General features: G+C 37.6%; 2 protein-coding genes and 1 pseudogene across 2 annotated transcripts; all 3 read right to left on the bottom strand.

Annotated features, from left to right (window-relative positions):
* Positions 1–28692: 28692 nt before the first annotated feature.
* On the bottom strand, positions 28693–35552 carry LOC131151556 (flavonol 7-O-rhamnosyltransferase-like; annotated as a pseudogene).
* Positions 35553–37896: 2344 nt separating this feature from the next.
* On the bottom strand, positions 37897–52710 carry LOC131150979 (uncharacterized). The gene is made up of 4 exons (XM_058102108.1): positions 52415–52710; positions 41718–42299; positions 38505–38660; positions 37897–38401 (listed from the first exon to the last, which is right to left on the bottom strand). The coding sequence occupies exons 2-4, from the start codon at positions 42270–42272 to the stop codon at positions 38087–38089; spliced, it is 1026 nt and encodes a 341-aa protein (XP_057958091.1). The 5' UTR covers positions 42273–42299; positions 52415–52710; the 3' UTR covers positions 37897–38086.
* A 1418-nt stretch (positions 52711–54128) lies between these two features.
* Positions 54129–60187, bottom strand: LOC131150980 (protein FAR1-RELATED SEQUENCE 5-like). Its single transcript, XM_058102109.1, has 3 exons — positions 59929–60187; positions 58051–58595; positions 54129–54917 (listed from the first exon to the last, which is right to left on the bottom strand). Coding segments are annotated over exons 1-3 (741 nt in total). The 5' UTR covers positions 59930–60187; the 3' UTR covers positions 54129–54722.
* Between the last annotated feature and the right edge of the window lie 11902 nt (positions 60188–72089).

Raw genomic sequence — 72089 nt, 5'->3', positions numbered from 1 at the left:
GAGACTTGACAATGGTTGTTGCCAAGTAGTCTGTAGGTTCGATGGGTTTACCCAGACTGGTCCGTACACCAGGGGCGATAACAACACATTTCTTGAAAATAACCACATCGACCATCCAATCTCACACCACTCTGTACAACGGCGTTAACACAGATATCATGATCACGAGGACCATGGACACATAGCAACGGTACTGTGCAAGTGCTAGCCTAGACCAAGCCAACCAGGTTCTGACATCAAATACATGTACTAAAAATCGTGATACATGAATATCTCATATAAATAATTATCAAATCAATCATATCATTTTTCACATTTACATATTTCATGAAAATCATCGGCCCGTACGCCGGAATTACATATTTTATCATAGCTCAGCCCGTACGTCGGCAAATCACATAGCACAGCCCGTACGCTGGCAAATCACATAGCTCGGCCCGTACGCCGGCAAATCACATCACACAGCCCGTACGTTGGCAAATCTCATCTACATAGCACGGCCCGTATGCCGGAAAATCACACACACACACACACACACACACACACACACACATATATATATATATCTCGGCCCGTACGTCGGTTTTCCATCATAGAAATCCATATCATCCCCATTCTCAGAAAACAGTATTTCACAACATTTTTATACTCATGCCACACTGAACAAATTTTCCACGTATTCAACATATCATCATTTAAACAATATTTTCCAAATATAAATCATATATATAAATATATTTATTTTTCCTGAAACCAGATGCTACATATATATATATATATATATATATATATATACACACACATGCATTTTCTCAAAACAAAACTAGTTTAGTTTATTTTCTTACCTGATTTCTGAAAAGCCCCTAAAAAAATCTTTCCCGTACCCACAGGGTTCTCAACTCAACACCCTAAAAATGAAAACTCGCAGAATTAAAGTTCAGTATTTTTGTACATACAACATTTCTATAACTACCACTAAGTCAAATTCAGCTTAAAAAGTCTTACCTCAACTTAGGGATGATTCCCAACATTCCCAATCAACACCCCTGGAAACGAAAACTCTCAGTATTAAATTTTAATATTTCAACACGTATAATACTTTTCTCAACTGACACAACTTCAAATTTGACTTAAAAAGTCTTACCTCAACTTAGGGATGATTTCCAAATTGTTTTCTCCAACGATCCGCTCCGGCAAATTTGTAAAGAACTTCGCCAGGAGCGTGGTGGTGGCTTTGGTTTGTCGATCCGACATAAAACTGGTCCAGAATTGAAGAGAGAGAGAGAGAGAGAGAGAGAGAGAGAGAGAGAGAGTTGTAGGAGAGAGAGAGAGAGAGCAGTTTCAAAATTAAAGCAAGCTTCTTGGAGAAGCTTGCACTATTATGTATTTATATATATATATATATATATATATATATATTAATATCATACTAACTATTAATTAAAGTAAAGCTTCTTGGAGAAGCTTTTACACTTTATATATATATATATACCCTTAACTTATATATTAAATGTATATCATAATAACTTACTTATACATATATACACACACACACACACACATATATATATATATATATATAAATATATATGTTTCAATATTTATATATATATATATATTTTCCCTATCATACTATTCATTTTAGTTGTTAATTTAATTAATTTATTTTATTTTATTATTATTATTATTATTATTATTCTATTTAAAAGAAAAAAAATTTTCCCGGTTACTACAACATATATATATAGAATGACCTTTTTTTGCTGTGTGTATGGTTGTGTTTGGATGTGTACAGGGTGTCTGGGAATCCCACGGGGTCGGACCCTCATCTTTTGTACTGTATCTGTGGATGATTTGTATGATAGAGGGACAGGTTAGATTATATTTTCACCCTTGAGTCCCATTTTTGAGTTCGGGGCGTGACACCCTATCCTTTGCTAATTGTGTGTGTGAGTGTAAATTAAGAATGTTTTCATAAATGTGTTTATCTGTTTAGTGAAATTGTTATTTTCTATACACTAAATGTATGTTGGCCACACACTGACATTAATTTAGTCTTTCCCTTACTGAGCTGTGTCTCACCCCTATTTTACAAATTGTCTTTTTAGGGAATCCTAAAGATCGGGTCTAATAGGCTAGAGAAGTCGGGCTAGTGGTGTAAATTTTAGGTAGGTAGTGTGTAGATAGAAATTTTATTTTTGTTTAGTTTTATGGGATGTAATTATGTGAAAATTGATATATTTGTGTATAGAGATAGTTAGAACTTTGGTAATGTAATTTCAAGATTTTATATTTTATTTTCGTTGCGTATGTGTATTTTATATTTGATGAATAAGGTATCAGATACACTGACGTCACTAAAGTAGCACACTGGGCTCTTGTTGCGGGTCAGGGTCATTACAGGTGGTATCAAAGCCAAGTTTTGCTAGGTTCTGCAGACTTTGAGGATTGATAATTACCAGAGTATAGGTTAAGATAAGATAGGGATAGGGGTTGGTAGGTTAAGATGGGTTTTAGTTTGGAAGCTTAGAGGCGGAAATCTATTAACGGACTTCTGTGATTTTCTAAATTAATTGTGAGTTTCAGAAAACCATGGTAAATTCATCGATGGTTTTGTTTCTGGGTTGAGGGATTGGAACTCAAAAAATTTAGGTTGGAATGATAGGATGAGTGGGTATGTGTGTGAAGTTAATGTTAGGATAGAGATTTTGACCTCAATGGTTTTATAATAGAATTGGAATATGAATTATTAAATTAGAATCCGTATATTATATAAATTCCATTATTCCATATGTGCAATAATTATATTGAAGGTGAAATGTCTAAGTCGGGTTATATCCTATTTACATACTTTCAGATAGTGTCATTGTGTTATTTGATTCAGGTGCAACCCACTCGTTTGTGTCTCGGAGATTTGTTAAACTATGTGGGTTAGAAGCTCAACTGTTAGATACTGAGTTAGTAGTGGGCACACCGACAGGGTCAGTGTTAATATGTAGTAAGGTGATCAGGGATTATCCGGTAGAGATTCAGAGGAGGGTGTTGTTTGCTAGTTTGATAGTCCTTGATATGCATTGTTTTGACATTATTTTTGGCATGAACTAGCTAGCATCCAGTTACGTGAGCATTGATTGTCGCATGAAGGAGGTGGTATTCAGACCTCCTGAGGAGCTGGAGTTTGTATTTGTTGGGTCATGTGTGCGTTTGGCACCATAGATCTTTTCTGCTATTTAGGCGAAGAGGTTACTTTTGGGAAGATGCCAAGGTTACCTTGTAATGGTGAAGGAAGCTCCGAAGGAGGAGCTCAATTTGGAAGATATCCCAATGATAAAGGAGTTCTCTGATGTCTTTCCAGAGGATTTACCGAGTTTGCCTCCTGACCGTGAGGTGGAGTTTTGCAATTGATCTGATCCTAGGGATAGTGTCTCCAAAGCCCCATACAAAATGGCTCCATCTAAATTAATGAAGTTAAGAACAACTACAAGAGCTTCTAGATAGGGGGTTTATTAGACCAAGTGTCTCGCCCTGGGGTGCACCGATTTTGTTTGTGAAGAAGAAGGACGGGTCAATGAGGATGTGCATCGACTACTTGGAGATTAATAAAGTAACGGTGAAGAACAAGTATCCATTACCCCAAATTGACGACTTGTTTGATCAGCTTCAAGGTACGCAAATTTTCTCTAAAATCTATCTGCGATCTAGATATCATCAGGTGAAGGTTAGATAAGATGATGTATCGAAAACTGCTTTTCGGACTCAGTACGACCATTACGAGTTCTTGGTTATGCCGTACGAGTTGACGAATACTCCAACTGTATTTATGGATTTGATGAACAGGGTATTCTACGAGTACTTAAACCAATTTGTTATTGTGTTCATAAATGATATTTTGGTCTATTCGAGGAGCCCTGAGGAGTATGAAGCTCATTTAAGACTAGTACTTTAGGTGCTTAAGGAAAAGAAGTTATTTGCTAAACTTAAGAAATGCAAACTTTAGCTATAGTAGGTTGCATTTCTGGGTCATGTGGTATCCAAATAGGGGATTTCAGTGGATCTGAGCAAAGTAGAGGCTGTAGTTGATTAGGCAAGGCCGAAGAACGTGCAGGAAGTCAGAAGTTTTCTAGGTCTTTTCAAATACTACCACCAATTTGTCGAGGGGTTCTCCAGATTATCAAGGTCTCTGACATGACTCACGAGGAAGAATGTAACGACTTGCTATTTATAATTTTTTTTTCTTCCTTTCTATTTGAATATAATAAATGTCATCTGTCCAAAGTACTATAGGTAAACTCAGGCTCCAAGGAGTGCTGAGAATAATTCTGTATATCATATGCATCTAAGCAACGGTAACTGAAAAACTGTACACTGTCTTATACACAATACCAGAAAATTATAATAATCTGAAATATATTTTTACAATTCTAAATACCCAGTAACAACATCAAAATCTAGAAACTATCCCCAAATCACTAATACCAAAACACACCTACCCTTCTAGTAAGGGCAGCTCTAATCAACCTCCATCCGTGAGCGTGATCTGCTCGCCTAGCCGGATTTCCTAAAAAACAGTAAGTCACTGCGATGAGACAACGCTCAGTAAGTAGAAATATGCTATTACTAATGTGTGGAGCTGAGTTAAACATTTAAAATACTAAAATAATACTGATAAATTGTACATAATATATATTATGTAATTTTAAGGTACAATTGTGTATCTGAGTTTGCTATCTGTACATACTGCTAATATAATAATATAAACTACTGTTGTATGATATATCTGTACATAGGAACTTCTGCTATACCCTGGTATCTGTGTATCATGATATAACCCCTCATCATAGGCTTGTGTGGCCCGTAGGCTGGACTTACTCTAATTGGCCTACCAGGTAAGTCAATCTAAATTTGTACATCCGCCAATCTGGCCCACTGCAATCTCTCCAGGCAATCTCCAAACTCTAAGATCGTCTAACCGGACACCTCAACTTAGCTCACTGAGGAGACTGCAATCTCTCCTGGCGAGGCTAGACGGAATCCACATACTATTTGAGTTATATGGTTGCACTCTATTCTGTTCTAACAACAGTACCATGCTCTGCTGTAAATTTATCTGTCTGAAATTTCCACAGGGTTATGATATCGTGTAATACTGTATGCATAGGTAAGTATATATATATATCTTGCTGCTTTTAACATGATTTCAAAAACAATCATAACACAATCATTCTGAGCTATAATATCTGAGATATCTGACTGTATCATCTGTAATTTCCGTCTATATTATCTATAATATTTGTATATAATATATGTATACGTTGTATATAATATCTGTAATCTCTGAATAATCTATCTGAGTGTTATGGTTTAGAAATAATGTTTTTCTGAGAAATATTATTAGTCTCATTTCTACTATTCATCTGTATAACTAAATATCTGTAATGTTACATGATCAACATACCATATTGTAATAAACTCATGCCACACATTTAAATACTAAAAATTTCATGCTCAATTTCTATAATTTCTGCTATAAAATAATATTCATAATATTCTGGAAAAATAACCTGATTTGCATGCTTGTAAATATACATTCATAATCTTCTAAAATATATAACAAAATCTCTAGTATAGCATATTTCCATTACCTAGATTCTGGAAAAACCCCTACTGAATTCTGGCCCTATACTTGCAGGGTTCCCAGCTCAACATCCTGAAAATAGCATCCCTTAAAACAAAATATTAGTATTTTTTTGCATACAACATTTCTTATAACTATAAGGAAAGCAAATCCTGAATAAATTGTCTAACTATGAAATTTGGATGAATTCCAAACCAACTTCTCTAATGATTAGCTTCGGCAAACTTGCAGAGAACTTCACCAAGAGCGTCGTGGTGGCCTCAAATCTTCGATCCGGTGAGAAACGGAGCTGGGATCAAAGAGAGAAGGGGAGGGAACCATTTAGAGAAAGAAAGGAGGTTTCTTGCGTTGAATTTTCGTCAAAAATTCGGGTTTTAGCTATTAATAGAGCTGGATTCGTCGACAAGACACGTCACCTCGTCGACGAGGCTTGGATGAATTTCTTGGGTTATTACAAAGAATGTGAAGTTTGACTGGACCGACGAATGTGAACAGAGCTTCCAGGGGTTGAAACAATGTCTAGTCATTCCTCCAGTGTTGGCCCTTCCATCAGGTGAGGGTGGATTTGTAATCTACAGCGATGCATCGCAGAAGGGACTCGGTTGTATTTTAATGCAGCAGGGGAAAGTCATTGCATGTGCGTCTCACCAGTTGAAAGAGTACGAAAAGAACTATCCTACGCACGACTTGGAGCTGGCAGCAATTGTGTTTGCATTAAAGATCTGGAGACCCTACCTTTATGGTGTAAGGTGCGAGATCTATACTAACCTTAAGAGTCTCAAGTACTTCTTCACCCAAAAAGAATTGAATATGAAGCAGCGTAGATGACTCAAGTTAGCTATCACCCCGGAAAGGCGAACGTGGTAGCCGATGCATTGAGCCGGAAATCTAGGGGTATGTCAGCCTCAGCAGTTATGACTTCACACCAGATCATGATAGACCTGGAGAGGTTGGGTGTAGAATTGGTAGAAGGGAATCATCAGGCGTTCATTTCTAGTCTGGTGGTTCAACTGACTTTGTAGGAGAGAATCAGAACAGCTCGGTTGAAAGATGCAGAGTTAATGAAGATTGTAGAGAAGATACAGGATGAGCAACACACAAAATTTAATGTTACTAAGGATAGAGTTCTCAAATTTCACACTCGATTGAGTGTGCCAGATGACGCAGAGATAAAGAGGACAATTCTGGGGGAAGCTCATCATTCTCTCTATACTGTTCATCCGGGTAGCATGAAGATGTACAGAGACTTGCGTGAAACATTCTGGTGGAGTAACATGAAGAGGGAAATTGCTAAATTTGTGGGTCAGTGCTTGACATGTCAGCAGGTGAAGACATAATATCAGAGGCCAGCGGGACCACTACAACCATTGGACATCCCTACGTGGAAGTAAGAGCATATCTCAATGGACATTGTATCGGGATTGCCTTCAACGTTGCATGGGCAGAATGTTAATAGGTAGTGGTTGACAGATTGACGAAGACTGCCCATTCATTCCGGTCAGAACCAGTTATTCCATGGATAAGCTGGTAGAACTTTATGTTCAAGAGATAGTTAGAATATATGGCGTGCCTATGTCCATTGTTTCAAATCAGGATCCGTAGTTCACTTCCCGTTTTTGGAAGAGTTTGTAGGGAGCGTTGTGTAACGCCCCAGAAAATGATATGTTTGCAGGTATATAAAAAAAAAAAAAACATAATAAAATAATAATAAAATAAATAAATAAATAATTATTATTAAACTGAATTAATCAAATGAATAATCTAATAAGATATATGTATATATATACATAGATATATATAAGATTAAAAGTATATGTATATGTATGTATATATATATAATAATAATAATAATAATAATAATAATAATAATAATAATAATAATAATAATATAACAAAGTAAGTTATAAAACATATATATAAAAGTTGTGAGGAATCTTCCTGAAGAAGATTGGATATCTCCTGCATGTTCTCTACGCTCACTTTCAGTGTTTGTCACGTCTCTATCTCTGCTCGTCTCCTCTCTCCCACTCTCTTTAATTCCTTCTCCGATATTCGGCCGATCGAAAATCCAAAAATACCGTTGGACCCTGCTCGCCGCCACCGACACTTCTATTGGAGCGGATCTGTCATGGAAATAGCGTAAGCATATCTTTTGGGGTAAGGCCAATTTTCAAACTTACCTCAATTTCTCTTAAACCATAAGCTCAATTAATAAATAGAAATTATTAGAAAACTCGTGAGGAGTTTCTCTACAATCTAGCTGGAGCAGGTTTTCGAATTGGAGCTCCGGGGCACCAATCTTAAATCAGGGGTATGTTTAATAATTTAGGCTTTTATTAGGCTATTTAGGGTATTTATAACTTAGGAGAATTTCAGGAAAAGTTACTCTAGGGATTGTGATGAATAATATGGTAAAATTTGAATTTCAAAGTTTCAAGAGTTTTTGAACGTCGTGGGGCGTAGATCGGGATTTTATCGGGCTTTTCAGGAATTAAGTACGGGGATTAACTTAAGTTAGTAATTTTATGAAAATTGAATCAATTTATTTGTTTTGTTTATATAAATATATTTATTTATTTGTTTATTTATTCATTTGGGAATTTAAAGGCTATTTTGAAAACCAACCGTTCAAAATGGATTTTACAAACCTATGATATATGATATGATATTTTTGAATAAAATAAACGATGGAAAGTTTGTTTGTTTATATGTATATGTTAAAATGTGAAAAATCAGGTGGCGAATGATTTAATTTGTATGGATTATTGTATACTTGAATTTGAGATTTTGAAATACTGAATTGTCTATGAAATACTGAATTGTTTGAGAAATAATGAAAATGCTTGTGAAAATACTGAAACTGTTTATGAGGTGTAGGAGTTTTTGAACTAACGGCCAATGGTCGGGTGTTATTTGATTGGCCAAGGGTCAGGATTATAATTTGACGGTCGAGAACCGAGTTTTAATTGATGGTTATATGCCGAATTGTATTTTATGGTCGGGGACCAGGTTTTTTGAAATAACAGGAAATATATGTGAATCGATATTTTAAATGGTGATTTTTATTATCTATGTCACGACCTACTCATTTTTTTCACATATTTTTTTTTATATAATATCAATATCATATATCCCATATTCCAGTTCAGCAGGTCACAATCCACCTGGGCCCGTGGGCACCAGGAATATATTAGAACATAAAGCAGAAGCCCTAGCAGCAGAAAATATACAAACATGTACATCTCAATACCATATACCACAATATACCAGAGTTACTACAATCACTGTATTTTCATATATACATCCCAAAAATAAAACCTAGGGACATTTCCCACAAAATCTAACTGTCCCTACAAAACTTACCCTTCAAAAAAGGCAGATAGACCGATATCAGCGGGGCTTTTCTCGCTTTCCTATCCGGGGCTCCTGAAAAGTTAATAAGATTTGGGGATGAGACACCTCTCAGTAAGGGAAATAAACTAATACCAGTGTGTGGCAACATGAGTATTATGTGTTCTACATATACCATACATAACATATTCAATACTGTTTATCAAATCTGGGAAAACATACATATATATCAACACATAGCAGAATATACTGCATTTTCATAAACATATCTCATCTCATACAATAATAATAACATAAAACAATCCTGGTAGGTTAGCTGGCTGTTGTTATGTATTATCTCCACATGACTGGGTTGTGTGGCCCGAAAGCGGGACCTGACAATGGTTGGCCGACCACTGCCAAGTCAAACAGTAGTCTGTAGGTCTGATGGGTCTACCTAGACTGGTCCGAACACCAAGGGCAATAACAACACACTTCTTGAAAATAACCACATCGACCATCCAATCTCACACCACTCCGTACAGTGGCGTTAACACAGATATCATGATTATAAGGACCATGGACACATAGCAACGGTACCGTGCAAGTGCTTGCCTAGATCAAGCCAACCAGATTCTGATATCATATACATATACTAAAATCGTGATACATGGATATCTCATATCAATAATTATCAAATCAATCATATCATTTTTCACATGTACATATTTCATGAAAATCATCGGCCCGTACGCCGAAATTACACATTTTATCATAGCTCGGCCCGTACGCCGGCAAATCACATAGCACAGCCCATACGCTGGCAAACCACATAGTTCGGCCCCTACGCCGAAAAATCACATAGCACAGCCGGTACGCTAGCAAGTTTCATCCACATAGCACACCCCGTACGCCGGCAAATCATATATATATATACATATAAATATCTCGGTCCGTACGCCGGTTTTCCATCATAGAAATCCATATCGTCCCCATTCCCAAAAAACAGTATTTCACAACATTTTTATACTCATGCCACACTAAACAAATTTTCCACGTATTCAACATATCATCATTTAAACAGTATTTTCCAAATATAAATCATATATATAAATATATTTATTTTTCTTAAAACCAGATGCTACATATATATATATACATGCATTTTCTCAAAACAAAACTAGCTTAGTTTATCTCCTTACCTGATTCCTGAAAAGCCCCTAAGAAAATCTTCCCCGTACCCACAAGGTTCTCAACTCAACACTCTAAAAATGAAAACTCACAGAATTAAAGTTTAGTATTTTCGTACATACAACATTTTCTATAACTACTACTAAGTCAAATTCAGCTTAAAAAGCCTTACCTCAACTTAGGGATGATTCCTAACGATCCCAATCAACATCCTTGGAAATGAAAATTTCCAGTATTAAAGTTTAGTATTTTTACGCGTATATCACTTTCTTCAACTATTAAAAATCCAAATATTGAGTATAAAGCCTTACCTTGGATTTGGGATGAAATCCAACTTCGTTTCCCTAATGATCCGCTCCGGTAGACTTGTAGAGAACTTCGTCAGGAGCGTCGTGGTGGCTTTAGTTTGTCGATCCGGCATAAAACTGGCTCAAAATCAGAGAGAGAGAGAGAGAGAGAGAGAGAGAGAGTCGTAGGAGAGAGAGAGCACTTCAAAAAAAAATTTAAGCAAGCTACCATTATGTATGTATATATATATATATATATATATATATATATATTAATATCATACTAATCATTAATTAAAGTAAAGCTTCTTGACGGAACTTTCACACTTTATATATATATATATATACTTTTAACACCTATATATTAAATGTATATCATAATAACTTACTTATATACACACACACACACACACACACACACACACACACATATATATATATACATGTTTCAATATTTATATATATATATTTTCCTTATCATACTATTCATTTTACTTGTTAATTTAATTAATTTATTTTATTTTATTATAATTATTATTATTTTTAAATTTTATTTTTCCCGGTTACTACAATCTAAATTGCATGATATGCTTTAGGAACCCTGGAGACCAGTGTTTTGTGAGCACGGTACCGTTGCTAGTTAGACCATGTGCACCCACACTGTTTTGGATAGAAGTGTAGGGGGTCCAGCCGACTGCCTGTGTGAGGTAGAAGTAAGGGCGTCGGATTTGTAGTTTTGCTGTGGATGCCTACAGATGTGTTTGCAAAGGATGTTGTTTTTGACTTTGTTAGGGCTGATCACTCAAGCTTAATCCAGGCTTAGGGCCGCACAACCTATGCCATAAGTGTAAATGGCGTGTTTGTCGCAGGGAATGTCTTATATGCATATCTGTTAATTTATGTGAATACGGTATGTTAACCTTATTGGTCATATCCCGTTTTGATTATGACAAATACTCTGATATTTAATGGTTAATGAGTTTGTGTCTAGGACCAATCGAAAGTATCATATGGTGCACACACACAACACATGAAGTAAAGACCTGAAGACCTTGTTTATGTTGTATTGTAATTTAATCATTTATTTGGGTCTGTAATAGTAATTAGGAGAACATGGTCTATAATAATTAATGTCTTACCTGCATGATAGGATGGATAAACTCAAGACCATAAATGGACTTTAGGGAACACTGATCGACCGACACCGAATTTTTTTGATATCTTCAAAAAGACTTAAAAACGACCCTAGGACACTCACACATGCATATGTATGAATGGTTATTTCAATAGGGTGTTTGCATGCTTAAAAAGAATCAAAATGCACTTAAGTTGCATGTTTAGTCAACCGTACTACTCAAGTAGAAACTCCATCGGTTGATCGAACCGGTGTCGGATCAACAATTTGTGTAATAACCCGGGGAAAAAATTATTTAATTAATTAAAAAAATTAAAGTAAGAGTAATTATTGATTACTTAATTAATTGAACATTATTTATTTAATTCATTAAATAAACAAATAAAAAGAAATAGTATGAAAAAAAATAAAACAAAATAAAATAAAATAAAATAAAATAAATGAGCGCCGATTAAAGAGCATCGATCGAAAACGAAAGGTGTTGTTGGATTCCTAGTTTCGCCACCGACATTTCTACTGGAGCGAATTTGTCGTGAGAGCGGCGTAAGCACCACTCCTAGGAAAAGGTATATTTCTCCTAATTTCTCAATTTCTTGTTAGATCTTCAGTTAAATAGACGATCAGGTACCACCACGTGGTCCTAGTTGAGATCGTCGTCATTTTTGCGTAGGTAATTTTTCAATTGAGGTTTTTTAGGCCCCACTCCAAAGCGAGAGTAAGATTTAAAAATTTTGGTAATTTGACTATATTTAAGGGTATATTTATTTATTTAGAATTTACGGATTTAGGAAATATTAAAATAATATTTTATTCAGGATTAATTACATGGAACTAGAATTTTTAATTTCAAGATTCGGGTGAGTGCTGTAAGAATTTTTCGGAATCCCTGTTGGCGTAGTTCTAGAAACCAAGTAAGGGAAAAAATATATATTAAATCAGATTTTTTATGAATTTAATAAAAAATAAATTGTATTATATGTACGTGTATATGTTTCGGTATGAGTTTAAAATACCAACTGTTTAAATTATGTTTTTTTTGAATTTAGGGCTGTTTATTAGATACGTATATGCGAAAATGAACTGATGAAAGTGGAAAAATATTTTCAGGATAAATATGTAAGAAATGAAAAGTATTTTCAGTATATAAACATTAAATGTTGGTTAGCTTATTTTTAGTGTAGCTTATTTTATTGTTAAATTGTGTGACATGAGTAAATAGGAATGTTGTGTGCAAATATATGTTAAATGTATGAGATGCAGGTTAAGTAATGCATTGTGAATAAAACATGATATGGACTACACTGCTTATGTGTGTTAGTGCAACCATGTAAACAACTGAAAAATGTTGGGCAAACAGCTGAAAAATGTTGGGTAAAACAGATGAAAGATGCTGGATAAACAGCTAAAAGATGTTGGGTAAATGTGTAACAGCTGAAAAATATTGGGTAAAACAGCTAAAAGATACTGGGTAAATGTATGACAGTTGAAAAATATTGGGTAAACAGCTGAAAGATGTTGGCTAAAACAACTGAAAGATACTGGATATGAAATGAAAAGGGAAATGAATGAAATGGAAATGAAATGTGAAATGTGAACAATGTAAAATGGGAAAGAGTCACTTAAAGTGAAATGAAGTGAAATGTTAAAGTTATGAACATGAACATAGGAGAATGGTTGAATAATGACAGAAAGAATAATGTATTATGGTATTAGCAGTATTTATACTAGTAGAACATGTTACGTTTGGGCGAAGCAAACTCTTCGCCCGAGGGCTTGCTGAGAAAGGCGAGTGCCCTGGTTGTATCAAGTGTTGCAGTAGATTGCATAACGTGTTAGGACAGAGGGAAACTACTTGTATGGGCGGGTAGATTTTCCTATTCTTGGGAACCTTCGCCGGTAAACTTTTATATGAACTGTGTGAGTACGAGATCAATTTATCACTTGAGGGCTTACTGAGTAAGGTGAGTGCCCTGGTATGCTTTAACTGTGACCTTTGGGTTACCTAGGTATCAGAGCAGAAGGGTGCTACTTGTATGGCCGGGTAATCACCCCTATCCTTGGGTTATCTCGTGGGTTAAATCTTTTGAACGTGATTGATTAGGTCCAGAAAATGATTTCAAAAATTATGTTAACGATTTTCAAATGTTAAATTTTATGTTGTTATATAAACTCATGTTAGCCACACACTGTTTTAATATATTATTTCTTCCCTTACTGAGATGTGTCTCACCCGAATATAAATGTATTTTTTTCAGGACCTCCTTGAGATCGAACTTAGAGAGTTCGAGGTTTTATAGTATTTTTGGGAGATCTAAGAAAAAAAATGATATAAACATTTTAATGATGTTTTTGGGAATGTTAATATTCTATATTTTATGTCTTATATTTTAAGGATGATAAGAAAGGAATGATTATGAATACTGAATTTTTTTTTTGGGATATGTATATATGTTGAATATAGGTGGAAGCATGGTTTATTACAGTGTGTAAATAGATTTTAGAAAACTCTGGTATTATATTTGTGGAGATTATATTTATGTTTTCTGCTGCATATATGTTGATTATGAATTATCAGGAATTTTATCAGGTATAACGTGTCAGACTCGAGTTTAAAGGTTTGAGGCGTTACAGTTTAACCATGGCCTGATCGACCAAACTTCACAATTCATTACCTGCTGGTCGACTAAACCGGTCACAGGGTCAACATTTGAACACCACACGGTCGACCAAACTTAGTTAGTTCAAATGATCTTGGTCGACCGAACTCCTTTGGAGTCAACTTTTTGACTACCTAGTCAACCAAGCCCAAAATGTACTTCAACGTTGTGGCCGACCGAGGGTCATCGAAAGATGTCCCAACGGTTTGGTTGACCGACTAGTTAATTCATTTTCACCCTAGTCGACCGAACCTCAGACTTTAGAAAAAATTGCCTCAGACATACTTATCCGATCGACCGACCCGACAGTTCATTTTTGGCTCAGTCGACCAAACCTCAAGAACTTCGGTTGACCGAACTTGTCTTAGTCGACTGGTGCTCTCAGGTTGCCCCATATTTTTTACCGCAGTTAACTTTTTAAACAAGGTTAATTAGGGTTAAATTGGTTTAAAATAATATTACTAATACCATACATGTCCTAACGGCTATAATTTTTCCTATCTCTATATATAGGCCTTCATTTGCAAAAATTAGTATGAGATTAAGAAAATAATTAACAAATATCCTCTAAATCTCAAAAAGCCTATTTTTCATATCCAAGTCTTATACTCTCATTCTTACTCGTCCATATTGCAAATACCACTTAATAAGAGTGCTCTTGTGTTTATCCAACCAAGCTTAAACTCTCTTTTGCTTGTATTGATTGAAATTTATTTTTCTAAGAGAGTAAACTTCTAGTTTTTCTAGGGGAATTCATAAATAAGCCTTTCGTAGAAAAACTTCTTAGAGCTTCTGAGTTTTGCATTTTCTTTGCAATACTTAAGAGTTCATATTATGTTTTGGTTGCAAAACTATGTTTCAAATCGTTTTTCAAATATCTCTTGTGTTTATCCTTGAGAAATATTTTGAGATATTTGCTTGCGTGCTGAAGATTTTTGTTGCTATACTTTTTTATTGAGATTATTATTTTATTATAAAGATCAAATAAATATTTTTACAAACCATTATTTGAATATCTCTTGTGGTTTATATTGACAAGAATATTGGTTGAGATATTTGAAGTGTCCTTGTGATCTTTGCATGTGCATTGTGATTGAATATATTGTGTGATACAAAGATCATATCATTTGCACTCTCACGCACTAATTACATCGGTCATATAATTATTTGAGAGTAGACACTTAAACTACACTGATCTTATCAAATCCTATCTCTTGGCAGTGTATTGATTATACTGTGCGTATTGGGGTACATATCTGTTTTACATGAAAGTATAATCACTGTACCATTTAATTTTATTGAAAAATTTGTTGTATTCTAGGTATGGCCTGAGGGAGTGGTAATCCAGCCCAGAAGGATTGTGTAGGTTATGTTAATTGACCTGGTTGTAAAGGTTGAGGTCAGCCCTGTGCTAATTGACCTGATTGTTTAGGTGCCGCTCCACCCGTTAAGTGAGCCTATAGTGGTAATCCTTATGCTTGTTAGCCAAGTCGGGGACATAGACAATTTGGCCAAACCTCGATAACATTTTTGAGTGTTGTCTCCTTTACTTATTTATTGTGCATGCTTGATTAAATTTCCATTGCAGTTTAAATTCTATTCTATATTTGCATTGATTTATTTTACATGCACTAGTTTTACCTTAGGGTTGCGTAATATTATTGATTAGTGATTGACCTAGGGGATAAAATTGTTAAATACCCAATTCACCCCCCTCTTGGGATTGCACCAAAGCTAATACGGTTAATTAATAAGATAAATTCAAGGGCTTACTGAGAAAGGTGAGTGCCCTAGTAGCAGTAATGGTACTAGAGCAGAGGGAAACTACTTGTATGGGTGGGTAATCTTCCCTATCATCGACTAATTGTGTGTGTGAGTGTAAAATGAATGTTTTCATAAATGTGTTTTCCTACTTAGTGAATTTGTTATTTTCTGTACACTAAATGCATGCTCGCCACACACTAACATTAACTTAATATTTCCCTTACTGAGATGTGCCTCACCCCTACTTTACAAACTATCTTTTCAAGAAATTTCGGGAAACGTTCTTAGCAGGCTAGAGGGGCTGAGACGGTAGTATAGTTCTTTGTATGTGGTGAGTGTAGTTTGAATTGGTTTTTGTATAAGTATAGTACGTTGGTTTGTATTAAGGATTGTGAAACCTTTTGTATATAAAGGTAGTATAGAACTCTGGTAATGGATTTTTTTTGGAGATTGCATTTTTTTTATTTCCTTTGCATTTTATATGATGAGTTTGGTATCAAGTACACAAATGTCACTAAAGTAGCACCTCGAGCCCACGTGGCGGGTCGGGGTGTTACACGTTGGGTTCTCAACTCACTTTTAGTACTGCATTTCACCCTTAGACGGATGGACAGTCCGAACGAACCATTTAGATTCTTGAGGATATGTTACGAGCATGTATGTTAGATTTTGAGGGTAGTTGGATCTGATATCTACCATTGGTTGAGTTTGCATATAATAACAGTCACCAGGCCAGCATTGGAATGACAACATATAAGGCTTTGTATGGTCGCTGGTGCGGATCTTCGTTGTACGGGGATGAAATAGGTGAGCGACAGGTTTTGGGACTAGAACTTGTTCAGCGGGCCTTTGCAAAAGTCGAGCTTATTAGGGAAAGGATTAAAGCAGCCCAGAGTCGGCAGAAGAGTTATGCGGATACTCGCTGACGGGAGCTAAAATTTCGAGATAGGTGATATGATATTCTTGAGAATTGCTCTGATAAAGGGGGTGATGAGGTGTGGAAAGAAGGGCAAGTTAAGCCTTAGATACATTGGGCCGTTCGAGATTCTGGAGAGGATTGGTTCGATGGCGTACAAAACAGCACTACCCCCAGCACTATTCAGGATACACAACGTCTTCCACGTGTCCATGTTGAGAAGGTACGTTTCAGACCCCTCACGTGTGATTAATTATGAATCGTTGGAGATCGGGGATACTCTGGCATACGAGGAGGCACCGGTTTAGATTCTGGATCAGAAAATACAGGAACTGTGTACCAAGGATATACCATTAGTAAAGGTTCTGTGGTGAAATCATGCAGTTGAGGAAGCTTCTTGAGAATTAGAAACGAAAATACGCTAAAAGTATCCAAAGCTATTCAGCGAGGGCTAGTGTCAGACGAGTAAGGGTATGGTTGTATATGGAGGGATTGGAGTAGGTTGTATGGTTAGTTGTGTATAGTTTTAATTATGGATAATCTTTGGAAAAATTTGTTATGGATATTGTAATTTCCTAAAGACAATATTATAACCATGGTATTCCTCCGCCATAAGTAAGGGTAATTAATAAACTTGGGACGGGACTGCTATGTGTTGTGGTTACCCACTCTTCTGTAGACAGGGATAGTGAGTTAACAATGTGATTTGTCACGCCCCAAACTCGAAAATGGGACCTGGGGGTGAATTTAGGAACCTAACCTGTCTCTGTATCAAATAAAACATACATGATAAAACATACATAATACAACATACAATGAGGGTCTGACCCCGTGGGGTACACAGTTGCCCTATATACATACACATACCAATCCATACTCATCAGATACGCAGTGGAATATAGTCTTTTATGCATAAATAAGAACATACCAGAGTCTACACAAACTAGGACATACATTCCCATAATTACAACACATTCCCTAAGTGTTTACAAAAAAAACCATCCTGACAACTTGGATATCGGAACTCGTATCTAAAAAGGTACTAATAGTACCTACGACACCCTTGCTTCCAAACGCTAGGATGCTACTTACCGCTACCTAAATGATGGGGATCAACATTCCCCAAACATAACATTTGCTAAGATGGTGTCACGTGGATGCATTCGCTGGGATGAAGGCAACTGCGCATCTGTACAAAAAAATGCATAACTTCATCTACAAAGGCCCAAATAACCCGATTCCAATTGGGCTGGAAAGAAGACTCCCATAGATTTCTTTGGGTATAGGGAAAACCATGAAATTCAAATTGTGCACGTCTTGGCAGCCCAATAACAGTAGGTATTCATCCAAAAATTCTGCATCACATGGACAGCTGCACACCTCTCACCAAATATGCCATAACTTTCCCAAGAAAAGTCCAAATGGAGTGGTTCAAAGTGTGTTGCAAAGAAGACTTCCATATCTTTAATTTGGTGTATGGTAGGTAAACTAATTCAAAGTATGGAACGTCTAGAAGGCCGAAGAATTAGACTATTTGTTTTGAAAATTTTACATTTTTGACTTTTTGGTTTCATTTTATCATTTTCCATTCAAAGCTTGTTATATTTTATTTACTTATGGTTGGAGGGTTGTTCCAACATCTCTATATATAGCTGGGCATGTAAGTTATTAGGGACATCAAGTATTTTAAATTGAATCAAGATTTATTGCCTTGTGCTTAAGCTTTAAGCTTGTTCCCTCTTTGTGAGTGAGTGGTGAGAGACCACATCCCTTCTCCTTTGGAGATTGAGTGGTGAGAGGCCACGAGATTATCATTATCCATTTTCCATATTACCATTCCAGTAGCTATTTTGTGAGATTAGTACTTCAACAGTCAAGCAGATCAATCACAACCCCAAGAAAAGCCGAGAATCACCACTCGAGATATCAAGCAAGGTTCGAGTGTGTTGTGTTCATCATTCCGAATAATTTCAGTAAGCTCATTTCAATTACTTCCAAAATAACTCCTAGATAGCCAATATGATATTTACCTTCCATTAGCATTTTCAAAATATCTATTGCATGTCTTTGAATAATATCTGCAGACAAACTCTTCAAAGTCCAAAAGATTTTCATACTTGAATGCTTGATTGTGTCTTATTCTAAAGATATATAATTTGCATGTTTAGGCTTAATTCTAAGGCTTGAATTTACCATCTTTCAAGTAATTATCTTATCCTACTTGATTAGGTCCTTAAGGACTAGTCTACATGAATCCTATAACTTTTTGAATTTTCCACAACCTGTAGTTCTCGCATATAATTTATATTGGTCATTGCGGTTAAATAAATTCCCATCTTAAAGTGTATCTGGTGTGTGCATTTGTGAGAGGGTCTTTGGTAGGACTAGGGTTCCTAGGATTATCCTACATCACTAAAGGCCCTGAAAAATATTGTACGTACATTCGGGGTGAGACACCTCTCAGTAAGGAAGAAAGCAGTTTATATCAGTGTGTGGCATACCAGTGTTATTTTACATACTTCATAACACTATACATATGATACAGTTTGAAACAATTCGTACAGTTTCATACAAATACATACAGTTCCAGTATTTTTAGAAAACCATTCCAGTTCATATGATACCCAACATACATACATACATACATACATACGGTCAGTGTCGTCACACTAGTTCGCAACTACACCAGGTCACCCCGTCTCACAGCGATTACATTGCTACATGTGCAACTACGCTGCAACGATCAAGGCCCAATGGTGAATCCATTGCATCATACGCAACTACACAAGGTCACCTAGTCTCACAGCAATTACATTACCATATGCAACTACGAAAATCTACAACTCAGGTCCAATAGTGAATCCATTGCTACATATGCAACTACACAAGGTCACCTAGTCTCACCCCGATTACATTGCTATATACAACTATGCTGCGACGACCTAGGCCCACAGTGAATCTATTGCAACATACGATGTAGCATATAGCTTACACCACTTCGGTGACCAACCGAAATTAGACTGGTGATATTTCACACCCTCGGATATAGAGTCGGTCACTCTCAACGTACGGTAATTAGCTGCCCCTAGCCGATTTCACAAAACCTGGAATCATTTTAGAACTCACGTCCCTATACATTTCAGCGTACGGTAATTAGCTGCCACATAGCTGTTTTACAAATACCTGGAACAAATACATACATCCATACATACCACACTTATTTAGTTTACGACAAATCATATCATTTACAATTTCAAGTATACAGTTTATGCAAATATGGATTACGGTCACCTCAATAACACAGTTTTAACACATCCAACAGTTTTCCAAACAAAATAGAGATGATACCCGAAATCCCCAATTTTTTGGAAAACTGTAACCCGAAAATCTCGTATTTTTACCCAATAGATTTCCCCAAATAAGTAGTCAAAACATACATATGATCGTAGCCTACAAGCTTACCGATCCTGATTTCGAAAATGGACTGATATAAACAGAATCCCCTTACTTTAACCCGAAATCCAACTACGAACCGAGACTCTGAAATCTACAAACCACAGTACAAAACATACTTACAATCCATACTACTATACATATACTGAATCAGAAATGAAAACCAAACCTTACCTCAATTTTGGCCCGAAACCCAAAAATCTATTAAACGAGATTCTGATCCACTAGAAACGTAGAGAATCCTTCACTGATCCTCGCAGTAACTTTGGATTTGCGATTCAGGCGACAAACGATGAAGAAATCGAGGAGAGAGAGAGAGAGAGCTTCAATCCTAGAGAGAGAGAGAGAGAAACAGAGAGAGAGAGAGAGAGAGAGAGAGAGAGAGAGAGAGAGAGAGAGAGAAACCAAACTTAGGAGCTAAGCAACCCCCAAAATATCCTTTTATAGACCTTTGACATGAGGGATTTTGTCGACGAATTGGTCTCCTCGTCGACGAAGTCTTCAGAGATTTCATTGACGAGGCAACGATTTCGTCGACGAACCCTGATATTTAAATTTTCCTGAATCCCCTCGGCTTTTTCTCGTCAACGAGGCTTTGAATTTCGTTGACGAGAAGTCCACTACCTTCGTCAACGAATTATGGCCTCGTCGACAAAGTCTGCAGAATTCCATTATTTTCTCTCTTTTACGTAATTAACTCGTGCAACACAATTCGGGTTCTTACAATCTCCCCTTCTTAAAAAAATTTCGTCCCCAAAATTTGCAATCTCTCATTACGAATACATTCATACTACTACATACATACTTACTCTGAGATGAAAGGGTGACTATTTATATGCAGTCCCTCTACGATACATACATACACACTCTATAGAATACGGCGGCCATTTATACACCGCCCCGTCACAATACATACATACACTCTCTAGAGAATACGGCGGCCATTTATACGCAGCCCCGTTACAATACATACATACACTCTCTAGAGAATACGGGGGCCATTTATATGTAGCCCCGTTACAATACACACATACATGCCCTCACTTATGGCGGAGGAATACCATGGTCACATACATACACGGTCTCAAGAGCTCACAATTCTACAGGACTCTCCCTAAGACTAACCACTAAATACAATACGATAACAGAGAATTACATACATACATACATACATACTTATATCACCTTGCTATCCAAATACTACTCAAACAACTGTGGATACTTTCGGCGTATTTCTGTCTCTAGTTCCCAAGAAGCTTCCTCAATCTCATGGTTCCGCTACAATACCTTCACTAACGGTATCTCTTTGGTACGAATCTTCTGAACTTTATGGTCCAGAAGCTGAACAGGTATCTCCTCATATGCTAAAGTATCCACAAGTCCCAAAGACTTGTAACTGATAACATGCGACGGATCCAACACGTACCTTCTCAACATGGATACGTGAAATATATCATGGACCCTCGAGAGTGCTGGGAGTAGTGCAACTCTGTAGGCTACCGAACCCACTCGCTCAAGTACCTCAAATGGTCCGATATACCTCGGGCTCAGCTTGCCCTTCCTTCCGAATCTCATCACTCCCTTCATCAAAGCGATTCTAAGGAATACCTTACCCCCCACCTCAAACTCCAACTCACGGCGGCGAACATTCGCATAACTCTTTTTCCGAATCTGAGCCGATCTAATCCTCTCCCGGATCAAACCTACCTTCTCAGATGCCTGCTGCACGAGTTCAGGTCCTAAAACCTAATGTTCACCAACCTCATCCCAATACAAAGGAGATTGACACCTTTGACCATACAAAGCCTCAAATGGGGTCATCCTTATACTAGCCTGGAAGTTATTGTTGTAGGGAAACTCCACTAGTGGCAGAAACTGAATCCAACTACCACTAAAGTCCAATACGCATGCCCGTAACATATCTTCCAATATCTGTATCGTCCTTTCCGACTGTCCATCAACTTGGGGGTGGAACGCTGTATTAAAAGTAAGCTTTGTCCCCAATGCTTCTTGCAAACTCTTCTAAAATCGAGAAGTAAACCTCAGATCTCGATCTGAAATAATGGACACCGGTACTCCGTGCATTCTCACAATCTCATGTACATACAGGTCAGCTAACCTACTCAAAGGGTAGCTAACTTTCATTGGTACAAAGTGAGCAGATTTCGTCAACCTGTCTACGATTACCCAAATAGCATTCTGCCCGTGAAGCGCTGGCGGCAATCCGGTAACAAAGTCCATGAAAATATGCTCCCATTTCCATACCGGAATAGGCAAAGGCTGCAACAGCCATGCCAACCTCTGATGTTCATCTTTCACCTGTTGACACGTCAGACACTGCTCCACAAATCGGGTAATATCCTTCTTCATACCACTCCATTAGAAGGATTCGCACAAATCCCGATACATCTTCATACTACCCGGATGTACCGTATATAAAGAACGATGCGCTTCCTCAAGAATCGTATTTTTGATCTCCTCATCATTTGGAACACATAGCCTGATCCCAAACCTCAACACACCTCTGTCAGAGATGTTAAAATCCGCAGCCAAACCCTTCTACACTTTTCCCACAATCTCCGCTAATTCCGAATCATTAGCCTGCGTAGCTTTTATACGATTAAACAAAGTCGGCTGGATCACTAAGCTAGCAACAAAAGCCTGATGTTCTCCAGACACCAACTCTATGCCAAGGCTTTCCAGATCTTATTTGACATGATGCTGAGCTACAACTGCAGATACTGCTGCATGTTCTGACTTCCAACTCAACGCATCTGCTACCACATTGGCTTTTCCTGAGTGATAACTGATCGTGCAATCGTAGTCCTTAATCAACTCTAGCCACCACCTCTGCCTCATATTCAGCTCCTTCTGCATGAAAAAGTATCTGAGGCTTTTGTGGTTAGTGAAAATCTCACACTAAACACCGTACAGATAATGTCTCTAGATCTTCAAGGCATAAACAACAGCAGCTAACTCTAAGTCATGTGTAGGGTAATTCTTCATGTATTCCTTAAGTTGTCAAGAAGCATAAGCTACCACGTTACCCTGTTGCATAAGCACACATCCCAAACCTTTCAGAGACGCGTCGCTATAAATCACAAAGTCCCCATCCCCCGAAGGAATGGTCAACACTGGAGCAGTAACCAGTCGGTGCTTCAACTCGAGAAAGCACTGCTCGCAATCACTGGTCCAGTCAAACTTCACCCCCTTCTTAGTCAAACGTGTCAGAGGTCCAAACAATTTAGAGAATCCCTCTACAAACCGACGTTAACCTTCCAGTCCTAGAAAACTCCAAACCTCCTACACACTCTTCGGTCTAGCCCAGTCGACCACATCTTCAATCTTACTAGGATCAATGGAAATACCGCCCTCAGACACCACATGGCCTAAGAACGCGACCTGGTTCAACCAGAACTCACACTTCTTCAGTTTAGCATACAACTTCTTTTTTCTTAAAATCTGTAATACTAACCTCAAATGTTCCACATGTTCTTCCGTACTCCTCGAGTATACCAGAATATCGTCAATGAATACCACTACAAATCGATCTAGATACTCATGGAAAACCCTGTTCATCAAATCCATGAACACCGTCGGAGCATTAGTTAACCCAAATGGTATAACCAAGAATTCATAGTGGCCGTATCTAGTTTGAAAAGTAGTCTTTGCTACATCCTCCGCTCTAACCCTTACCTGATGATATCCTGACAGTAAGTCGATCTTCGAAAAGACCTGCGTTCCCCGTAGCTGGTCAAAAAGATCATCTATAAGAGGCAAAGGGTAACAGTTCTTCACCGTCACTTTGTTGGTCTCATAATAGTCAATGCATATACGCATCGACCCGTCCTTCTTCTTCAAAAATAATACTGGAGCTCCTCAGGACGAAACACTAGGTTGAATGAATCCCTTGTCCAGTAATTCCTGTAACTGCTCCTTCAACTCCCGAAGTTCTGCTGGAGCCATCCGGTATAGAGCTTTAGAGATCAGTGCCTTACCAGGAAACAACTCAATCGTAAACTCCACCTCACGATCCGGAGGTAAACCGGGTAATTTGTCTGGAAATACATCCGAAAATTCGTTGACCACCTGAATGTCCTTGAGTCTCAACTCATCCCGCGGCGGTTCCTTCACACAAGCTAGGTACCCCTGACAACCATCCAAGAGTAACCTCCTCGCCTGTAAAGCCAATAGAATCTGTGGCGTAGAACGCACACACGATCCGGCAAACTCAAACTCTTGCTTCGTAGGAGGTCTGAACACTACCACCTTCTTCCAACAGTCAATCACCACATAGCTGGAAAACAACCAATCCATTCTCAGTATGACATCAAATCCCGACATGTCGTATACTACAAGATTCGCATGTAGTAGTCTCTCTCGAATCACCACTAGGTAGTTTCCCAACATCTTACTACAAATTGTGATACTCCCAATCGGCGTTGTCACAGACAGCATCTCATTCATCACATTAGTTTCAACCCCACACAATTTCACAAATCTAGCAGATATGAACGAATGGGTTACCCCCAAATCAGATAAAACAATAGCTTTATTCGAAAGCAATAACATGGTACCTGTCACCACGTTCCCAGCGTGTTCCGCATCTGCTGGAGTAAGTGAATATACTCTCGCTGGAGCCGTCGTTGCCTGGTAATTCACCCGAGGCACCTGGTTACTCCCACTGCTCTGACTCGGTGCAGGCATAATCCTCCTCGGTTCCTGGAAATACTTCGCCATGTGGCTTGTTTCGCCACAATTGTAGCAAACACCCCAGAATGGTTGACACTCGCCCTCGTGCCATCTATGGCACTTAGCACACGGCGCAGAGGATGGATTCCCCCTGAAAACTCGACCACTCGGTGTTCTATCGATAACCAGAGCTGTAATTCTTCTTCTTCCACGGACTCTGCCGCTAACCACTCTGAGGACCAGAAGATACTGGCCTCTTCCCCTGAACCTGTACTACATCATCTCCCCGGAGGTCGATCTCAACTATGGTGGCTTTATCCACCAGGACAGAGAATTCATGGATCTGCAGCATCCCCACAAGACGGTGGATGTCTTTCCTCAGACCCCTCTTGAACCTCTGAGCCTTCTCATGCTCATTTGGAACCAAGTACGATGCAAATCGAGACAACTCGATAAATCTGGCAGCATACTTCTGCACCGTCAAAGTACCCTGTAATAGGCCTGAAAACTCATTGGCCTTTATATCCCGGGTGGAGACCGAAAATTATCTCTCAAAAAATACCTCCTTGAAACGGCCCCACGTCATACTAGATGGACCAGCTCTCTGCCTCTCAAGAAGACTCACCGCCGTCCACCATCGCCCTGCCTCCCCAGTCAACTGGAAGGTGGTGTAGAAGACCTTCTGCTTCTCAGTGCAGTGGAGGACTTCCAAAATCCTCTCAGTCTTCTCGACCCAGTCTTTCGCTACTATCGGCTCAGGTCCTTCCGTAAATGTCAGAGGGTGCATGCGTGTGAACCTCTCAATGGTACACCCCGCATCAGTAAGAGAGCTCTCGCGTCTCCTAACACTCCGCCCAATCTCTCGAATCACCTGTCTCGCCAAACCACGAGACATAGAAGGAAACTCATCACTTGCCGTCTCCTCGGAGCCACTCTCCAAGTTATTATTCTTTGGCTCCATACTGAAGACAGAATAGGTACTATTTTGTCCATGGGTATTTGCCTATATAAACCTTGTACTATTCACAGTTTGTATATATAATTGAAATTCATTTTCTGATACATTCGATGGTATATATATTAAGGATGAGAATGATGGATTATCCATCATCCACCACAGATTATCCAATCGAAACCATCACAAATCCACAACTTAAATGAGTCTAATATGGATTGTAATATTCTCACCCTATAATCTGCCTAATCCGCCACGGATTATCCAACCTGATGGTCTATACCTGATACGCCCAAAATAATCTAGCCAATGAGAGCAGGTCAACACCTGCCTCGTGAGTTAGACATTATGACGAGTAATCAGCTCCAACCCAATAAAGAGGAGGAGAGATCCACGCCAGCAGCTTAAATAGTCGAGTGATGGGTGCAAGCCCTTTACGATTGGGGAGCAATTCACGCTCCCGGGCAATAAAGACAAACCAACCAAGGGTCAACCCGAGCCCCTATAAGAAGGGATCTGGAGAAGAGGTCAAGGTAAGTCATTCAACTTATTCTATTGTTGCATTTAGCCTCTCTAAAAGCATTTCACTTACTTAGGCATCGGAATGATCCCCCGGAGTACACCTCGGGTCCTCTAAGCCTTTCTTCTCTTCTTCTTTCAGATCTGTGGAAGTCAAAGGAGCAATCCTACTAATTTTACCCCGCAACAATGCCTAGACTGTAACGCCCCAACCTGGGTCTGTCAGGGAGCACTGCATCTCTCATCCTCCACCTGGACCAGACAACAGGGGGGACCTTATCAGGCTAACGACTAGCCCCACAAAACAACACGTGTTCTTTTCAGTATGTTTTGTCCTCACTCACACACTTCCTGAGAAAAGTTCCCAGGAGGTCACCTATCCTAAGATTACTCCAAGCCAAGCATGCTTAACAGTGGAGTTCTTATGGGAAAGCTCCCGAAAAGAAAGATGCACTTTGTTGATATAGGTAGTAACATCTAATCTTTTAAGTCTTTCATCCATGGGGTATCATATTCTCCCCAACTTATAGAACGTAGCGTCCTTGTTGCGAACCCACATTTCCAAACTCAGGCGATGTGAATTTCATTACACTTCCGGCTGGGTATTGTCTCTGATACCATTTGTAACGTCCCAACCTGGATCTGCCAGAGAACATTGCATCTCTCCTCCTCCACCTAGACCAAACAACAGGGGGGGCAGGCCTTATCAAACTAACAACTGGCCCCACAAACCAACACGTGTTCTTTTCAGTATGTTTTGTCCTCACTCACACACTTCTTGAAAAAACTTCCTAGGAGGTCACTCATCCCAAGATTACTCCAAGTCAAGCACGCTTAACCGTGGAGTTCTTATGGGAAAGCTCCCGAAAAAAAAAGTACATCTTGTTGATATGGATAGTAACATCTAATCTTTTAAGTCTTTCATCCATGGGGTATCACATAGACAATGACAAGCTGGGAGGATCTCTTTTGAAAGTGAACCCTTTTTGTTTTGAGAAAATGAGTTACACAAAATATAAGCATAAATAATAATAATTTAGAAAAGACTTGTGTTATTTTAAAAAATTAGAACCCAATCAACAATAATAAAATATTATATTAGCATTTGAATTTGTACAAAATGAGAGATACATTTTGATCGAATCTTATTAGTAAGTCTCGTGCCAATCTTAGTGAGGCTAAACATTTTTATAACATACAATGATTTATAAATTTTTAAAAAATTATGTAACAAATATTTTTTTTATAAACAAATATTTTTTATATGATAACAAAACTAGTGGATTGTAGCTCCAATTAAGGGGCCATTCAAAAAGTTCAGCCATTCAATGAATTTTTTTTTTGAGATTGGTGCCTGTATAGGAGTTCCACATCCACCATGTGCATTGATTTCACCTAAATTACAACAATGTGAGGAGCACCGCATACCAAAATATTATTTTTTTAATTCCAAAATTTAAAATATTTTGTCAATTTTTTTAATTTTTAAAAATTTATAAAATTTTAAAAATCATAAAAAAACATTTTTCAATGTAAAATTTTAAAATTGAAAACAATAAGTTATTGTTTTTACAATTATTTAAAAAGTTAAAATAAGAAACAAAATTATTTTTCACAAGTGAAAAATCCCTCCTTTAATTAAATTTTTTGGTTATATGTTTTGCAAAAACTATAATATGATTTCTTCTTCGATTCTTATTATTTTTTATTCAACTTTTTCTTCTACTTCATTTTCGATCTATAAATTCTTTGAAATATATTTATTTTGTGCACATTGAAATTTAAAGTTTGAAAAATATAATATATGTTCTTAAAAATATGCCTTTAATTTTCTTTCTAAAAGAAATTATGACTTCATATACAATTTATCCTATAGTCGATCAAGATGATATCTAACGACTATGATGCCAAAAATATTAGCTTAAATCTCAATCTTACAATGTAATTAATTATAAAAGTTAGAATATATTATAATAAAATTATAAGTTTGGAATCCTAAATTAGGAAAATTTAGACTTGAAATTTTGAATTACTAAAAGTGTTTAAAATGTTAAATATGACAATAGGATTACCAATACAAAACATTTTAAAAATTAGTGACGAATTTAACATTTAACTCCCCAAAACGTTTCAAAATTCCAAAAAAGACCCCCAAATTTTACAGTTTATTCAATTTAGACAATTCCAGAGCGAGGTCGTCCAAGGCCTTATGCGAACTCCCGCCTTCCTTCACCGCTGCCAAAGCCACCCTTCGCAGCTCCTCCGCCCTGACTCACTCCGGCCGATGCCCACTCACTGACTCGGCCAGGGCTCTGTTAGGAATTATGGTGTGGAACCATCGGCAGCAGCACCTCTCCATGCAGCCTATGTTGACATTGAAGAATGACGGCCACCTGCTCTGCAGCCTTTGCTGAAATTGCAAGCCACCGTCTTTGAATTTTGCTCCCCCTCTTATATATATATGTGTGTGTGTGTGTGTGTGGAGAGCTTTGTATGCAGTGAGTTGTGAGAGTGAGCAGAGTGTGTTGTGCAGAGAGTTGTGGTGAGAGAGAGAGAGTTGAGCAGTGGCTCCTCCTTGTATTGTTTCTCCCAGTTTATAGTGCAGTGGTGTGTGCTCCCGTGGACGTAGGTCAGTTCGGACCGAACCACGTAAATCCGGTGTTCCATTGTGGATGTGCTTGAATTTTTTCTTTGTGTGTGATTGTTGCTCCAGGTTTTATTCCCCAACAATTGGTATCAGAGCTTGGTTGGAGTAAAATCGCCAGATCGGGAAAAATTTCGGATTTTGACCCTCTGTCCAGTAGCTCGAAATTTGATTTTGAGGCTACCATCGAACTCCTCTCGACGATACGAAGCTAACAGAGGTAACCGGAGCTCAAACGGAGCTCGGAACAGACTGCACGAGCCCACACGCGCCACCAGCGACAAGGGGACGTTTTCACGCCCCTGCACACGCCCTCACGAGTCGTCAAACACGCGACAAGTCCCTGCACGTGCGTCCACACGCCGGCGATCGACCGGCGACTCAGCTGAAGGCAGAAGACGATCCACGTCAGTGCCGCGTCAACCAGATCCCTCCACGTCAGTGCCCCACGCCAGCGCCCCGTTAGCGCCACGTCAGCAGGGGACGGTGACACGTCAGCGCGCACGTCAGCCCCGGACCCACGCCACGTCAGCGCCACGTCAGCAATGGGCCCACGTGCCACGTCAACAGGGTTGACCGATTTTGACCAGGTTTGACCAAAAGTTTGAGTTGGCTTTTCGAAGCCATTTTGGGTCCATTTTTCGAGCGAATTAAGCCATTTCTAGGGTTTTCGATCATTCTGAATCCAACCGTGCTATCAGATTGAGCCAATTCCATCTCTTAATCAGAGAATCGAGATGTCGAACGAAAAGAGCTCTCACATCGAGATGTTTAACGGCACGAACTTCGGTTTCTGGAAAATGCAGATCGAGGACTTCTTATTTGGTAAGGAGTTGCACTTACTATTGATGGAGAAGCCAGAATCCATGAAGGAGAGCGAGTAGGATTTGCTTGACTGAAAAGCCCTCGGAGCCGTGAGGATAACGTTGGCAAAGTCTGTTGCCTTCAACATCAAGCACTTGACAACCACCAAGTCTCTTATGGATGCGCTATCTAACATGTATGAGCAGTCATTAGCCGCAAACAAGGTACATCTCATGAAAAGACTGTTTACAATGAGCATGTCTACAGGTGAGGGTTTCAGTAGGCATTTGAATAATTTCAACAAGTTGTCGAATCAACTCGCCTCGGTCGAGATTACCTTTGATAGTGAGATCCATGCCCTATTAATTCTCAGTCAGCTGCCTGAGAGTTGGAAAGGTATTGTCACTGCAATCAGTAGCTCTGCAGGAAAATCGAAGCTGAAATACGACGAGGTTATCAGCATGATTTTGACAGAGGAGATCGGAATGCAGTCGAACAATGACTCCATTTCAAGTTCAGCTTTGAATGTGGAAAGCCAAGGAAAGCAAAGCGGGCATGGACGATCTAACAATCGTGATAGATCCAGGACCAGGCGGTCCAAATCTAGAGATTCCAGAGGTACTCAGGACATAGGTTCTCAGAGTAGAAAAGTTATTAAGTACTGGAACTGTGGAAAGACTGGTCATTACAAGAACCAATGTAGAAGTCAAAAGAAAGAGATAAGGGCAAAGACGGAAGCAAATATTGCTTCCGAAATTGATGATTTGTTGATCTGCTCTTTGGAGATCAAAAAGGAGTCTTGGGTGTTAGACTATGGAGCTTCATTCCATGCCACTTGCAGCAAAGATTGCCTGGAGGAGTATACATCAGGTAATTTCGATAAAGAATATCTGGGCAATGATCAACGTTGGGACATTGCCGGTAAGGGGACAGTGAAGATCAAAATGAACGGGTCAATATGGAAGCTGAAGGATGTCAGACATATTCCAGACCTGAGGAAGAATTTGATTTCAGTCGGTCAATTGGCAGATGAAGGTTATAACACATCTTTCATTGGTGATGAATGGAAGATTTCGAAGGGTGCATTGACAATTGCTCGAGGTAAGAAAAGTGGTACTCTTTATGTAACTCCCGATACATGTATGTCTATTATAGTTGCTACAGGAAATGATGATAGCAACCTATGGCATCAACGACTCGGACACCTGAGTGAGAAGGGACTCAAGGTGATGCACTCAAAGGGTAAGTTGAGTGATTTACAGTCAGTGAAGATCGACACATGTGAGGATTGCATATTTGGGAAACAGAAGAGAGTTAGTTTCCAGGCAAATATCAGTACCCCGAAGAAGGAGAGACTTGAGCTAGTCCATTCAGATGTATGGGGACCAACAACCATTTCGTCTACAGGAGGAAAGCATTACTTCATCACGTTTATCGATGACCATTCACGGAAGGTATGGGTTTACTTCCTGAAGTATAAATTTGATGTTTTTGATGCTTTTAAAAATTGGAAAGCGATGGTAGAAAACGAAACTGGTTTGAAAATCAAAAGGCTGAAAACTGATAACGGTGGAGAGTATGTTGACACCGAGTTCAAGAAATTCTGCTATGAGCATGGTATCAGAATGGAAAGGACTGTGCCAGGTACGCCTCAACACAACGGTGTAGCCGAGCGGATGAACAGAACGTTGACAGAAAAGGCCAGAAGCATGTGTATGCAGTCAGGCTTGCCAAAGATGTTTTGGGCACATGCAGTCAACAAAGCAGCTTATTTGATTAATAGAAGTCCTTCAGTACCATTGGATTATTGCCTACCAGAAGAAGTTTGGAGTAACAAAGAGGTAAGACTTTCACATTTGAAAGTTTTTGGTTGTGTTGCATATATACATATCAATGATCATGTCAGGGATAAGCTGGATCTGAAATCCCGGAAATGCACTTTCATCGGTTATGGTGGAGATGAATTTGGATACCGCATTTGGGATGATGAAAACAAAAAGGTGATCAGAAGCAAAGATGTGATTTTTGATGAAAAGGTGATGTACAAAGATAGGCACACAGCTGAATCCACCGAACCAGTTCATAGAGAATCAACCTGTGTAGATATGGATGATGTCCCAGAGTGTGTCGGGACACAACAGCAAAATGCCGAGAATTCTCAGGTGGAGGAACTAGTGGAGCAAATCGTCGCATCACCGTCTCCTACTCCAGCTTTGGAACTTAAGAGATCTACTCGGCCCCATGTACCAAACAGAAGGTATATAGATTATTTACTTCTTACAGATGGAGGAGAGCCCGAATGCTGTGATGAAGCATGTCAGGCAGGAGATGCGAGCAAGTGGGAGCTTGCAATGAAGGACGAGATGAAGTCCCTCACCTCCAACAGAAAGTGGGAACTAGCTGAGTTGCCCAAAGGTAAGAAGGCCCTTCACAACAAGTGGGTGTACAGAATCAAAGAGGAGCATGATGGCTTTAGGAGATACAAGGCTCGGTTGGTAGTTAAAGGCTTCGAGTAGAAGGAAGGAATTGACTACACCGATATTTTTGCACCAGTTGTGAAGTTGACAACCATCAGATCTGTTCTGAGTATTGTTACCTCAGAGGGTTTATATCTTGAGCAGTTAGATGTGAAGACGAAGTTTCTTCACAGTGATCTTGATGAGGAAATCTATATGCATCAACCAGAAGGATTCTTAGAGAAAGGTAAAGAGAATTTGGTGTGCAAGTTAAAGAAGAGCTTGTACGGTCTCAAACAAGCTCCCAGACAATAGTACCAAAAATTTGACGGCTTTATGCACAGGAATGATTTTCTAAAGTGTAATGCTGACCACTGTTGTTACTTCAAGAGGTATCAATATAGCTATATCATTCTATTGTTATATGTGGATGACATGTTGATCGCAAGACCAGATATAGAAGAGATCGGGAAATTGAAGCAGCAATTGTCAATGGAATTTGACATAAAAGACTTAGGCTCAGCGAATCAGATACTTGGGATGCGAATCTCCAAAGATAAACGACAAGGAACATTGCAACTATCTCAGTCGGAGTACATTGACCGTATTCTATAAAGGTTTAACATGAGCAATGCCAAAGCAGTAAATACACCTTTGGCAGGACACTTTCGCCTCTCCAAGGATCAGGTTCCCCAGACTGATGAAGAGAAGGATTTCATGGCTAAGGTACCTTACGCCTCAACCATTGGAAGTCTCATGTACGCTATGGTTTGTACGAGACCAGACATTGGCCAAGCAGTGGGAGCAGTCAGTAAATTCATGTCTAATCCAGGAAAGACTCACTGGGAAGCAGTAAAGTGGATCTTCAGGTACCTCAGAGGCACTATTGATAAGTGCTTATGTTTCGGAAAAGGAGACTTGAAAGTCAAAAGGTATGTAGATGCCGATTTTGCTGGTGAAATTGATCACCGCAGGAACACCACTGGATACATATTCACTGTTGGCACAACAGCTGTTAGTTGGATGTCGCAGATACAAAAGATTGTTGCCCTATCCACTACAGAAGCTGAGTACGTAGCAGTGACAGAAGCCAGCAAAGAGATGATTTGGCTTCAGGGTTTGTTGACAGAGCTTGGGCTAAAGCAGGAGAGGAATGTTTTGTACAGCGACAGTCAGAGTGCGATACATCTGGCAAAGAACTCTGCATTTCATTCCAGAACCAAATATATCGGATTGCGTTATCACTTCATCATATCTTTATTAGAGGATGGAGTACTGACACTTGAAAAGATTCAAAGCAGCAGAAATCCAGCTGACATGTTGACAAAGGTGGTAACTACAGAGAAACTGAAGTTATGCTCAACTTCAGTTGGTCTTCATGATTGAAGACAGACATGAGCACATCATTCGTCTATACACTGGTTGAGATGCTGCCTCCGTCTCCAAGTGGGAGATTGTTAGGAATTATGGTGTGGAATCGTCGGCAGCAGCACCTCCCCATGCAGCCTATGTTGACATTGAAGAATGACGGCCACCTGCTCTGCAGGCTTTGCTGAAACTGCAAGCCACCGTCTTTGAATTTTGCTCCCCCTCTTATATATATATGTGTGTGTGTGTGTGTGTGTGTGTGTGTGTGTGTGTGTGTGTGTGTGGAGAGCTTTGTATGCAGTGAGTTGTGAGAGTGAGCAGAGTGTGTTGTGTAAAGAGTTGTGGTGAGAGAGAGAGTTGAGCAGTGGCTCCTCCTTGTATTGTTTCTCCCAGTTTATAGTGCAGTGGTGTGTGCTCCCGTGGACGTAGGTCAGTTTGGACCGAACCACGTAAATCCGGTGTTCCATTGTGGATGTGCTTAAATTTTTTCTTTGTGTGTGATTGTTGCTCTAGGTTTTATTCCCCAACAGGCTCTGGCCAGCTCTGTCGAGTCAAGGACCGTGTCCAGCCCGTCGCTGACCTTGAGGGTGGTGCCGAGTTCGTCGACGAGCATTTCAGTGTTGAAGTGGTGGTCGGCTTGCATCGGCCACGCCAGCAGCAGAACTCTGGCGAGGACCCCCTCCAGCACCGAGTTCCAGCCACAATGAGTCAAGTAGGAACCCACGACACGGTGACCCAGTATCTCCGCCTGGGGGCCCACCCCCTGATCACGAGCCCCCTCCCCGCCGTCCGATTATCGAACTCGGGCGAGATCCGGCCGTAATCGGACGACTCTTGGACTCCTTTCATAGGTTCCTTGACGGACCAGATGGACGGCACGCCGCTCTTCTCCAGCGCCGCCGCCACCCCGTCAACTTGTGCTTAGGTCAACGTCACCTAAAATTTGAAAAATAAAAATAAAATTGTAATAATTTTAAAATTTATTTTATTTTAAAAATTAACAGGCTGCCATGTACTGACCTGACTGCCGAATCCGACGAACACCACTGACCGGTCCGCACAGCGAGAATCAAACCACGCCACCACTTGCTCCGGCGACACCGACCCAGACCCGTCACCGTGGTGTGATTTCTTGGCCGAAAGCAGGGGACCGACGGCCCAGACCCGAGGGAACCTAGTTCGGAGGGCAGCGAAGCACTCCGGCTCCAAAGCGTCGAAGGAGTTGAAGACGATTCCCCAGCTAGCGAGACTGGCGTGGAACATCTCGGTGAAGGGAGACTCGTAGTTGTCGCCCCACCAGGTGACGGTGCAGGAGGCGATGCAGGAGTAGGCGAGGTTGACGGCGCCGAGGCGGCGGGCGAGGGGCTCGGTCCAAGAGCAGAGAAAGGAGTCGGAGAGGAGGGCGGTGGGCGGGTGGGGGAGGGAGAGGAGGGGTTCGTAGAGAAGGGAGAGGGCGGAGAGGAGGTGGGGCATGAAGGAGAGGGGGAGGTGTTGGGCTTTTTCGACGGAGGAGGGGAGGGAAGGGTGGTGGGGGAAGGGGAGGATGAGGGGGCGAAGGGCGGAGGTGGGGTGGAGGGAGAGGAGGGGACAGAGGAGGGGTAGGTTTTGTGGGGTGACGACGACAGTAATGGAGAGGCCGCGGAGGGCGAGGTGGTGGGCAAGGTCTAGGAGAGGGAGAATGTGGCCTTGTGCTGGGTATGGGATCACCACCACGTGGGCTGCCCTGAATCTGTTTTCACCGTTCATGGTGTTTTGCTTGGAATTCTCCATGAGAGAGAGAGAGAGACGCCGGCAGAGTGAAGGAAAGGAAGGAGGAGGTAATGATGTTAAGGACAGGATGTGTATATATATATATATATATATATCAATCTAAACTTAAGTTTTGTTTGGCCTTTCTATTTTTTGTTTAGGAGGGGAGGGGGGCAAGGGGTCCTCGATCCAAACATGTTTAGATCGGAGAGATTATCGATAAATATAAATTTTAAAACTACAATGATCGAAACAAGAAATTTACTTTATTGCTAAAATGTTAGTATTGAGATATTATATTTGTTTAAAAATATTTCAATTAAATGTGTAAAATCACTTCTCCTGAATTTTACATTTGAAATCCTGATTAAATATTAGTATGGTGTACATGTGTTTTACCGTCTTAAACAAATTTTACATGTAAGTTGATAACAACTCTATGCATGCCTTCATAACTCATAAGCAAGCTAAGTCGAGCTGTGACAAGCTCGAGCTTGGCTTGTTTATTCATAAGCAAGCTCGAGCTTGACTTGAGCTTAAAATTTTCTATTCTAGCTCGACTTGAGCTTAAAATTTTCTGTTCGAACTCGACTCGTTTAACATATGTACAACTCGAGCTCGACTCAGCTAACTCTCATTTCACATATAAACGAGTTGAACGCGAACTTGAGCTCAAACTCAACTCGACTTAAGCTTGTTACAAACTAATAAACAAACCAAACCACTAACTATATAAATTAATTGGTAGTTAAAAAATACAGTTTGAGAAAAAATAAATTTTAAATAAAAATTTTAAAATCAAATATTTAATATGATTAATATTGAAGTTTGTTCACAAGCCTAATATCGAGCTAATTCACGAGCTCAAATATTGAGTTAGTTCACGAATTCAATATTAAGTTAGTTCATGAATTACTAACAAACCAATAAACAAACCGACCCGCAAGCTATTAAACGAGTCTAGCAAACCGAGTATGAACCAGTTCAAGCTCGGCTTGTTTAGTTTGACGAGCTTGAAATTTGAGCTCCAAATCAGCTCATGATTCATCTAACTTAATAATCGAGTTCAAGCAAACCATTATCGAGTCAAGCACTGAATAGCCTACGAGCACTTCGACTCATTTACAACCCTAAATCATTGACCTTCTTAACTTTTCAATGTGCAACCACCTTTCATAAATAGGGCTTTCTACTATTTTGAAAACCCTATTTCAAAGCCCCAATGAATTTTTCAATATGCAACCACACAGTGTTCTTAATTACATTTCAATTCCTGCAATATATAAACAAATAAATAATGTATGAATATAGAAGTTGAAGCCATCCAAATGTTTCCTTTCACCAGGCATATCAAATTGCATGTACACATCTCCCTTCTATGATTTTCATTTTTAAAAATGGTAATATGTTTTGTAGATCTATATATATCTCTCTCTCTCTCTCTCTCTTTATTTAATGAGACGTGCTCAACACAATTTAACATTATTAAATCGAGACAACTATAATTAAATTATGCACACCAAACACGTCCCAAAACCTCTTAAATGAATTTATTTATCATAATTTTTCTTACACTTATAGAGCAATTTTATTCAAAAAATTATTAATGGTAAATTTAAGACTCCATTTTTTTTTTTGAGAAAAAATAATTTTAAAAATCCCCTTTTTGTCATATTTTCTCTCAATATTAAATACTATAGAAAATATAATTAAAAGCTAAAAAAATAAATGCTAATAATACCTAAAACCAAAATTTTGCCTTTTTAAAAATTTCTTTAATAACCAAATATGAAAAATTAAATTTCATCAAAATTTTCTCCTTACATTTCCTAAGTTCTATAGGGAGTAATGATTTGACAAACAGATAATTCAATGAACTTCAGCATTACTTTTAAAATTAAGAGGGTTTTACAAAAATATTTAACATAGATAAATAGTGTCTCAAAAAATAAAAAATCGGCCTTCATACTTATTTATTAAGTTATCTGTTCTCTTATAGATCAGTGTTTGGAAAGATAGAAAAAAATAAATCTCCTAGTAGAGTTGACGCTTTTTCGAGGACAGCGTGGTCGATTTTTTTTTTCCCCTTTTTCCAATGAAAAACAGATAGCTTGAATTAAAAATGAGCAGTTGCCTTCTTCAACTCACATGCAACTTCACCTTGCACTAATAACACTATTAATATATATATTTGCTCCTTAAAAAATTCATATAACAATTCAATGAATAAAAATTTTAAAATAATTTTATAAAATTTTAAAAACCATAAAGAATAGAAAAACAAGGGCATGCTTAGTTTTGTGATTTTAACAATGCAACTCTAATCAGCCCTTGAGATCAGTTTCAATAAAGTCAAATTCTTTTATGAACAGAGTAATTTATCTATTAGGAAGCAAGTTCCTATTTAATTAAAAAAGAAAAAGAACAGTGACAATTTGCCATTAAATAATTGTACAAGAATAATAGCACAATAAACTACCAGAGAAGCACTTGATTCAAATTCTTTCCTCAATGAGACCATTCCCGTCAGATCAGTCACTCTTCTCTCTCCAAACTGCTTGCACTTCATCGGTTCGGAACCGCTGAGTGAATGTTGACTCTTCCATAGGAGTAGATGTGCCATGAGCATAAGCGAGTAGACCAGTGTATGCAATCATTGCTCCATTGTCGACACAATACCGGTCATCAGTTGCAAACAAATTTCCACCCCTCTCACTGCACATCGTTCTCATCATCGCTTGTAAACGTTCATTGCAACCCACACCACCAACGATAAGAACATCTTTCTTATCACAATGTGCCATTGCCCGCTCGGTAATCTCAACAAGCATAGCAAACACCGTTTCCTGCAACAAAGAAAGAATTTATAGAGTCCAGCACACGGTTTTTGTCACCACAGAATGCATGTTACGCCCCATAAAGCAGGAAGTATCCCAGATGCGAGCTTACCTGCAGGGAGTAGCACAAATCTGCAGGAGTGCACTCCTTGTTTTTTAGCTTCTCCTCAGCAGTTGTTTCAATACAGCTCAATATTCCACTAAAAGAAACATCCATTCCTTTTACAACATAAGGTAGATCTATAAACTGTTCACCCTTTTTTGCGAGCTGGTTAAGAAAAGAAATAAATATCAGGCAAACCAAAAGTGGGGCAGATTCCCTCCATCCAAAGCAGTTCCCTTCATCAGAATGTAAGAATAAAACATGAACAGCAGCCAAGATCATAGGAAAATAGTTCGACATTGTTTAGATAAGATAATGATAATAATAACTGAGAGCACCTCACTGAAGGGTCATGGATCAAACTGTGTACAAGGCTACAAGCACAGAATCAGCTGTAATTTCCTTCCTTCAATTTTAAAATAACAATAGAACATAAAAATTGTTTGCGCACTACTTTAGGCACCACCATATAAGAAACAAAGCATAGAAATTTCACATTCATAGAAGTTTAATTTCAATCCTAAACCTGGGCAAGCTGTGTGTTTTAATCGTGATTATAATTTTGGTAATTAAGCCGGGTAAGTTGATAGATCATATCATTGTTGCCCTACAACATTTTCTGAAATTTTTTTAAGATTCTTAAATTTGCTAATGTGGCAGAATTTTTTTTTATTTTTTGAAGGCATAGCTGAGAATATCTTAAGACTTCTAGTGAGACTATGCGGGAACCATTTCAGAAACTGTTAAGAGCTTACACAACACACATACAAGCTCTTTTAGCGGGAGTTCTAGTGGGAAATGAGGTCTGGGGGGTGATACCAAGTGCCACAACTTTATTATTGAACTTTCACAAACTAAAGCCGCAAAGAACACCATCTCCCAGACATGACTGGACTGTATACTGACCATCATTTCTCTCTCTCTCTCTCTCTCTCTCTCTCTCTCTCTCTCTCACACACACACACACACACAACTGTCATTTGTTTATTATGTCTACTATGTGTTTTTGTGCACTCTCTCATCGAGTCATTGCTTGTTATGTGTTGTGTATATCAGCCACTGAGAAGCGCTAGGGGTACAGCTACACGATCCTCAAAGGAAAACGATAGGTTCTGGATGGAAATTGGTCATGCTACCATGGTCTTAAATTTCCATGAAATTGTTGAAATTTCCATCAAAATTTCCGATTTCCGTGACCCTCGAAATCGAAATGGCAGTCAACTTCCATCTTGCATAATTTCCATCAAAATCTCAACAAATCATCCGAAATTTATTGAAATCTCGAAAATTTAGCGAAACTTGTTAAAATTTGAACTATGCAATAAAATTTCCTCGGAATTCAAATGAGAGATGTAAGAGTGAAGTGAAATTTCTCTCTTAAATTATTTTATTATTTTTATCGAAACAAAAGATTATAACAAGTGCTTTTGAAATTATATGAAAAAATAAACCTACAACAAAATTTTATTTAACCATTCATGTCTAAATTATGATTATTTGTATAATAAATAATATTTAAATAATTTACGAATTTCATTTGTATTAATTGGGTCACTAAATATGTAAATATTACATTATCTTACAAATATGTTTGATGTACATATTATATTACGACTTCTCCACCTCATATACAGCATAAATGTATTTACTTGTAATATATTAATCCTAAAACTTACATTATTGTCTATTAATCATTTCTAAAGCTTCATAAAAGAATTCCATGCTTTACCACTGATTTCCATTTTTCCAAATTGAAATCGAAATTGACATCAAAATCAAAATTTCCGTACTTTTGGAGTTTCGGAATTTGAGTCAAAATCAAAATTTAAGACCTTGCATGCCACACAATAGGCAGCAAAGGTTGAAAGGTAACCCATCACAAGCTTCTAGGTTGGCAAGTGAAGAGTCACCTAACTCGGGGCATAATGGAAACAGGAACAAGAAAGTTGGGAGGCCCACAATAAAAGGAGAAAACATTTAAGTATAGGGGGTTGTGCATGAAGACGTCCAGAAAGTGGGGCACCCGACTCTACACAATTCCAAAATAAGAAGGGATTGGAAAGCTATTTCACTAGAGCACTTGAAACAACTTGTCATGTGTTGAGAGATTATGGGAAAGTGAAGAGTTCATAAGATAGTAAGACGGTAAGGAAATTCTCTCTCTCTCCCTCCGACCCCAGTAAAAAGCTTCTGGGAGTGAGACCCTGAAATCAGAGTAGCAGCTGCTTTGCATTGTTGATGCCAAGTGAAGGTTGGATGCATCATGTAACAAAACAGTGGTGAGCAACTTGTAGCATGCCTCTGTGAGCAGGTGAACAGAAACCTAACCTACCAAAAGACTCCAAACCAGGATAAGGATGCTAGTGGGTGGACCTGAATTGTAAGAAAACCTGCTAGTATGGAGGACTAGGCAAGTGGATGTCTGCCCACAAAAGACTAAGAAGGGGAGTTACAGCTCTGAATGCAATCTGAAGATAAAAGGAGATCCTTTGAACCAACCCCGTCCCCCACATCAAAAGCTTGTGGGAAAAAAATTAGCATTGTTTAAGTTATTAACTCGAATAAGCAATTAACATGGTGCTTACACATTTGGCTTGGTGGATTTAGGGTGAGTTTTTTTGGATGAACTTCTCCTCTTTGAAGGCATTTGGAGCAACATGTTTGCTTAACAGCCTTTTTAGATTTTAAAAGTTAATGTTAAGCTTTTTAGAGGAATTTTAAAGTCAAAAATTGAAGTTTTTAAAAGATCTGATTTTTCCAATCAATCATTTTTTTCCATGACTCTCCCTGTTTTTTCAAATTTCAAATATTAAAAAATTACCCATGCATTATTTATTTCCCCTAAAATGATCTATCCATTTTGACCATACATTTTAGCCAACTTATAGCTTTTTTTGCCAAACATTCAAAGATTAGCTTTTACTTGTTAACCACTCCTTTCTTACAACAACATAAATCATATCATTTCCATCACCCTAAGTTGCCTACTAGTCACTGTTTATTCAACTGAAACTGAAGACTATATGAGGTGTTTACTACAATACTCGCTCCTAACAATAAAGAACCAACATCCAATTGCAATCCAAAGAATCAAAACTAAAGAACTAACATCCCATTGCAATCAAAAGAACCAAAGATGTCAGAGAGTAATCACCTTATAAGGCATAAAATGTTTGGCTCCTAACATATAAAATTAGCAAAAAGCTACTCATGTTCATATACCTGCTCAATGTTGTATCCAGGGCTTGGATCATTGGAAAGCTTTAGAACCCTAGCAAACCGGTCCAAGCAGTTCCCAACAGCAATATCAATGGTTTCCCCAAAGATTCGGTATCGCCCCTCACTGTATGCAATTACTTGTGTGTTCCCACCGCTAACATACAACACAACTGGATCATCAGCCCCAGTCACAACTCTCCCCATTTCAATATGTGCAACACAATGATTAACTGCAACAATAGGCTTCTTCCACAGCTGGGAAAGAACCCGAACAACAATAGCAGCGACTTGTAATGGAGCTCCCATGCCTGGCCCCTTGGTATAGCAGAGGCAATCGATGTCTTCAGATGTTACTTGGGCAGTTTCCAGTGCTGATTTTACCAGTGGAAGAATGTGTTGGAGATGGTGTTGGGCAGTTTCCCGAGGAAGAAATCCTTGGCCAGGAGGGGTAATGTAGGTGTGACGCGGGTTTGATAATATAGTGCCATCCAACATTACTACCCCAACACCAATTTTGTTGGCTGATCCCTCAAAACCTAGGGCTATCATTTTCTTCATCTTTCAAGACAAATTAAGAATCAAACCCTGTAGTTAAAAGGCAACAAAAAGAAATAGGTTCAATAGACAAAGATAAGTAAACAGATTGAGATAGAATGTCACTAGGTGATCTGTTGCTTTATATATTAGCTGTTTCAGGATTGAATTTAAATTTCATAAAGAAAATTGAAAAGAAATAGCCAACATAACAGCCTAAATAACTATTTTACTACATTATGTTATTATAAAAGCCTAATACCCTTTCTTGACAAATAAAACACATATACATACTATAATTATTTTCTAAGGTTGCTTGGTTATTGAGAGATTTTCGAAAAATAAAAATATCAAAAATTTGAACATTAAATCTCCTACTATTCTTTGAAAATTATGGCAATAAAAAAGCTAAAATTGATTTTTCATTCACTTTCATCATCCTCAATTTTATAAGCAAGCAAACACAGAATCCTTTAACCCAGGGAACCCCACCCTTCCAGGTAAAGCCGTGTTCAGAGGCACACATCAACCTATCACCTCTGGTAATTGAGCCCCCACATAGAAGTCAAAATTCTCATTTGAGCCCCGGTCATGCGTGGCGCTGGTATTGATGAATAAAGGCAGGCCGCTTAAATTAAGGATATGTCCAGTTAGGCAGTAGATTCAAATTGTGTTTCTCAAAAAGTAGCTATATACTATTAAGGTAAAACATATGACAGACAGTCTTTTTAAGTAAAATGGAATGAAAGCTCAGAGCTGCATGCATAGAGACAGTTCCCAACGGCTTTCACATGCTTATTTTAGCTTCTAAAATTTGTGAAGGCTACTTCTACACGTACACACGTGGACATACTGGGGCAGTGAGGGGCCAGGGGAGAGAGAGAGAGAGAGAGAGAGCAGGCCTGCAATTGTGCAAGGATAGTCCAGCTTACGAAGCTGAGAGGTTGGAAGGGAATTAGTGGCAGTAGGGCTTTACTACTACTTTTCCTTTTTCTTTTGCAATGAACTCTTGGCTCTATTGGGGGATTCATTGTGATTTTTGGAATTTTGAATTTGATCTCAGTAATCTAGTCCACCATAGAGGGAATAAATCCACCTCAATTTACAAATGGCATTATAACAGCATCTCCAAATCAGCCACCAATGTGTGGATTCAAATTTCTCCAGATGTTCCACATCATCATTTCAAAAAACTTCCAAATTGTCACAAATTTTAATTGTGAATAAGACTTCAAATTTTTCTTTTAAAGTAATGTATATCTCCAACCACTAAAACACAAATACTCATCTTGTTACACAATGTCATTTAACTAAAAAAGATCTGATATGTTGCATGTATGCTTGTGTCTTTCTTACAAAAATAATCTTCCAGCAAATGCAAAGCATCTACAACCTAAAGAACATTGACTGAAATGTGTCCAAACTTCAAATATTACCGCATTGAAGAAGCAAAGCTACTAAAAAAACACAAATTGTATCCAACTCTAAGACAAAAAATAAATGTGAAAATTCCAGACACTGAAGATGGATAAGTCATATATAGTTGATTTATCCTACAATAATATATTTTTAATAATTTTAGCATTTGGAGCAAAAGTTCCAGGTTCCACTCAAGTGAGCACTTAACACCCAGCCAATTCATTTTCAACAAAAAAAACAAAAAAAAAATCCGAAAGAAAAAGGACAAAGAGGAATAGTAAGAAAAAATATGGCACTTTCTGCAGCAGTTGCAGCTGGCAGTGAACCTTGTATGCAGCAGCAGTGGTGGTAGAGGCAGTGGTGTGTGTATGCACGCGAGTGTGTGTGTGCATGTGAGAGGAGGTGAGAGGGAGGGTGGGTAATGAAATTTGGTCTTTTGAAATTGATGCTGCTTAGCCTACTTCGTGGTGAAGTCAGTAAGTAAAAAACAACTGCATTTAAATCTTAGGACATTGTGTGTCATTATAAGGAACTCCAAGGAATTACCTACTAGACCTAGAAAAGTGGATCGGATCGAACAATCCGTTATGGATTAGGCACATAACTTAATCCATATCCATCAAAATACATAGAGTTAAATGTCTGTCAAACTACAAAATAAAAGAATAACAAATCAAGCAATAGAGGACCCAAGGCGGGCTCCAAGGGTGGGCGTGTCCCTTACTTTTACCTCAATGCCCTTTATATAGGTGAGCTTTCCTTGCCTAAAGGCTCCTATTGATTTGCAGGTTATGGTCTCTCATGTGGGGGTTACTACCACTTCATTACCCTCCTTAACTCCTTTGGGGTTACACGTGCACACACACACACACCCCTTTTATTCCTAAGGGAATCCACTGGATTCCTTAGCCTTTGATCCATGGTAGGATGTAATTTTGCCCCCATCAGATGCCCCCCGACTCCTAAGCCTTGAAAGACACTTTTAGGTTTGAGAGTAGTTTCTCTTAACTCATAGAAAACTTAATGAATGGCCCTTGATCCCTTGCCATGGTTGGATGCATTTTGCCCCCATCAAATGCCCCCAACTCCTAAGCCTCAAAGTGCACCTAAGGCGCTACAAGCATTTTTTTTTTTTTTTGCACTTTGAGGTGATCATCCAAGGCATACTTCTGATGTTTTAGACATTTGATGTTTCAATAAAGAACACTGTAACAAAGGAACATGGAAGCAGGCAATCTTAAGCAAAAATCTTAGAAAATTCAAGAGAGAGCATGCCAACTCGGTTGGAAAACTAGGAGTGGTAACCTAAAAAATGCCCATGAAGGAAAAGGCTTTGGGAAACACCTTGAAGAGTAGGTTACCATCGTTGCTAAGACAGGAGGTGACAACCTTGGAAATACCCAGAAAAAAGAGAAGGTCATCTCGGTCAAAAGAACCAACGTGGTAACCTTGGGGAATGCCTTTGAAGAGCAGGTCTTTGACGCCTCTAAAACAAGGAAAAGAAACCGTGAAAAATAGCCTTGAAAGTGGCCAATAGCCACCCCATTGCAAAGAACTAAGGAGAACAAAATGCAGTGCCCAAAGGCCACCTTATTACAAGAACTGAGAGCAAAATGAAAGGCTAAATGGCCACCTTGGTGCAAAGAATCAAGGAGAACAAAATACAAGGTCCAATGACCACCTTAGTACAAAGAGCCAAGGAAAACAAAATGTAAGGACCAATGGCCACTTCAATACAAAGAATTGAGGAAAAGAAAATGCAATGCCCAATGGCCTACAGACCAACATGGTATAGAAAAGTAAGGAGCACCTTGGAACCTTGGTGAAAAGGGCCAATGTGCTAAATTCTAAAAAAGGCAGGTCTAAAAGCCACCTCGATTGGAAAAGCTGAGGAGCAACTTAGTGTCAAAGAGCCAAAGTGCAAAACCCAGATGATGAAATGGCCTAAAGCCACCTTGATATTAAAAGTCAAGGTGAAAAATCAATGGAAATTAAAGGCCAAACGCCACCTTGGTACAAGAATCCAAGAACCACATCTAGAGGAGAGATGAGGACCAAAAGCCATTTTGGTCCAAGAATCCAAGATCCACCTCGGTCCAAGAATCTAAGGACCTTGTTAGAAGGAGAGATGAAGGTCAAAAAGCCACTTTGGTCCAAAAACCCAAGGACCTCAACTAGAGGAGAAATAAGCGCCAAAAAGCCACCCCAGTCCAAGAATCTGAGGTCTGGTCCACGAATCATGGTTTTAAATAATGGTTGTTACTTAGCGTAACAGCCATTATGTAACAAAAAATTGGCCCTCCTATCTCACTTTAGCATCAAGAGTTGAAATCACAACCGTACCAATCACTTCATTACCGCAATGAGCTATAACATCCATTGTTGTTATGTTACAAACCATAATCAGCCCTCCACCATTTTCTATCTAAAACAACACGATAACAAAAGGATTTTTTTAACCTAGAATAAGCTTTTGATTTTTATTGCAAAAAAGATGGAAAGAGATTGTCCAATAACAAATGGAGACAGAGTGATGGACTAACCTACAAGAAGATAGAGATGGGTCCTAGGGTTCATAATCTTTCACCGCTTCAGCCAAACAACGATCCTGCATCATCTCTATGTCGCAGCTTGAGTCTTGATTCCAATTGCGTGCATGCACAAACACACAAAAGTGAGAGAAAGAGAGTCAAAGAGAAAGGCTTGGTGGAAGAGTTGTGTGGGTTTTGACTTGTTAAAGCCTAATATACAACAACAATAATAATTTAAGTTTTTAGGTAAAGTGATAGTCTAAGATGGTATCAGAGCTAGTTACTAGGAGGTCCTGGTTTCTAGTCTTGTTGCCACGTTTATTGTGTGGGGTTTAAAAAACTATTGAATTCTCTGTAAAGGGTGTTATATACCGTGTGTTTATCTCTCCATGTGTTGTTGGGCTACACGTGCGGGGGAATGCTAAAGCTTAATATACATTGTTGGCCCACAACCTTATAGCATAAGCTTTTAGGTAAAGTGGTAATCTAACAAGAATCTTCAATTCTTAGTGCGGCTTAGCAACTATGGCTTGAATAAAGTCTAAGGAAAAAGGATAAAGGCTTTTTTGGTCTTTCAAGAAACTTTACCGTCACGACGTCTCGAGCGCGAGGGTGCCCCAAGGTGGGCAAAATAAAAATGATTGATTTGATTTTTTGTGAAAAATTGTGGTTGGAATCGCCAATAACCTTTTAGGATGTGATTAGAACACATGATTACTACCCAATCAAGGGTAAAATCGGTCTACGTATACCAAAATAGGATTCGGGAGTTCGGCTATGTGAGGGGAAGGTACTAGCACCCCCTACACACCCATTGTACGAACGGTACCTAATTAATTAAAAATTATCCCTAATTAAATTTAATAGTCTTCTATTTTACTCCCTTTGAAAAGTTACAAAACGCCAATAAATCACACAAGTATTCACATTTTTTTTACATAGTATACTTATAATAATACATCCCTCAAAACTAGGGCACGTGAAGCTTAAAAAAGCTCATGCCCCTTTTTTGAAATCATAGGAATTTAAAAAATCAAGAAAATATTTTAATGAAAATAACTCTCAGATTTATTTCAAAAATTTATAGAATTTTTATAAATATTAAATAATATTTTCAAAGTTTTCTAGGAGATTTTGGGAACCATTTTCAAGTTCTTGGATGAAAAGTGTGTAAAAACAATTTGCTGACCTCAAAAATATTTTTCAAAATTTTTCTCTGATTTTTTCTTAATTTTTTTGTGATTTTTCCATATTTTTCACAAATTTTTAAATAAATAAAATAATAGGAAAATAAATAAGGAAAATAATAGGAACCGGTTCAAAAACTGGTTTAGTGGGTTAACTGGTTTGTAGAGAACCAGTCTGGGTCAAAGGCTTGGCCACGTGTCGTCTCCGAGTGGTACACGTGGCTTCGGTGGTTTATATACGTCCGATTAATTAGGGGCTGCAAAGGATGACATCCATGTGACATCATCAGACCACGTGTTGGCCATCGAGTGGGAAGGTCAACAATGACCCAGATCATTGACCTAGCACGATCCTACCCATCGAGTAAAAGCACAAATCGAACGGCTTTGCAAGAGCCACGCCACGTTCATCGGGTGTGGAGTAGAGGGAGCCACGTGTTGCACACCGATGGTTTCAAAGTCAGACATATAAAAGGTGAAATTTTGGGTTTTTGGCCATTTTTTGATTGCTCTCTCTCTCTTTTCTTGTAGAAACCTTCTCTGCTCTCTCTCTCTCTCTTTTTCTTCAAGCGATCTAAAACTATAGGGTTTCAGATCTTCATTTTGCTTCTCTCTGAAACCCTAATCTCTTGTTCTCTCTTTTTCTCTGATCTGAAACCCTGAATCCCTCTCTGCTTCTCTCTTTTCTCTCTCTCATTCTCTCTGTTCTAAAATCCTAACCTCTATTCCAAAACCCTAACCTCTGCTCTCTTAGTCTTCTATTGCGAAACCTCCTGAAACCCTAACTCTCTCTATGGAAACCTTAACTCTCCTCTCTGTTTTCAAAACCCTTGAAACCCTAAAATCTCTGTTCTTCTTTCTCACTCTCAGATCCTTCTTTCTACTTCACGGATCTATGAAACCCTAACCTCATTTCCCCTCAACCTTTTGCGAGCTACTGAACACCCAAGAGTGTTTTGATCCTAATGAGACTCGTCTTGACAATGGCAAGCTACTGATCACCCGAAGGTGTTTGAAAGATGGGGAATCTCACGATGAAACCCAGAGGGGTTTATACAATTCCTAAGGGTGTGATCAGATAAGTATTATCCCCCCCCCCCCACCCGGTTTGATCTTTTGATTATTCTGTGATTGTATGCTTAACCTATTGTTGTGTGCTCGTGTTCGAGCGATTCCATGGTTTTAGATCTATTAGGGTATAGGGACGAGTTAACTCATCCAAACGCTAACTCAGTGAGCTGCAACAGGGTTGACTTGCACGAGTCAACCCGTAGGGTTGTATAGACTCGGTTAGGCCCGAGTAAGCCTATCGGGCTTGACCCGTATTGGGCTCGAGTTTTATGGGCTTTGGGAGTTTTAAACTAAATGGGTTCGGGTTTTAAAGAGTTAGCGGGCCTGGTTTTAAAATGGAGTTGGTCTTGACTTTTAAAAGGGAGTTGGGCTCGGCTTTTTACAAAAAGGTTGTTGGGCTTGGTTTTAAAAGGGGTTTGGGCTCAGGTTATTTTTTAAACAGGTTTTAAAATAGGTTGTTGGGCTTGAGTTTTAAAAAAGGTTGTTGGGCTTGGTTTTAAAAAGGGTTTGGGCTCAGGCTATTTATTTATTTATTTTTAAACAAGTTTGGGCCTCGGGTTTTAAAACAGGTCGGTGGGCCTAGGTTTTAAAAAAAAAAGTTGTTGGACTTGGTTTTAAAAAAAAGGTTTGGGCTCAGGTTTTAAAAGGGAGTTGGGCCTCGGGTTTTAAAAAAGGAGTTAGGCTTTGAGGTTTAGTTCGATTCAGGCTTCATGGGCGCTTGGCCGGGTTGGGTTCAAATGGGTTGGTTCAGGGAGTCTGGTTCACAGTTGAGGTTTGAGTCTGGGTTCTTGACTCTTGTTTGAGGTTCAGGTTCAAGTTTAGGGGCTTCAAACCCAAGTTTGGGTTCTGGTCAGGGTTCCCACTTTCACAATTACACTTCACAGTTCAATACTACATGCTTAGAATAAGGAAGGAAAAGCCAAAGTTACCTAAAATCTTCCACTCCTCTAGTCTTCTGGTCCTTCTTGTGAGTCTGTAGAGTATCTGTCTAGAGGTCCTTTTGGGGGTTTCTGAGTTGGCTTCTGGGTTCTAAATGGGAGGGCACTACGGAGTGCTTTCTTGAGGGATTGGCTAGAACTTGTGAGAGCCTTGCAAGGTTGCTGCAATTTGAACATTTCAGGAACTCCTTTCTGCCTCTATCTGCGCTTCTTACTATCAGTCTGCACCTTTTCTCTCAGTCTCTCAGTTGTGTCTCTCAAGTGTCAATTGCTTAATTGCGTGTTAATTGCACAATCCTCCTCGCCCGCTTTGCGGCTTTGTGCGAGACTCCCTATTTATAGGGAGTCTAGGCAAGGTCCGATCAGTCTTTTCTTCCTTCTTTCCTTCCCAGCAACGAACGATTGCTGGCTTTCCCTCCAACAGAAATTCGTTCCCCTATTCTTGCTATTCGGTTAATTCTCTAATTAATGGAGATTCGGGCGCACATGTTTATTTTGAATTTTCATTTAACAGCTCAAATTTTTTTTTTTTTTTCTTTCTAATTTGGTGAACAGGACCCACGAGATGCTTCAGGATATGCTTGTACAAGACCTTGGAGATTTGGATCCGATTTTTATTTCACTTGTATTTCTATGTAAATCTATGTATTTGTACATTATTTTCCTGTATTTTTGTATTTATTGTGCAGTATTTCCTTGTATTCCCCCAGTATTGTACTGTATTTTCCCTATATCATTTTGTACCTCATGACTTGAGCACGTGCCCTCTCATTAAACTATTTCAATTCATGTTTGGGCCACTACTTGTGTATGAAAATAAATAGGAATTAAAATTCAAAAAATTTTCAGTTAATCACCACTTAAATTTCCACAATCTGGTCTTACAATAATTGGCACTTAAGAACATGATTAGATGGATAATTTACTGGTACCCATATCAACTTAGGGACTTAGTCGAAAAAAAATATGAATCAAGAATTCAAAGTCCTTCAATTGATCAACCAACTTTTGCTAAAGCGGTGATTTTAAAAATTCCTAACCCCACTTAAATTTTCATGGCATGATTTTGAAAAACCTGGTTAGGTACACTTGGGAACATGGCTACGTAAATCAATTGTAATCCTATCCACTTAGGAATGTTCAATTAAGGATGAACAATCCCAACCTTCAAAATTTTGATTCAGGGCCTTTATTTCACAATTAAAACGACTTGGAAAAAATTATGGTGTCTACATTTACTACTGTACTTTGAGTAAAAATGCATCCCTACCAATAAGACTCCTTGCTTTGTATTGGCAAGAGGGTCATCACAGACTCACAATGTATGCAGCCTTACCCCTATTTTTATATAAAATGTTGTCTCCTTGGACTCAAACCCGTGACTAACCGGTCACAAAGGTGTAACCTTACCATTGATCCAAGGCCCATGCTCACTACTGTACTTTAAGTAATTAAATAATAATATATTTAGAAGTGGTACTTGACATACATAATTTTTTTCAATTAAATTTAATACTGTACTTAAATATATATATATATATATATGTTTGTAATTTAAACTTTTAATATATTTTAATTTACTTGTGTCATGTCCCTACCTACTTACTCTTCAAATTTAAAATTTTAATTATATTTCTTAACATTTGGTTCATTTAAGTAGTGAAAAAGTAAAAAATAAATAAAGAATATGCTGAAATTAATATAAAATTTATTTTTTCAATTAAATAATGTTTGCAGGAAGAATAAACAATAAATTCATTCAAAACACATTAAAATCATATTTTTAAAAGATCAAATGTTTATTCTTTAATATAGGCATGGTTGTGCATGCTTGAAAAAAAATTATGGTGGCTGCAGCCACTTCTCGCTGTGTAACATCCACTACTCCCACTTCATTACACCCCCGAGCTGCAACCATTATTTAAAACCATGCCAAGAATCAAGGGGTAAATTTGACAAAATGTGAAGTCCAAAGGCCACCTCAATCCAAAAATCCAAGATCCACCTCGGCACAAGAACTCAAGGTCTGCTTAAGTACAAGAATCTGAAGTTCGCCTCAATCCAAACATCCAAAGTCTGCCATAGGTGATCACCTCAAAGCGCAAAAACTGCTATAAAGAAAGGGTAGGGAAAAAAAACTACTACATTCCTCCATGAATACATAATCACAAACCTGAAAATGTTTTTCATGGCTCAAAATCAAAAGTGGGTGGCATGATGCAAAAATACATCCTTCCATAGCAAGGGCTATTTATTTAATAAGGAATCAATTGGATTGCCCTAAGAAATAGGAATAAAGCGGGTTTATGTGTATCCCCAAAGCAGTTAGGGAGGGTAATGAAGGGGCTGCAACCTTCATATAAACGACCATAACACTAAAATCAATAGGGGAATTTATGCTGGGATGGCTGACCTGGTAATGCCACTGGATCAATCAGACCTATGGTCAAACCAATGACATCAGCATAATGTCGACAAGTTTTAATTACTTGCACGCACACACATACGCACACATATAAAAGTGTAAAACCAATTGCCTATTTATGCATTTGTAGCTACAGATAATAAAAAATAGAAGATATCTAAGAATTTTAAGGCATGTGCTTAGTGCTTTGAAACTAAATTATTCATCTATCACTTAAGTTACAAAATCAAAATGCTGAAACTCAAATTACAAAATCAAAGCGCTAAAAATTCACATCAAAACACAAATTACAAATCAAAGTGCCATATAGTCATATCCATTGAAACTATAGAATTGGGATTGGGAAGAGGAAAAACCAATTGAAAGACTGCCAAACTTATAGTCATATACATTAAAATCCCAACATACATATTCCTTATTGAAATTTTTATGAGCACCCGTACAGATTCATCTTCCGTATTCCACATTATTAGCATTAGTACACATCCATAATTCAACAAATTCTGTACTGAAATTGTTTTGAACTTTGAGCATAAGAGCATTAAAAATTAGCACATGAGAGAGAGAGAGAGAGAGAGAGAGAGAGAGAGTTTACACAGGTGGGCCGTGAGAGGCTGCTGGTGTTGGCCGCAGGAGGAAGCCCACCCGCTGCAAGAGGTGCGTGGAGGAGGCGCAGGCCGAGCAGCTGACCGTGGGAGGAAAACCAACCGCACAAGGCGTGAATGCACGACGGCGCTGGAGCTGCGCTGTGAGGTTGTGCGAGAAGGGGGTGCTACTGTGCTGAAGCTCGGTGGAGGCTAACAGCCGAAAACAGATTAGGGCCATTTGGGTGGGAGAGGACCGAGTCGTCGTGTTTTCATTTGTTTTTTTTTTTTTTTTCGTATTTACATCTTTAGCCTTTGCCCCTTTATGTATTCCTTTTAACATTAATGTTTTTAAAACATATATTTTTTTAAATTAAAGTAAATTAGACTGCCGAATCGGGCTTAACCTGACCAAATGAATAAAACTCAGTTAATCCGTACCGAATCCAGTTCGCTTAAACTTACTCGTATTCAATTTGCATGTTAAATAAATCAAATATGGATTACAATTGGTTGTTCAAATATTACAATTGCATGCAATGGCCAATTTGATTAAAAATTAATTTTAAAAATATTTATACCTTTTATTTTAACAATAGTTATGCTTTCTATTTAATAAATATTACATAATTTATCAAATTATAAATTCAAATGCAACTTCAATTATTATGTTACAAAGTTATCCATTAAATCAGAATATATATATACATGTATGTATATTCTTATGAACAATGGATTATTCGTTCACTGCCATAGTTTATTCGATCCGAACTACCACTTTATTGAATCAAATATAGAATTGAATTTGCTTACCAAATAATCTACCTAGTCCGCCATACATTATCGAACTTCGATCCACTTTGCTACATTGCTAGATCTATGTCATTGACAGACCCAATTACGAAACTAAGTCACTCAATTCTAGACTGTCGAGCCCACACAAGTTGAAGGAGATTTTTCATTAAAGGTGCTCTATAGGCGACGACTATGATTGTGGGGGGCGGGGATAAGATTTGATTCACGTGAATTTCTGTCATTTTTATGTCCATGGTGTAAATGGAAAAAAAAAATGCATTTAAACAATTTATTGAGTCAGGCATGAAAAAATGTTTAATTCAATCAGACCATTTTTAAGAAAATTAAAACCTACCACCAATTGTTCAGACATCTTACCAATTTACTTATTTAATACACCAACTCATACATTGCCCCCATATTAAAAGGTTATTTAGTTGAACAAGCACACCTTAAGCTCGAACTTAACTTCAATAATTCAAAACTCAATGCTTTTATAGTTACATCATTTATCACTCTAATTTGCACTTCAAAATTAATTTGTGTTCCTTATATTACATACTTTTGCATTTTCAAACACAATCACGTGAAACACATTTGTCGACAGATGGTTTTGATTCCCAAAATGCAAGAACATGTTCAGAATTTTGCTTAACCAAACATCTTTCAACCATTTGGACAATGCAAGAAATAAACCTGACAGAACACAATCAACCATGGCAATGGGAGATCCATAAACAACCCTGTCTGGTGGCTTATGAGTCTTCAGGTTTGGTCTGTTTGATTTCCCTTTTCGACCTGGTTGCTTTTCTTTTCTGTCGTTACCCTTTTTGCTATTTCGGTCGTGTTATCATTTTCATGTGCTCCTGTGGCTATATTTCACTTAGCCAAAAAAAAAAAAAGGAATATCAATGCAATGGAAAGAACACGAACTAAAACATTCCCCAAATGCACTAGATAAAGGTTCACTATTGTCATTGCTACTATTATCTCTCTCCCCTTGAACAGAGTCATCTTGCTATGGGGGGGAAAAAAAAAAAAAAAAGGCTATGATGAAGAATAAAGAAGATTAGGAAATTTCTGAAGATATTACAACGACCCAATTTCGAACAAACCATTACCAGGGAAAAAATTACAATCATTTAGATGCCATGGAGAAACAAAATGGGATCTTTCAGAGTTACAAGAACCACAACAGAACGATTCAACTTCCCTGGAACACCTAAAAGCCCCTCGAATTTCATTGTGTTGAGAAGGCAACGATTGGCTCAAAGAAATAAATGAGGACTGACTCAGTTTCTTGCCAGCGAAGTGAGCCAAACCCGAGGCTGCGCATTGGCCTAAATGTTTCCCAAGCAGTAAAGCTGACAATATCACCTAAAACTAGCGCAAAAATTAGCAAACTGACATGGGAAGCCAACACTACAACCGTAGCCATGCGTACGCCCCATCCAACGGCTTTCTATATACCATTTCTCAATTTCCTTTCCCACGAAAACCAAGAAGGCACTAATTAAGCTAAACTTATCTATGCCTCTGCTGATCCTTGGATTCCATTTCCCTCACACTGTCTACTATGTGCTGGATTTTCTTTGACAGACTCTCGTTGTGCTCCTCAATGTACTCAAAAACTGTTTCCAGATGCCTTTTATAAGTTGCAGCTCGTTTTTTCTCAATGGCCAGCTGCTGAGATAGCTCCCGTATCTTATCATGCTCATTCTACAAAAAAGAGAGACAAGAAAATAGTGAGCTAAACTGAGAAAAGTTGCCATGATAATTAAGGCAGTTAAAGTTTAAGACAACAGGAAGATGGTTGATGTGATCAAGGACATCCAAAGGAAATAAAACCATGCTAACTGAATATTACAAACATCAATCAAATGATTACATGTCATCTACACCATTCCAGATGAATCTTATAAGGTCTCAACTCTTTGAAATGACATCTGTGGCTTTACCATCATTCTAGGATTTCTATAAAATGAGATTTCCAGTTTTACACTCAGAACAGCTGATGACTCCACTCCACAGTGACCCCATCTGAGGGATTTGTCCTTCAAATGTCAAACTACAGTGAATTCCCAGGGGCATCCCTACACACTTTTACTGGTTGTTTTATAATAAATTATTTTGATCAAATATTGGATGGTATAATAGTATTGTATAAACTATAAAGGGTCAAATCAGTTGCTTTATTTTATTATGAATTCACATTTCATATAACAAATTCATATTGGGTTGTGAAGGACGAGCTCAAACAAAAAGCAATAATGAAATAGTGATCTATATAATGTCAAATATCAACACAATAACTCACAAAAGAATAGAAATTCAATTTGAACTAATAAAATGCGATGCATCAAATCTAAATTCCTATATAAGGAACAAGACAGGATCTTCAATTTCAATGAGAAATTTTAACTGGCTCATTGAAATCAAACAGATACATTTTAAAATGAATGCTACAAATTCCCAGACAAAACCATCCAGCACATAATACATAACAGACAAAACTATACAGATCAACCCCTTGCAATACCCTTCCCCAATTTGCACACTGGGCCTAGTGTACTGCTATCAATCTCACTCAGACAATCAATCCATTCTTCGGTCTACAATATAACTAAAATTAGACGACGGCAATCTTTAAAAATAATTAGATGCCAGTAATTATCTGCATAATAATATTGAGGAGGTTTTTGTTTGTCTGTGCACCCTCCTAATTGCTTCCAATATATACACTGAATGGGAGTGACATATTAATTGAAAGCCTAAACAAAAGTCAACTGGTCGCTATTCTCACACTTGGATATCACAAGTAAATGTACTCATCATATGCAGTGCGTCTCAACATTATTGCTAATTCACCAAAAGCTATCCTAATTAAGAAAACTAATTTATATAAAGAAAATCATTTGAAAATATTACATATAATAATAAAGCTGCTTCTAGTCGGAGCTCTCTTACAAGCAAGAAAACAAACAACAAAGTTGATTTTGCAAGCGCCATTGATACCAGTACCACACAAGAAAAACAACAACAACATAAACAATGGTAGGAATGACAATGACAAATAATAATAATGAGGAGGAACATGAGTCTCTTTTAAGTGAATTTTCCATACAATACGTGCACACACACAAATTCTATGTGGATTTGATTGATTCCACTACATAGAAAATGGATAAACTAATTTAAATATCCATCTAGTAATATTGAATGTTACAAAATTCAGGCCATGTTGATCTAAACCACATTTTTCCATTCTTTCTACACTGAACCAAAACCTATTCCCTGATACTCCAACCAGATGTCCAAAGCAAATGTGAAAAATGAAGTTCATAAGCTTGGATTTTCTAATGCGTACATGAAGTTAGTTATCAATAAAGTTACCACAAAGGCATTTTTGTTAGATATTTTAATGTACATTGTCAGACACAATTCCTCACAGCTTAATTTTTTAGGATATTTTGGTCATCTACAAAATACAAGTTCTGTTCCAAATGGTCTTGGTTCAAGTCTCAAGATTTGTATGTGATCCTCACCCCTCATCAAGATTGTTATAATTCTCACCAGTCACCACTATATTTATAATTTGTACAGTTGTTTAATTTCAATTCTTTCCCCTCTCCAGACACAAGATTGGATCACAATTTATTAATTTATTTGGAGTGTTGGTTTGCCACACTGTTGGGCTCAATTCCTAACAGGTGTAGTTTTTTTAGGGCAATAGGTAATCTAACAATTCCACACATGAATTTTTAAGGAATCACAGCTTGGCTAGCATGCCAAAGGCATCAAGCTGAAAAACTGAAGGCCTTTGCAGCAATGGTATATGATGCCGAGTATGTATGTGTATACACACACACACACACACACACAAAAAATATCAGCCACAAAGCAAAATGTTTTACAAGTGTCTTTAACAGCAACAGCTAGTAGTTAAAGAGAGAGGCTAAAACGATTTGATCAATTCAATAAATGATGTCCTGTTGTGGTTCCAGGGCTGAACAACCAACATGACTCACTAGTGCAAAATACAAGTTACTGAAGTTAAGACTGCCACAAAAACAGTTGCTTTTGAGCAGCATTTTAAACATTGAGAACATTTGGATTATTTGGTGGAACTTCTTCATAAGCCAAGTCGTCACTTAGTTGCAGATTCTAAACATAGCTCCAACCACCAAAAAGTCAGTTGTTTTAAAAATGCTATAAATATTTTAAAAATTAAGGGGTTTGATTATTATTTTTATTTTTCCAAAAACAAGTAGGTGATGGCCACCTCCTGCCCTTTGCCACTACAAAAAGGCAATACTCTTACTTTAATACACTTTGTTTTTTCAGATAATGATACGGCCACATTGGCATGGTGAGATGGCCCCCTAGTCACATAGTTGGAACTGTCAAGTGATGCAAGTCATATAGGTCATAAAGATAATTCACGAAGGAAATTCTCTTACACTTTTCTCCATCTGTGAGGTGGAAGAAACAGAAGGGAAAAGGTGGCAACTTCTAATCAACAAATCCCTCCATCGAAAATGTATTTTCATGTTAAAGTTTAACCCAAAAAATACAAGGAAATTTACAAAAAAATATATATATATTATACAGGTTTGAACAAATTCTAAAAATGTTTGCACTGTTATCCATTGATTGATGATTCTAATATAATGTTCTTACCTTCTTCTAAAATTCTTCAAATGTTACTGAAATTGTTATGCTTCTTCCAAAACTAACTTCAGAAAACTAATGATTAGCACAGTCCTTCCAACATCTCAATTGAATATTATATCATATAACAGAAGAAAATGCGTAGTACTAAGCAATACCAAACAATGAAACAAGAACTGACCGGATATTGATCATAAAGTAAATCTCTTCGGCCTTTGCCAGGTGTCAAAGCATGAGTGTGCTCCTTCACGAATTTTGTGACAACCCATTTTCCTGAACTTACTTTTCTTACCAAAATCATTGCCCTGCAACCCACCCTCGTCTCTGCTCTTTGTCTAACAATTTTTTCACGCTTATCAGGCATTCTGAAACCCTCTCTATTACAAACAAGTGCCCGACCAATAGCAGATCCGTCACGCCTCGATCGAGAAAGCTTGCTCACTCGAATGATGAATCCCACACGTGTTGCATATGCATTATAAAATGCATGCGCAGCTGCTTCAGATTCAAATTCCTGACCAACATAGGGCTCATCTACAGGAACTATTTCATTTCCTCCAAAATCACTTCCAGATAAATCCTGCTTTATTTTTTCATCCTCACCCAGTTGAAATGCGACCTCAACAGAACTTGCTCCCATTTCATTTCCGTCACAAGACCTGCCCTCCACATCAACAGAATTCCCCACCACCTCACCATTAGCATCATCATCAACCACAAAATCCACTGCAACACAGGTAAATTTTCAGCAATTTTCCAAACCCATAGAAATTTCTGACCCCAACCCAAAAATATCAGCATAAACATATGCCTCACGAAATTCTACAAACAAAAAACACAAAACCAGTTCCAACAAAAAAATAACCCATTTTCCAAGAGATGAATTACTCACCTCAATTAATCTAAGTACAAGCACCAGCCACAATCGAGCAGACGTTTCACCCTAATAGGATCCAAAGGGATATGGGTAGTTCATATTCACAATTGTAATTTCTTCTATTATCTTATCTTTTCTTTTTGCAACCAAACAGAAAATAAAGTTCAGAAATTTCTGACAATCCCCACTTCAAACCAACTAGAAGAGCCAAATCAACAATTACAGTTTTACAAATTAGAAGATTAATGCATACATTACCCAGCAAAAATTATTCAAAAACTAAACATAAAATCCACTTCATATTACAACAAGCTCTGCATTTTGGCTTCTGACAGACAAACAAGAAGGGGAAAAATAAATAAGTAATCAACTAATTGTGTAACCTTAACATCTTAGCGGAGAAAAATAATAGACTAGCATTTTTTCAGAGAACCCTAGAACTGTGGGAAGCACCGTTAGACTACTAATTTATCATGTTTCAACGAGTGAAAAATTCAATATTTTCAGCCAAAATGGAAAATATTTTTCTTTCTCATGCACTTTCTCAGCAACCAAACAGGCCCCCAAAAAAAGAAAAAAACAAAAAATTGCATTTCATATTACCGCGAGCTCATCATTTGGCTTCTGGCAGACACACAAGAAGGGGCAAAATAAATAATTAATCAACTAATTGTGTGATTTTAACATCTCAACGGGGAAAATAGCAGAGATTAGCCCCCCCTCCCCCACTTTTTTTTTTTTAAACCCTAGAACTGTAGAAAGCTCTGTTAAACGGACTGCTGTTTTTTTCATGTTCCAACGAGTGAAAATTTCAATATTTTCAGCAAAATAAAAAAAAAATTTCCCCTTTTTCGAACTTTCTCAGCAACCAAACAGACCAAACAAGTACAAAAAATTTCAAAAATCAAAATGTTTTAATCCATCAACAGAAACCCACCCCCCCCCCCCCAAAAAAAAAACACCAAAAAAACAAAAACGAAAAACAAAAAAATAACATAAATAAATATTTACAGCTAAATATTTTGATTTAAATCATGCAGAACCGCAAAAAACCGGTCCAACTCATCATTCACTCTCTGCATATGCAATTATTGGCAATTCTTGAAGACAAAAAAACCCTAAAGCTCCAAAATTTCCGTCAATTTACAACAAAACAAAGAATAAAAATTAGGGGAAACTTACTGAAACTTGCGCCTATCTCGGATGATCCAGATTGAATGATCGTAAAAAACCCTTTGAAATTGGTGAAAGAGAGACGATTCAGCCAGAACAATTTTCCGAAACTTCAAAATTGAACGATCATTTTTTTCCTAAAAAAATTAATTTTTCATTTTTGATTTGGTAACGGAAGGGGTTGGGAAAGAGAGGAGAGTTCGGATCAGATGGACTCGAGCGCAGGAAACAGCGGGTGATATTTGTAGACAAAAAAAGTCAAAACTTTTTTATTCCAACCAATAGAATTCATATATGTGGTCGATCCGTTAGATTCTAATCGTCCGATGACCACTCAATAGTGCCCTTGACCGTGGATTTGGCTAATAGATGGGGTTGGGTCACGGGTCGGATCCTGATCCAACCAAGGCGCAACAAGCTAGGTATAAAGAGTCTTGGACCTTCAACTTTGGTGATCCCATGGATTTGTCATATAAAACATGTGTAGAACCTAAATCATCCTTATAAGGTTAAGATCCACTTATTACACATTTGATGTATGATCGTGACATGTTCTCTCATTTGATTTCTAATGCTCTCGTCAAAGTAGCTTACACCTTTATATAAAATCTATCCATATGATAGTACTCTTAGGGTTGCTCTAATACCAAATATAACAGTCTTAAACTCAACTCTAATAAGGTATTGTCTGCTTTTGCCTATCGATCTCACGAATTTGTCCTATAAAAAATATTATAAAAAACATCTCACTTAATTGGAGTCCAAACTATTATTATAAGTTCAAAATCTCCTTAGTACACATCGTGAAATCGAGGTTAATGAGTAATGTTGTATATCAAAGGCTTATGACCATTACAGACTCATATGACATAATTATTAATGAGTTTTAACAAATTAGAGTTAAATGAGTAATGCTACATATTAGAGATCAGTGACATTATGGACTCATATGATTAGAAAAAATGTATGTAAACGAGTTTTATGTTGTGTTCTCCTCTTTAATTGTGTCATACGAACACATAATACTACGGGCTCGTATAGTTAACATTTTCAAAGTTTAATTCAGAAACTTATATATACTAATTTTTTTTTATATATATTTTACTTCTAGTAAGCTTTTATAAATGCTATGACTATTGAAATTTTAAAATAATGACTATTACAAGGTATATATCAAAGGCATGTGACAATTATGAGTTCATGCGATATAAATAGACAGCAGAATATAAATGAGTCTCATGATGTCTACTACTCTTTAATTATGTCATGTGGGCATGTGATGTTATGGGCTCGCACTATTAATGTTTTCGAGGGTTAGTTTGGAAACTTATATATACTAAATTTTGTTTTTCGTGTCATTTACATCTACTAAGCTTCTATAAATGCTACAATTATTAAATTTTTACAATAATTAGTGACTACAATATATTTATAAAAAAGATGAAAGATTGTGCAAGGAAATCTTGTATTCAGGTTTTTAAAAATATATATATATTTTCTAAAATTGATGAAGGTTGTAATTTATGAATATAAATATTTAGATTTTTAAGAATTAATTAATTTGAGTTTGCAGTTTCACCAATGACAATAGTAGTCTTAATGTATTAAAAAAAAATTATATTTGAAAGTACAAATTTGATATACTAAATTTGAATTTAAATAAAATCAAGTAAAATTCAATAGAAAAATGTACTGCAAAATCAACACAAATTTAAATTCTAAAATTAAATTTAAATATAACAACTTAATTGTGATAATCTAAAGACAATTTTTTTAATGAATGTACAAGAAAATATATATATATATATATATATATATATATATATATATACGTTTTTATAAATAAATTTATTAAATGAAAATAATTTATAAAAAATGTATGCCATAATATTGCAATATTAGGGACCCAAAAAAAAAAAAAACAAAGTCGATTATAAAGGGGAAAAATTATCTTTTAATTTTTAAAAAAAAATACAATAAATTGTTGATTGGGCTTTAAATTTAAATTAAAGTTTGTTCCTTTTTTTTTTATTTAATTAGAATGACATGTAATGCCCCGACCCGCCACATGGGCTTAGGGTGCTACTTTAATGATGTTTGTATACCTGATACCAAACTCATCATATAAAATGCAACGGAAATAAAAGATACAATCTCTAAAAATCCATTACCAGAGTTATATCCTTTATACACAAATAAATCCATTTTCTCATAATTACATCTCATAAAACTAAACAGAAATAAAATCTCTATCTATACACACTACCTACATAAATTTACACCACTAGCTCGACTCCTTTAGCTTGCTAGACCTGATCTCTAGGATTTCTTAAAAAAACGGTTTGTAAAGTATGAGTGAGGCACAGTTCAGTAAGAGAAAGACTAAATTAATGTCAGTATGTGACCAGCATGCATTTAGTGTACAGAAAATAACCAATTCACTAAATAGATAAACATATTTATGAAATCATTCTTATTTTACACTCATACACACAATTAGTCGAGGATAAGGAAGATTACCCCCCCCCCACACAAGTAACTTTCCTCTGCTCTAATTCCATTACTGCTATTAGGACTTTCACCTTTCTTAGTAAACCATCGAAGTTATCTTAATAATTATTCGTATTCATATAAATTAACAGATATACATATACAATAATTCATGTGACAAACATGTCATTTACTTCTCCCATGGCACGGGTTGTGCAGCCCGAAGACTGAACTAAGCCTGGGTGATCATCCCAAACAAAGTTAAAAAAAATAACATCCTCTGCAAGCATGTCTGCAGGCATCCACAGCAAAAGTTGCAGGCCCGACACCCTTACTTCAACCTTACGCAGACAGTCAGTTGGGACCCCCTACACTTCTATCTAGAATAGTGTGTGTTAGTCCTAGTGGCTAAGGGCTTTCATTCTAACTTTTTTTTTTTATGACAACAACTCATTAGTAGTTCTTTAAGGTTATTAATACTTTTCCTCTAGTTCAATTCAGATACACAGGAAAATTCCAAAGCAAGCATAAAGGTTAAACATGTATCAAACCGGCAAAAAGAAAATGACCATCAGCAAAGTCCAACATATAACATATCCGAAACTTAACCACTCAACCAAAGCATTTATGGGTCTTACATAGCAAGCACAAGCTTTGAGTTGTGTGTGTGTGTGAGTAAGGAAGGTTGATATTGTAATTCCTTATGTATGGTGTTGTTCAAAAGTAATTAGCAAGAGATGGGCAAATTGTATATCCATTTAGTTCATGATAGGCTATAACATAGACACTGGGCTCACACATGCATATCAAGTCAATTAAACTGCATAAGATGTCTAAATAACTTTCAAACATATTTTATTAACCCAAGACATCTTAAAATGGATTAAACATTATTTATGAACATGATGAAACCTTTACTTTAACATAAACCAAAGTCTGAACATTTTTGAACCAATATAAGTAAAGGGTTCATCGACGAATACAGGGGATTCGTCAATGAACGTAACAAGGTACATCGTCAACGTACATAGGGTACTCGTCGACAAAAATATACCGAGACCGCCTAAAAGTTCAGAACAGGTTCGTCAATGAATACAGGTGATTCGGTGATGAATACAATAAGTGATTCGTCGATGTACACAAGGCACTCGTCGACGAAAAGATATCGAGACCACCTAAAAGTTCATAGCAGGTTTGTCGACGAATACAGGTGATTCGGAGATGAAGACAATGTAGTGGTTCATCGACGTACACAGGGTACTAGTCGACGAAAAGAAATCGAGACCCGTTTAAATTCAGAACTGATGGTTCATTGAAGAATATAAGGCATTGTCGACGAAGGTACAAATGGGACTCTTCGACGAAGTCATGACCTCATCGATGAATGTCAAGCTGTAGACTGCATTAAATGCGCTTAAACGTCTAGTTTTCAATTTGTCTTATGTAAATTAGTGCCCAACGGCTCTCCAGTGCTCAGCTCGTCCCTTTGGCCTTTAAAATGGGTCTTATGCATTTATTTCAAAATAGTTAAGCAATTTGGTTGTTGAGAACATTTATTGTGCATTCATACTAGGGTTTCACTTTATGCTCTCCAACTCTCTTGCTCTTTACTCTTGTTTACACACCATTTGCAAAGAGAGAATAGTGTGAGGTTTATATTGGTGTATTTAGCTCAAAGAGGAGCATTCTACATTGTATCTACTTACTTTCAAATTTATTGTATTGGGAGGTTCTTTGTGAGCCATCATAAGGTGACTCTAGATGAGCACCATTATTAAAGCTCTTGGTGAGTAGCTGGTTTGTAAAGGCTTCTCCACCGGCGAAGGAGGGTTACTGTAATGATCCGAAGAATAATGGTATTTAAATAATAAAAGAAAGGGAAATGGAAACCGAAAATAGAAGGAGGCAGTCGACTTCGTTGACGACATTGCATTTTGGAAAAGATAAATCCCGAGGAATTTTTCAACTCCTCGTCGACAAATACAAGGGACTCGTCGATAAGGGTATAACAGGAGCTCATTGACGAGGATGGGATTCGTCGACGAAAATATAATTGGGCTCATCGACGAGGTGACGTGGCTCGTCGACGAGGAAATACCGAGGGGATGATTTTGGAGTTTCTGAATTTTGTCAACGAAGGGGAGAGTTCGTCAACGAATTGTGTATTGACCTCGTCAACGAGGTGACGTGGCTCGTCAATGAAGGCCACAGTTTAAATAGGACTAAAACTCATTTTTGGCCAAAATTTCTTGCGCAGCACCTCTCTCTCTCCTACCCTTCGGTCCCTCCTCCTTCTCTCTTTGATTTCGGGCTGGATTTTCGCCGGTTCGATGATCTGAAGCCATCATGACACTTCTAGGAAAGTTCTCTGCAAGTTTGCCAAACCGGATCATCGGTGGGATTGAAGTGGAAACCATCCCAAATCCATGGTAAGATTTTCTACTCAATGTTTGGATTTTTGACAGTTGTAGAAAGTGTTATACGGGTAGAAATACTGAACTTTAGTTCTAAAAAATTCTGTTTTCAGGGTGTTGAATGGGGAACCCTGCAGGTGCGGGACAAATTTTCTTATGGGCTTTTCAAGAATCAGGTAAGAGGATAAACTAAGCTAGTTCTTTTTAAGAAATGTATGTATATATATATAATATTTGACTTTAGGAAAGTAAATATAATCATATATACGATTTATATTTGGGAAAATACTATTGAAAATGATGATATGTTGAATATATGAAAAATCTGTTTATTGTGTCATGAGTAGTAATTAATATGAAATACTGTTTCTGGGAATGTGTTAATGATATGGATTTTTATAATGAAAAATCGGTGTATGGGCCGAGATTTTTATATATTTTGCCGACATACGGGTCGTGCTATGTGTATGATTTGCCAGCGTACGGGCTGAGCTATGGATATATTTTGCCGGCGTACAGGTCGTGCTATGGATGTGATTTGCCAGCGTATGGGCTGTGCTATGATATGATTTACCGGTGTATGGACCGAGTTATGAATGTGATTTGCCATCGTATGTGCTGTGCTATGATTTGTCGGTGTACGGACCGAGCTATGATAAAATGTGTAATACCGGCGTTCGGGCCAATGATTTTCATGACATACGTATATAGGCAAAATGATATGATTGATTTGATAATTAATAATATGAGATATCCATGTATCACAGTTTCAGTATATGTTATATGATATCAGAACCTGGTTGACTTGGTATAGGCTAGCATTTGCACGGTACCATTGCTATGTGTCCATGGTCTTCATGATCATGATATCTGTGTTAATGCCGCTGTACGGAGTGGTGTGAGATTGGATGGTCGATGTGGTTTTTAAGAAGTGTGTGAGCGCCCCTGGTGTATGGACCAGGTCTGGCAGACCCATCAAACTTATAGACTGTACTTTTGACTTGACAGTGGTTGGCCAACCATTGTCAGGTCTCGCCTTTATGGCACACAACCCAGTCATGTCAGGGTAATACATGACAACAGTCAGCTAATCTACCGGGAATGTTTTTGTGTTATTATTATTATTATTATTATTATTATTATTATTATTATTATTATATGAGATGAAATATATTCATGAAAATGTAGTATGTTTTGCCATGTTTACATGATATATATAAATATATGTTTTCCCAGATTTGACAAAACAGTTACTGAATATGTTCTGCATGGTATATGTATAACACGGAATACTCATGTTGTAACACACTGATATTAGTTTATTTCCCTTATTGAGAGGTTTTTCGCCCCAAAATTTTATAAACGTTTCAGGAGCCCCTGATAGGAGAGCGGGTAAAGCCCCGCTGATCTAGTACGGTAGATCTACCCTTGCAGAAGGGTAAGTATTTTGATAGGGTTGGATATATTTTGTGAAAATGACCCTAAGACTTCTTTTTGGGTTGAGTGTTATATATATATGTGTACAGTGATTGTAGTTACTCTAGTATTGTGATGTATGGTATAATGAGATTTATATGGTTGTATGTTTCCAACTGCTTAGGCTCCTGTTTTGTGTTCTGATGTATCTCTGGTACCCACGGGTCCAGGTGGATTATGATCTGCTGAGCTGGGATTTGAGATATTGATATTATTATTATATATAAAAAAATTTGAAAAATAAGTAGATCGTCACAATTTGGTAACAGAGCCTAGGTTACTAGGTTTTGTATACTTTAGAATGTAGCGGAAACAATACCAGAGTTTAGGAAATGATTTGAGGTGCTGTTCTACAGTTTGGAAGCAGGACTTCTGTGGTAGTTTCTGTGTTTTTCCTAGGGTGACAATTTCAGGAAAACCATAGTAAGCTATTGTCGGGTTGTATTCCTAGAATGTAGGACTGGGGATTAGAAGTGAGTTAAAAATGTTGAGATAAGTGGTGAGGATAGGTGAGTAAATTATGAGCATAGAATTTCTACGTTGTGTTTGTTATTTCTAGGATGGATCTAGGAGGAAGTAGTGCCTATGCAAGTGGCAGTGATGGAGCAGGACCATCAGGTGCAGCTGGGACCGACTCTAACACGGTATTACGTAGCGTGGCTCAACAGGTTATGGTTGAGATCGTTAGGAGCTCAAGGGAGCAGAGTGGTCCATCTACAGGCCATGGGTGCACTATAGAAAAGTTTACGAAGATGAATCCTCCGGCGTTCTCAGGTGGGGTTGATCTTGTAGCCGCTGAGAATTGGAGCAGCTCAGACACTTCAGCCAATTTCCCTCCATTGAGCAACTCAGACAGCTCGGCAAAACAGTTCAGCAACTCGTTCGATAAACCATGCCCACAAAAAAAAAAAAAAGAGGGAGCATTAAACCTTCTAAAGGGAAAGATGCATACAAAGCAATTATTCAAAATTCCGTCCAGAAATTTGAAACTGAGGAGGGAACAACTGATACACCCAAAATAATTTAGCCAATGAGGGTAGGTCATGTCACGACCCGCTCATTTTCCACGTATTTTTTTTTATAATAATATCATCATAAAATCAATACCACACATCCCACATTCCAACTCAGCAGGTCACAATCCACCTAAACCCATGGGTACCAGGGATACATCAAAATATATATAGCAGAAGCCTAAGTAGCAGGAGACATACAATCTCATGCATCTCATCATTTCATATATCACAATATACCAGAGTTACTACAAACATTGTATTTCCATATATACATCCCAAAAATGTAATCTAGGGACAATCCCCACAAAAACCTAACTGTCCCTACCAAAAACTTACCTTTCGCAGAGGGCAGATAAACAACTCTAGACCAGCGGGGCTTTTCCCGCTCTCCTATTAGGGGCTCCTGAAAAGTTAATAAGATTTAAGGGTGAGACACCTCTTAGTAAGGGAAATAAACTAATACTAGTATGTGGCAACATGAGTATACCGTGTTCTACATATACCATACATAACATATTCAATACTGTTTATCAAATCTGGGAAAACATATGTATATCAAAACAAGGCAGAACATACTGCATTTTCATAAACATTTCTCATCTCATATCATAATAATAATAATAACATAAAAACCATCCTGGTAGGTTAGCTAGTTGTTATCATGTATTACCCCCACATAACTGGGTTGTGTGGCCCGAAGGCGGGACCTGACAATGGTTGGCCGACCACTGTCAAGTCAATAGTCTAGTCTGTAGGTCCGATGGGTCTACCCGGACTAGTCCGTACACCAAGGGCAATAACAGCACACTTCTTGAAAATAACCACATCAACCATCCAATCTCACACCACTCCGTACAGCGGCGTTAACACAGATATCATGATCATGAGGACCATGGACACATAGTAATCAACAGACTCTTAGAATCCTACATCTAAGAAGTCCTCGAGATCCTACACTTGAGCAATTGGCAAACTCTCAAATCCTATATCTGAGGAGTCCTCGAGATCCTACACTCGAGCAATCAACAAACTCTCAGAATCCTACATCTGATAAGTCCTCGAGATCCTACACTCGAGCAATCAGAAAACTCTCAGAATCCTACATTTGAGAAGTCCTCGAGATCCTACACTCGAGCAATCAACAGACTCTCAAAATCCTACATCTGAGAAGTCCTCGAGATCTTACACTCTAGCAATCAATAGACTCTTAGAGTCCTACATCTAAGAAGGCCTCGAGATCTTACACTTGAGCAATCATTATACTCTCGAAATCCTACATCTGAAAAGTTCTCAAGATCCTACACTTGATGCACATCATCTTCATATTTCGGCGCTCAGGTTCTTACACCCGATGCACATCATCCTCATACTATAGCACGGGTTCCTACACCCGATGCGAGTCTCTTTCCATGAACTATAGCTCGGGTTCCTACACCCGATGCAAGTCCCCATCCGTGAACTATGGCTCGGGTTCTTACACCTGGTGCGAGTCACCTTCCGTGAACTATAGCTCGGGTTCCTACACCCGATGCGAGTCACTTTCCGTGAACTAAACTCGGGTTCCTACACCCGATGCGAGTCACCTTCCCTGAACTATAGCTCGGGTTCCAACACCCGGTGCGAGTCACCTTCCGAGAACTATAGCTCAGGGTCCTACACCCGATGCGAGTCACCTTCCATGAACTATAGCTTGGGTTTCTACACCCGGTGCGAGTCACCTTAAATTAACTATAGCTCGGGTTCCTACACCCGATGCGAGTCACCTTCCATAAACTATAGCTCAGATTCCTACACTCGACGCAAGTCATTCTCATGTGCTCTCAAGCATACATGCAAATCGGTTTTCACAAATCATTTTGGTCTTTTTTGTTACATTGGGCCTGGTTCAAAATCAGCGTCTTTTATCTTTGCAGACTTGTTGCTACAAATAACTTAGGAGAGTTCCTACTTTTACTTTGAAGCGACGAAACCTACAAAGAGGGGCAGCTGTAGACACCTCATTTTTACCCAGGCCCAATATGATTATTATTATTATTATTATTATTATTATTATTATTATTATTATTATTATTATTATTAATATTATTGTTATTTTGCTATTATTATTATTATTATTATTTTTATTACTATTATTATTGTTATTATTATTATTATTTTATTATTATTATTAGTATTTTTTATCTTTATTTTATTGATTTATTATTATAATTATTATTATTGCTATTATTATTTTATCTTTATTTTATTGATTTCTATTATTATTATTATTTTATTATTATAATTATTATTATCGTTATTTATTTATTTTTATTTTTATTTTTTTCTTATTTTTTATTTTTATTATTATTATCATTATTATTTTTAGTATTTTTATTATTATTATTATTATTTTATTATTATTATTAGTATTTTTATTATTTTATTTATTATTATTATTATTAATTTTCATTAGTATTATTATTATTATTATTATTATTGTTATTGATTACTATTATTATCATTATTAATATTATTATTATTATTATTATTATATTTATGTGGTTTAGGGTTTTGGGGTGGGGGAGCCTATTTATAGGCTTTCTCACGCACAAGAATGGGGGGGCGCTGCACACGCACAGCAGCAGGAGCGAGCAAAAATGAAAAAAAAAAAAAACCCTAAGCCTTTTTTTTCTTTCTCTCGCTGGTTTTCTGTCCAAGCGGCAACAGCCGCTGCACCTCCTTCTCTCTGCCAAAGTGTTCTCTCTTCCCCATCCTCATTCCACCAAGCAAACTCCTACAGCTCCTCCGACGAAACGCCATAGCCACACCTCCATCATCATCCTCCCAGCTTCAATTCCGGCAGCCCCTCATCGCCGATTCGTGCACAGACCATCTCCCCCACGGGCACCCTCCGACATCTCCATCATTCTCTGCCTCTCGGCCACATCCAACAGCCGCTGCAACCACAGCTACTAGCTCCAATCTGCTGCTTCACCAGCAGACCCGAGAACCACCATCCGAGCACCGTAGTCCACGACTGCTCCATCGCCGTCAACTTCCCTCTTCCCAACTCGGCTATTCCATCCCATAGCAGACCACAGCAGACTGAGTCGAGCCCAGCAGACACACCGCCGGAAAGCACAGCTCTGGCCACCTCCTCTGGACCTCACCGCTCCGGCAGCCAACGTACCAGTGTCCTCCAGATCAGCAGGACATCCTCCGGCGCACACAGCACCTACACACACACACACACACGGCTCCTACCCCAAAGGTAATATTTTTGGGCATTATATTTGTGTTTGTTATATCCTCATATATATATATATTATTGTTATATTATTATGTAATATTGTGTATTCACATTATTGTTGTTATATTGTGGCTGTAGTTCAGTGGTGAGAATTCTAGGCTATTGCCGGTAAGTGATTTTGTATTATTTAGCATGTATTTTTAATTGATGTTGTATTATTTAACGATTTGTATTGTCTTAGTATTATTTTACATTTTTTTTTATATGTTAAGTATTTATGTTTTTAAAGGTTTGGTTTATCATGTTAATATGGTTTCATTTTTCTTGTAGTTTATTTGTGTTATTTAAATTCGTTCACAATTTTGGTTATGACTGACTATTATTTAAATCATTTCATATTTTATATCTAGGTTTGTTTAGGACTTTGGTAGTTTTCATGTTTTTAGAAGGTTGATAATTTTATGTTTAAGTATTGTTTTAGGGTTTGAGTTATTTTCCTATTTTTATTGGTCTTATTATTGTACATTGATTTTTGTCCACATCATTGCATATCAAATTTTAGTATTTCTATATTATTGAACATTCTCTGATAAAATTAAATTTATTTCCATATTTATTTTTAGGATTCCCCTCTTGTGGTGTATTGATTTCTCTAGAGTTTGTGTATATATTAACTATTATTGTTGAAAGGAGTATATTGTTGATTTAGTTTAATATTAACTTCCCCTGTTTAGGTTTTGTTGTATTTGTTTGTGTTCCAAATGTAGGTAATCGTATATATGTTGACATCTAAGGTTCATGTTTAATTATAGTTATATCATATCATTAGCATTTTAGAATTTTAATCATATTGTATATCATGTTAGGATTTTAGTAGGTTAGTTGTAGTATATGTGGTATTTTAAGACTATTATTGTATGTGTATGTATTCTAGAATGTTAGTTATATTAGGTATTTAACAACTTAGGATTTATAAGTAACATCATACATCTAATTTAGTAATTTAGGTAACTTTTAATATAGTGTCTTAAGTAATACTATATATTTATTATTATTATGATACTTTTAGTATGTTAATATATAAGGTATTATTTATTATGGTAAGTTTAATATTTTAGTTAATACTATACATTTGGTGTTTTGGTATCATGCTATTATATTATATATTTAGTATTATGGTAACTTGTTATTTATTATAGTATTTGTAGATATTTATTATTACCATTATGATTATATGTATTATGGTATGTTAGTTCATATTATATATTTAGTTTTATGGTATGGTGGTAGGTTTAGAATCTTGGTAAAAATTATGTATTTATATTTAGTATTTTGTATTGTGCTAGTTTAGTATTTTAGTTTGTATTGTATATATTGATTAGTATGTTGTGTGGTATTCTAATATTCTAGTTTATTATTATTATTATCTTTATTATTATGTTTATTATCCAAAACTTCCCATATTAGTATTTTCCTATAAAAAAAAACTATTAGATTTTCAAAATTTGGGAGCGTATTTTCTTAAATATTTTATTAATTTTTATC

The sequence above is a fragment of the Malania oleifera genome, chromosome 3 (assembly GCF_029873635.1).
Source record: "Malania oleifera isolate guangnan ecotype guangnan chromosome 3, ASM2987363v1, whole genome shotgun sequence".
NCBI classification, from domain to species: domain Eukaryota; kingdom Viridiplantae; phylum Streptophyta; class Magnoliopsida; order Santalales; family Ximeniaceae; genus Malania; species Malania oleifera.
This window is presented reverse-complemented; position numbering and strand designations above follow the sequence as displayed.

Coding starts and splice junctions, on each gene's coding strand:
- LOC131150979 (XM_058102108.1), bottom strand. CDS start 42,272: ATGAAGAAAATGATAGCCCTAGGTTTTGAGGGATCAGCCAACAAAATT. Junction 38,661..41,717: donor CTGGATACAACATTGAGCAG/GTATATGAACAT, acceptor TTTCTTAACCAG/CTCGCAAAAAAGGGTGAACA. Junction 38,402..38,504: donor ATTTGTGCTACTCCCTGCAG/GTAAGCTCGCAT, acceptor TCTTTGTTGCAG/GAAACGGTGTTTGCTATGCT.
- LOC131150980 (XM_058102109.1), bottom strand. Junction 54,918..58,050: donor TACTTTATGATCAATATCCG/GTCAGTTCTTGT, acceptor TCTTTTTTGTAG/AATGAGCATGATAAGATACG.